This window comes from Psittacula echo (assembly GCF_963264785.1).
Source record: "Psittacula echo genome assembly, chromosome: 23".
In the NCBI taxonomy this organism is placed as follows: Eukaryota; Metazoa; Chordata; class Aves; order Psittaciformes; family Psittacidae; genus Psittacula; species Psittacula echo.
In genome coordinates this window covers 6041371-6098032 of record NC_137748.1, presented here as the reverse complement: position 1 = coordinate 6098032, position 56662 = coordinate 6041371, and the positions used below count along the sequence as shown (strand labels likewise).

The 56662-nt window shown below is 64.1% G+C and overlaps 9 protein-coding genes across 29 annotated transcripts; 2 read left to right on the top strand and 7 right to left on the bottom strand.

Moving 5' to 3' along the window:
• Positions 1-908: 908 nt before the first annotated feature.
• LOC308229499 (retinol dehydrogenase 8-like) lies at positions 909-3405 on the bottom strand (the record flags this gene model as incomplete). Its single annotated transcript, XM_080633552.1, has 6 exons — positions 909-1148; positions 1835-2018; positions 2099-2192; positions 2273-2452; positions 3071-3232; positions 3309-3405. 6 exons carry the CDS (start codon positions 3403-3405, stop codon positions 909-911), a joined length of 957 nt encoding a protein of 318 aa, XP_080489678.1.
• Positions 3406-4040: 635 nt separating this feature from the next.
• On the bottom strand, positions 4041-7753 carry GRB7 (growth factor receptor bound protein 7; the record flags this gene model as incomplete). The annotated part of the gene is made up of 14 exons (XM_080633535.1): positions 4041-4187; positions 4264-4357; positions 4607-4694; positions 4785-4845; positions 4926-5042; positions 5122-5202; positions 5604-5702; positions 5829-5939; positions 6010-6147; positions 6293-6370; positions 6456-6577; positions 7153-7309; positions 7391-7535; positions 7620-7753. 14 exons carry the CDS (start codon positions 7751-7753, stop codon positions 4041-4043), a joined length of 1572 nt encoding a protein of 523 aa, XP_080489661.1.
• A 3010-nt stretch (positions 7754-10763) lies between these two features.
• Positions 10764-12240, top strand: MIEN1 (migration and invasion enhancer 1). Its single transcript, XM_080633522.1, has 4 exons — positions 10764-10841; positions 11048-11145; positions 11230-11306; positions 11578-12240. Exons 1-4 carry the CDS (start codon positions 10777-10779, stop codon positions 11659-11661), a joined length of 324 nt encoding a protein of 107 aa, XP_080489648.1. The 5' UTR covers positions 10764-10776; the 3' UTR covers positions 11662-12240.
• A 226-nt stretch (positions 12241-12466) lies between these two features.
• ERBB2 (erb-b2 receptor tyrosine kinase 2) lies at positions 12467-19098 on the bottom strand. Its single transcript, XM_080633428.1, is given in 25 exon segments — positions 12467-13228; positions 13314-13584; positions 13705-13875; positions 13956-14053; positions 14145-14291; positions 14370-14445; positions 14525-14680; positions 14750-14935; positions 15018-15116; positions 15195-15317; positions 15397-15535; positions 15655-15702; positions 15784-15944; positions 16019-16109; positions 16182-16314; positions 16394-16593; positions 16884-16974; positions 17047-17203; positions 17205-17566; positions 17645-17786; positions 17880-17992; positions 18295-18363; positions 18454-18591; positions 18685-18871; positions 18952-19098. Coding segments are annotated over 25 exon segments (3816 nt in total). The 5' UTR covers positions 19087-19098; the 3' UTR covers positions 12467-12905.
• Positions 19099-22355: 3257 nt separating this feature from the next.
• On the top strand, positions 22356-26011 carry PGAP3 (post-GPI attachment to proteins phospholipase 3). 3 transcript variants are annotated; one of them, XM_080633389.1, is made up of 8 exons: positions 22356-22601; positions 23368-23400; positions 23488-23640; positions 24220-24282; positions 24496-24557; positions 24794-24930; positions 25013-25217; positions 25629-26011. In XM_080633389.1, exons 1-8 carry the CDS (start codon positions 22409-22411, stop codon positions 25671-25673), a joined length of 891 nt encoding a protein of 296 aa, XP_080489515.1. In that variant the 5' UTR covers positions 22356-22408; the 3' UTR covers positions 25674-26011. The 3 variants fall into 3 exon arrangements, with proteins under 3 accessions (XP_080489515.1, XP_080489513.1, XP_080489514.1); XM_080633387.1 differs by having other exon boundaries at positions 23303-23400; XM_080633388.1 differs by lacking the exon at positions 24496-24557 and having other exon boundaries at positions 23303-23400.
• A 649-nt stretch (positions 26012-26660) lies between these two features.
• Positions 26661-28969, bottom strand: PNMT (phenylethanolamine N-methyltransferase; the record flags this gene model as incomplete). Its single annotated transcript, XM_080633492.1, has 3 exons — positions 28347-28969; positions 27717-27924; positions 26661-27096 (listed from the first exon to the last, which is right to left on the bottom strand). Exons 1-3 carry the CDS (start codon positions 28498-28500, stop codon positions 26661-26663), a joined length of 798 nt encoding a protein of 265 aa, XP_080489618.1. The 5' UTR covers positions 28501-28969.
• Positions 28970-30303: 1334 nt separating this feature from the next.
• TCAP (titin-cap) lies at positions 30304-31655 on the bottom strand (the record flags this gene model as incomplete). The annotated part of the gene is made up of 2 exons (XM_080633478.1): positions 31010-31655; positions 30304-30559 (listed from the first exon to the last, which is right to left on the bottom strand). The coding sequence occupies exons 1-2, from the start codon at positions 31156-31158 to the stop codon at positions 30304-30306; spliced, it is 405 nt and encodes a 134-aa protein (XP_080489604.1). The 5' UTR covers positions 31159-31655.
• A 104-nt stretch (positions 31656-31759) lies between these two features.
• STARD3 (StAR related lipid transfer domain containing 3) lies at positions 31760-49167 on the bottom strand. 13 transcript variants are annotated; one of them, XM_080633434.1, is made up of 15 exons: positions 48906-49048; positions 44657-44936; positions 41851-41928; positions 41548-41625; positions 41404-41457; positions 41199-41316; positions 40024-40122; positions 39436-39491; positions 38612-38704; positions 37319-37381; positions 36295-36390; positions 35761-35840; positions 35285-35389; positions 33943-34036; positions 32202-32455 (listed from the first exon to the last, which is right to left on the bottom strand). In XM_080633434.1, the coding sequence occupies exons 2-15, from the start codon at positions 44870-44872 to the stop codon at positions 32345-32347; spliced, it is 1341 nt and encodes a 446-aa protein (XP_080489560.1). In that variant the 5' UTR covers positions 44873-44936; positions 48906-49048; the 3' UTR covers positions 32202-32344. The 13 variants fall into 13 exon arrangements, with proteins under 13 accessions (XP_080489569.1, XP_080489570.1, XP_080489564.1 ...); XM_080633443.1 differs by lacking the exon at positions 35761-35840 and having other exon boundaries at positions 31760-32455; positions 38561-38704; positions 48906-49092; XM_080633444.1 differs by lacking the exon at positions 35761-35840 and having other exon boundaries at positions 31760-32455; positions 48906-49073.
• Positions 49168-49496: 329 nt separating this feature from the next.
• PPP1R1B (protein phosphatase 1 regulatory inhibitor subunit 1B) lies at positions 49497-55197 on the bottom strand. 7 transcript variants are annotated; one of them, XM_080633445.1, is made up of 9 exons: positions 54041-54651; positions 53377-53472; positions 52378-52438; positions 51897-51919; positions 51318-51384; positions 51046-51174; positions 50447-50512; positions 50223-50354; positions 49497-49837 (listed from the first exon to the last, which is right to left on the bottom strand). In XM_080633445.1, exons 2-9 carry the CDS (start codon positions 53455-53457, stop codon positions 49749-49751), a joined length of 648 nt encoding a protein of 215 aa, XP_080489571.1. In that variant the 5' UTR covers positions 53458-53472; positions 54041-54651; the 3' UTR covers positions 49497-49748. The 7 variants fall into 7 exon arrangements, with proteins under 7 accessions (XP_080489571.1, XP_080489575.1, XP_080489574.1 ...); XM_080633449.1 differs by having other exon boundaries at positions 53377-53546; positions 54041-54181; XM_080633448.1 differs by lacking the exons at positions 52378-52438; positions 54041-54651 and adding an exon at positions 55107-55197.
• Positions 55198-56662: the final 1465 nt, after the last annotated feature.

Here is a 56662-nt window from a genome sequence, read left to right as displayed (position 1 = left end):
GCAGCACCCTGCAGGGGACCCCCCCGGCCAGCGCTGGGGCGCCCTGACACGTCTGTTCCTGGTGCTGCACCCACCATGCACCCAGCACCCTGCAGGGGACCCCCCCGGCCAGCGCTGGGGCGCCCTGACACGTCTGTTCCTGGTGCTGCACCCACCATGCACCCAGCACCCTGCACGATGCAACCCGCGCCTGCTGTGCTGCACGTGGGGATGGGGCTTTGCCCTTCCTGTGCACATCATCACCCCATCCCCATCCCATTCCTGTCCTCGTCTCCTTTCCATCCTGTCTGCAATCCAGCTTCACCCCCATTCCCATTCCATCTCCTTCTCATTCCCATCCTATCCCTATCCCAAACTTCCCATCCCACCCCTATGCCCATCCCATCTCATCCCCATCCCCTTTCCATCCTATCTGCACACATCCCATCCTGATCTCCACCTCCATCCTGCATCCCTTAGCACCCACCATGCACCCTCCATGCACCTTGAACACACCACACACCCTCTGCACCCTGCTCCTGCCCCTGCACCCATTTCCCTGCAGCCCCAGTGCTGTAGGGCTCGGTGCTGATGGGGGGCTGACACCAGGGGCATTGCCAATCCCTCAACAGTGCCCATGGGGACAGAGGATGCAGACATCAGTGGTGTCCCGGGGTTGGGGACCAACCCAAGGGCCTCGGGGTGCCATGTACTCATGAATGTGGGGTGCTGGGTGCCCTGGGGAGCAGGTGGGGGGCCCTTCCCAGCACTGTCACTGCCGCTGCTCTCTGCTGCTCACCGGCGCTGCTTAAAAACACCTCTCCTGGGTTTAATGCGGCGCAATTTGGGGCTGGGAGCAGGAAGTGAAACCCCACACAGGTCCAGCCCCCCACCTCCGAGCTGCCCCCCGGTGCCCCATGTTCTCGGGTCTATCTGAGGCCCAGGAGCCGGGCGCCCTCCTTCACCTTGCGGATGTTCCAGCGGAGCAGGCGGATGGCGTGGAGGCCGAGCCGCAGCACCGCATCGTGCTTGAACACCAGCTGGTAGAAGGCACCGGTGACGAGGGTGCCGCCAGGGTCGGCGTGTTTCAGCGCCGCCATCGGTGTGAACGCCGCGTTGGTCCGGTGCCGGAAGGGCGGCCGCGGCGCCGCGATCACCCGCAGCGTGTGCTGTGCGTGGGGACAGATTGTGCCCATCACCACACACCTCCAGCCCCAGCCCCAGCCCCTTGCCATCCCATCAGCACCACACCTCCATCCCAATTCCCATTCCACCCCCTTCCCATCCTATCCCCATCTCCAGCTTCTTTCCATCCCATTCCCATGTCCATCGCATCTCATCCCTCCTCATCCCCATTCTCATCCCATTATCATCCTCATCCGCTTTCCATCCCGCCTGCACTGCATCCTGACCCGTCTCCATCCCCAGCCCCATTCTGATCCCATTCTATCACCATTCCCATTTCCATTCCCCTTCGCATTCCCATCCCATTCCCATCCCCATCCCTTCTCTATCCTTTCTGCACCACATCCCCATTCCCAGTCCCATTCTGATCCCATCCTATCCCCATCCGTATTTCCATTCCCATTCCCATTATCATACCACCTCCGTCCAATTCCAATCCTATCCCCATCCCCAATCACTACCAGTCCTATCCCCATCCCCTCCCCATCCCATCTCATCCCAGCAGGGCTCAGCCCTCTCAGGATGGAGCTCAGGAGCAAGAAGATTTCAGGGTGGGACCTCAGCCCCGCTGCTCCTCATTAGGACTAATTGAGGCTCCTCTGAACAGCCCAGCGTGGGCAGGGGCTGCCGGGCCAGGGTGGGCAGGGGACAGCCCTTGGTCCTTGGTCACCTCCGCGATGTCCTCGGGGGTCTGCCCCAGGCTGGCAAAGACATCTCTGGAGTTCCTCAGGTAGAGCTGGGTGAAGATCTCGGCTGTCTCGGGGTCAGTCTGGGAGTAGTCGGCACGTTCGGCTTCTTGGTACAGCTTCGTCTCGAACTCCGTCGTCACCGGGCCCGGCTCCACAAGGCTGATCCTGCCCAGGGATGGGGCACTGAAGACCCCGGTACCCCCAAACCCTCCCCTGCCCTGGGGCTGCCGGCCCCCTGCACTCACGCCACGTCGAAGCGCCGCGCCTGCACCACCAGGCTCTCGCAGAATCCCTCCACTGCGAACTTGGAGGCTGCGTAGATGTCATTGAAGACGATGCCTGCATGGAGTGGAGGGTCCCGGTCAGGGGCTGGGGGGGTTTAGTCCCATTGGGGGTGCCCCATTGCCCCCCCAATTTACCCTGCAGGCCCATGATGCTGCTGATGACCACGATGTGCCCCCCGCGGCGCCGCTTCATGTCGGGCAGCACCTCCTTGACCAGGCGGACGAGGCCGAAGAAGTTGGTGTCCATGAGGCTCTGCATGGCCGCCAGGCTCTGGCACTCCAGCGGTCCCACCATGCCCACCCCGGCGTTGCTGACTGGGGGCACGGGACATCACTGGGGCATCCCCTGTGCAAGGGGGGTTCCTGTGCCCTGTGCTTGAAGGGTCCTCAGTGCCCAGAGGGTTCCCAGTATGGGATGCTCTGGGTTTGGGGGGGTCCCTGGCACCCAGCACAGAACGTCCCCAGTGCACTGAGGGTCCCTGGTGCAAGATGGCCCTGGCACTGGGGGTCTCTGACATGGAGCATCCCCACCACTGCATGGGACATGCTTGGCATGGACAGACCGAGGGCAATGGGGGGATCTAGCACGGGGTGTCCCCAATGCACAGAGGGTCTCTGGTGAAGGACATCCCCAGAATGGGGGTTCCTGATGCAGGATGTCCCCAGAATGGGGATCACTGGTGCAGGACATCCCCAGAATGGGGGTCCCTGATGCAGGATGTCCCCAGAATGGGGGGCCCTGGTGCAGGACGTCCCCAGAATGAGGGTCCCTGGTGCATGGGGTCAGGGCTTTGCCGGTGCAGGATATCCCTGGCATGGGGACTCCCTGACACAGGGGTCCCCAGCATGGGACTTGCATGGCACGGACAGTCCCTAGGGCATGGGGCGCACAGGGCACACGGTGCCGCGGTGGCAGGGGTGTCCGGGGCTCACCCAGGACATCGATGTGCCTCCCGGGAATGCTGTCGACGCAGGCGCGGATGGAGCCTTCATCGCACACATCCAACTGCTTGATGTGCAGCGTGGTACCCAGCGCCGGCCCCGCGGCGGCCACCAGCGCCGCGCTCCTGCCCGTGTCCCGCATGGTGGCAATGACTGCGGCAGAGGCGGCTCAGCCCCACGCAGGATCCCCCTCTTGGCAATGGGGGGTCCCCCCTTGCACCCCGCTCACCTCGGAAGCGGCGCTGCTTATCCCGCGCCAGCCGCGCCGCCAGCGCCAGCCCGATGCCGGAGGAGCAGCCAGTGATCAGCACCGTCTTGGGAGCCATTGGGGGGGGTCACAGCCCTGCTCCCGGCCCCCCAACCTTTAATAGCAGCTTGTCCAGCCCTGGCCCCCCCCCAGATCCAGGCTCTTAATCCTCTCCCGTTAATCCCCATCCTGGGATTTGCCGGCGGCCGCGTGGCCGAGCCGCACGTGGTGCACAGAGGGGTCTTTGTGTGGGACCTGGGGTCCTGTGAGGACACGGGGGACCCCCCCCCAGCACCCCCATTTTGAGACAGGAGCTCTGCAAAAATAACCTTTATTCTCAGTGGTATAAAACACATCACAGTTGAACTGGCCTTGTGGGGATGAGGGTGACACCGGGTGCTGGGTGCCCCCCTCAACCCCTTCCCCTGGGACCCCCAAACCCACCTGGCCTGGGAATGAGGAGCTCCAGGGCCCCCCCCCCCGGGGACACTTGGGGCTGGTGCAGCGGGGATGGGGGGTGGACAAAGTGCTTTTGTTGGGGGGACCCGGTGGCATTGGCACCCCAGGACCCCATGAGCAAAGCCGGCACTGGTGGGTGGGGGGGGCCGGTGATGGAGGCACCGCCGTGTTCCCTGCCCCATCCTGCTGCCCCGCACCAGAGCCATGCCGGTGCTGCCATGGCGGTGCCATGGCGGTGCTGTGCCGGTGCCGGGCTCAGAGGGCCACGCAGGTGCAGTAGTGCCGCAGCTTGCAGGGCAGGATGCCGCGGTTGATCTGGTGGAACTCCACGAGCTGGATGAGGTCGGCGAAGCGCGTCTGCCCGTCGTCCATGGTGAAGTAAAGCCGCCCCTCTTCCTCGCTCTGCGGGGGGGGGCACGGTCAGGACGCCCCCCTCGGTACCCCTGCCGGCCCCCCCCAGCCCTGCTGCGGCACTCACCGGCAGGATGAGATAGTGTTTGACCCGCTGCAGGTGACACAGGGACAGGACGAAGCCCTTGGGGTTGCGCTGGCTCTCCCGCACCAGGAACACGCTGCGAGCACGGGGGTGGGGGTCACTGCTGGCCCTGGGGTCCGAGGTAACCCGCCCAAAACCCATGGGTGCTCTCCTCCCCAAGGGATCCCCCCAAATCCCATTCCCAAGCCCCCAGGGGCTGCAGATCCCATGTAAACCCTGGAGGGTCCCCACATCCCTGCAGTGCCCAGGGGTACGATTCCCCATTCATGGAATCATGTCCCCCCTGTGTCCCCCATGGATCCCAGGGGCCCCCATGGGCCCATACCCATCCACCAAGCCCTGCCGGCCGATGAGCTGCTGTGTGTCCTCCCGGGAGATGCGCCCATGGAACCAGGGCTGGGTGCGATGGATCACTGCGGGGACACGGGTGTCAGGCTCGGGGCAGGGGGACCTCAACCCCAAGGAGGGACCCCCCTCACCCCATGGCACACAGTGCTGCTCACCGGCGCTGAGCGGGGAGCTGTGGCACGCTGCCGGCAGGCTGTACCGGTGCGTCGTCTTCTTCTGGCCATGCAAAGCAAGGAGTAAGGCATTAGGGTGGGGTTGGGGGGGGTACGACCCCCATCCTGCACCCCAAAACTCACTCTCCAGGCCTGCGCCTCCTCCAGGGCCACGCTCAGCACCTCGCTGGGGTTCTCGATCACCCGGCCCGTGCACCCCGAGAAGTCCATGGCCACCAGCGCGTTGTCCGAGACGCTTCGCTGGGAGAGACCAGGGGGTGATGGAGGGGTCCCCCATGGGATGGGGGCTGCAGGGTGAGGGGGGGTCACTGGCACTCACCAGGGGCGTGGGGCCGATCCAGGGGGGCTGGCTCAGCCGCGCCTGGGCTTGCTGGTAGTTGCGGTAGAGCTGCATGCCGTACTGGGGGGCATCCCCGTGAGAGGGAATGTCCCACAGCAGGTGGGGGATGGGGACCTCCACATCCACCCCATGTGGGGATGGGGACACCCATCCTGCATCTCTTGTACCACAGTGATGGGGACATTCCCCCAGCATCCCCCCAGGATCCCATTGGTATCTCCCCATCACCCCTCCAGCATCCCATTGGTATCTCCCCATCACCCCTCCAGCATCCCATTGGTATCTCCCCATCACCCCTCCAGCATCCCATTGGTATCTCCCCATCACCCCTCCAGCATCCCCCCAGCATCCCATTGGTATCTCCCCAGCATCCCCCCAGTATCCTTCCAGCATCTCCCCGGCATCCCATTGCTATCCCCCCAGCATGGAACCAGTAGCACGTCGTTGTGGCCGGGGCTCACCTTGAAGAGGCGGAAAGCTGCCATCCAGCAGCTCCGGCTCTGCTCATCCTCACTGCAGAGCAGCTTCAGGCCCTTCACACCACTCCGCACCTTGTAGGGCTGTGGGGAGAGGCTGAAGCCGTCATGGAGCAGCCCTGGATGGGTCTTGGTGGGGAGCAGAGACCCCCTTGGCAAGGAAGGGGACAGAGAAGGACCAAGCACCCCAGACCAGAGGGACATCCCCACCTTGATGCAGAAGCCAAACTCAGTGGGTGTCCCGTAGTGCTTCTTGCCCTGCGTCACGTAGTAGATGTTGGACTCAGAGAGGTCAGCAAAGTACTGGAGGTGCCGGGGGTCCTAGGATGGGGACAGGGGGTGAGGGCTGGCCCCGCTGCACCCCCCGTGGTGCTCCCATCCTCATCCTCACCTTGGAGGTGCCTTTGGTCGAGTAATAGAGCCCTGAGCGGCGCAGTGAGAAGTAGAAACGCTTCCAGACCTTGCGGCCCGGCTCCCGCAGCTGCAGGAAGCCCTCGACCTCGGGGCAGCTCCCGGAGTTGAGGAAGTTCTGGGGGCAGAAGAGGGCTGAGGGGCACAGTGGGGGCCCCATGGCACGGGGGGGTCCCCATGGCACGGTGGGGTCCCCATGGCACGGTAGGGTTCCATACACACAGTGGTGGGACACAGCACATCTGGGCACGCTGGCTCCATACCTGGATGAGCTCGGAGTGTGCCATGCTCTTGTTCGCCTCCAGGCAGCTGGACACCATCACCTCGGGGAACAGGGACTGCTGGGGGGACAAAGGGGGTCAGGGTTGAGCCATGAGGTGCTGGGGTGCTCCTGGGTGCTGAGGTCCCCTGGGTGCAGGCACATACCGCAGGGCTCTTGAAGAGCTCGTACTTGGCAAAGTTCTTGCGGAAGACGAAGCGGGCATCAGCGCCGGGGGGCCAAGAGCTCTGCACCTCCAGCACCAACTCGTGGTCCTCCAGGCACCGCTCTGCAGGGGGACAGGGCTCAGTGGGGCGGCACCACACAGTGCCATAGAATCATGGAACCCCAGCCTGGGTAGGGTTGAAGGGACCTTAAAGCTCCTCCAGCTCCAACCCCTGCCACGGGCAGGGACCCCTTCCACTGGAGCAGCTTGCTCCAAGCCCCTGTGTCCAACCTGGCCTTGAGCACTGCCAGGGATGGGGCAGCCACAGCTTCTCTGGGCACCCTGGGCCAGCGCCTCAGCACCCTCACAGGGAAGAGCTTCTGCCTAAGAGCTCATCTCAGTCTCCCCTCTGCCAGGTTCAAGCCATTCCCCTTGGCCTGTCCCTACAGGCCCTTGTCCAAAGCCCCTCTCCAGCTTTCCTGCAGCCCCTTTAGGCACTGGAGCTGCTCTAAGGTCTCCCCTTCAGAAGCCTTCTCTTCTCCAGGCTGCCCCAGCCCAGCTCTCTCAGCCTGGCTCCAGAGCAGAGCTGCTCCAGCCCTCGCAGCATCCCCTTGCCCTCCTCTGGCCTCACTCCAGCAGCTCCACATCCTCACCCCGATGACCCCAGCACCGCTCTCAGCACCATCCCAGCCGCTCACCCAGGCCCAGCTGCTGGTGCAGCTCAACCAGAGCCCAGCTGTGGTCCTGCAGCGCCCGCGTCCTCCGCACCAGCGTCTCGCAGAGCTGCCGCGCCGTGGTCCCCGCCGCCGCCTCCAGCGAGCGGCAGGCGCCGTCCTCCCCGAACACCTTCACCACCTGCACGGCCACGGCATCAGGACCCCAAACCAGAGTCAAGAGCGGCCCCATCCCCTGCCCTCTCTGTGCCACACCACTCACGTGCGAGGCTCCTTCGCGGGGGGGGGCCTGCCCCAGGGCCGGGCTGCTGAGGATGGGGGAGTTGGAGGGGCTGCAGAGCTCGGGGAACGGGTTGGGAATGCTGGGGAGCGACGAGGCGCGCGGCTCCTCTTCCAGAGGCTGCCGGCTGCGGGCAGAGAGGGGCTGAGCGCTGTGCATCGCATCTCAACGCACTGAACCCCCCGACAGCCATGCGGGACCCCCCCAGTACCTGCTGCCATGGATGAAGAGGGGCTGGGAGCGCTTGAGCTCTGGTGGCCCCTCGCCCCCATCCCGCTCTTCCTGCTCCGCGCTTCCCGGCCCGGGGGGCTCCCGGAGGCTGCTCTGCTGAGCCCCCCCATCCATGGCATTATCTGGAGGGGATGGAGAGAGCCGGCCTCGCACCACACCAGGCTCTGGGTCGTCGTCCCTGTGGCAGCCCCCCATGGGACAACACCCAGGGCCCCCCATGGGCCCCCCACACCCCGGGTTGTGTTTTGCCGGCGCCCAGACACGCCGTGACTCAGCCTGCGGTGACGTGAACCAGCTCCGGCCAAGCCCCGAGGGGGCTGCCCAGGGCTGGAGTGTCCCCAGGGGACAGGAGCGTGAGCACAGCCCCTACGAGACAACAGAGAATCCCTCCCCGGGGCACCACTGAGAGACTCGGTGACACCAGAGCCACCAACCGAGGGTGATGGAGACCGGTTGGGCTGAGCCGAACGGGCCCGAAACGAGACAGGAGCAGCAGCGCGGGGCTGCACCGCGGCGCTGGCGGCAGCAGGAAGCGGAGCGCGGCGGGGACCCAGCCCAGGCACCTCCTCGGGTCCGGACAAACCAGTTCTGGAGGCCGCTCCCAGCCCCACCTCACCGCGCTGGCATCCGGGCCGGGCGCCGCCGTGGGAACTGCCCCGAGCTCAGCCGCCGGCCCCGGCTCCCCCGTCCCGTCCCGTCCCGTCCTGCCCGGTGCCCACGCGGTGCTGGGGGGGGGCACAGACACCGGTTCCGGCCCCACAGCGATGTCCCCGCCATGGGGATCCCCACGGCACCGCTTGGCGCGGCCGTCGGCACGTGGCACACGTAACACACGCACGGTGCCCGCCGGCACAACCCAGCGCCAAGCAGGGCTGTGGGGCAGGGGGACCAGGGCCACCAAACCAAAGGGAGGGGGTCCCAGGGCCATCAGACCTAAAAGATGGGGTCCCAGGGCCACCAAACCAAAGGGAGGGGGTCCCAGGGCCATCAGACCTAAAAGATGGGGTCCCAGGGCCACCAAACCTAAGGGATGGGATCCAAGGGCCACCAAATCTAAGGGATGGGGTCCCACGGCCCCCAGCTGCAGGAACACAGACACCAGGTCCCATTGTTCCCAGGATGATGCATGGGACCAGGTTAAACATTCACGTGCTGCCCATCCCCATCCCCATCCCCATCCCCGTGCCTGTCCCCGTGCCCGTCCCGTGACCCTGGCCTGCTCAGGGTCCAAGTCCAGGACCGGGCAGGACCGATGCCGTCACGCGGTTGCCACCATCATCCCCATCCCCATCCCCATCCCTGCCATGTCCCCATCCCTGCCCCGGCCGTTCCCACCGGCACAGACCCTCAGCCCTGCCAGGGATGTCCCTGCCCAGCCAGGCCCCAGGGTGAGCACAGGGACATAGGGGACAGATGGGGATCATGTGGAGTGATGCTGCCTGAGGTGGGATGTGGTGGAAGACCCATGCAGGGGCCACCGGAGGGGTTGATGGGGATGTGATAGAGAGGGGAGCCCACAGGGTGCTGGGTCAGTGCCACAGCCCTGCCACCAACCTGCCAGCCCATCACCGTGGCCTCAGGTCACCCCGATGCCAGCCCTTGTCCCGGCGGCTGTGACACAGGGCTCTGAGGGGACGGTGATGATGATGGGGGACCTTAGGCTGCCCACAGGGTCTGGGACAAACAGGGGGGTAACAGGGGTTGTGGGTCTAGGGGACCAGGGCCACCAGGGTTGTGGAGCAGAAGAACCAGGGCCACCGGGTTTAGGGAACAGGGTCCCAGGACCACCAAAACTAAGGGATGGGCTCCCAGGATCAGCAGAACTGTGGGGCAGGGGGACTGGAGGATGTTCAGGCTAAGGGATGGGGTCTCAGATCCACCAGGGCTATAGGGCAAGATCCCAGAGCCACCAGGATTAGGAGACAGGGTCCCAGGGCCACCAGGGCTATAGGGCAGGGGGCTTGGGGCCAGCAGGGCTCTGGGATGAGGTGCCAGGGCCCTCAGCTGTGGTCAGAGGTGCCAGTGGGTGCCGAGGTGGTGGAGCAGGGCTGCAGGGCTGGGGGTGCAGAGGCTGTGGGGCAGCAGCAGCAGTGGGGCCGTGCCGGAGCCGGCAGAGGAGGAGGAAGAGCCGGGAGGAAGGTGGCGGGAAAGAGGTTGAGGCGCAGCAGGGGGGAGCCGGGGTCCTGCCGGTGGGATGGGGCCGATATCCAGGGATGTCCCCGCAGACCCACGGCGCGGGGGGCCCCCAACCCGGCCCGGTTCCTACCTGCAGGCGCCCGCCGTGTCCCGGCACCCTCCCGCCGGACCGGGGATTCCTGTTCTCCACGGCTTTATCTACCTGCGCCAGCTCCCGCCCCTGCCTGACATCATGCTGCCCCAGGCTGCCCGCCAGCACCCAGCCGTGCCCCCCCAGCCCCTCCCGGCCTTGGGATGGGGCATCCAGCACGGCCTTGTGATGCCAGCCCTGGTGGGGGGCGAGCCCCCCAAGCCCCATCCCACCATCCCATGGTGGTGATGGGGAGTTTCCCACAATGCACTGGGGTGACACCCCCCCCCCCCCCCCCCCCCCCCCCCCCCGAGTGGCCAAACTGGAGGCGGGGGGATACACACAGGGCCCTGGCTGTTTTGGAGGTGTGAGTCCGGCTGACCCCAACCTGTCCCTCCTGGGGGTCCCTGGACCCCCAGGTTGTGGGGTTTGGGTCTGAGATCCTTTGGGACCCCCCGTATGTTCCTATGGGAGGTTGGTGTCTCCATGGGGTGCTTGGGTCCCCATCGGGCCAAAGACCCCCCCATGGGTGTCCCCATGGCTGGTTCAGGGGGTCCCTGTGGGGGATGCTGAGGACCCCCTGTGGGTGCTATGTGTCCGTGGGTCTGTTGGGTGCCCAAGGCTCTACGGGACTCCCACGGGGATGCTGAGGGGGGGTCAGCGGGGGTCCTATGGGTCTGTGGGTGATGCCCATGGCACCATAGAGCTCCTGCGGGAGTCGGTGAGGGCTCCCCGGGGTCCAAGCGTGTCCCATGGGGGTCGATGCGGGTCCCGGCGCTGTGCGGTCCTACCGCCAGCAGGGGGCGCGGTGTAGCACGGCCGGAAGCGCTGCGCTAGGCGCCAGCACCCGGAAGCGGCGGGACCGGCGGCGATGGGTGACGGGGCCGATACCGGGGCCGGGTCCGAGCGGCGGGTCCGCATCGTGGTGGAGTATTGGTGAGCACCGGTACCGGTACCGGCACGGAGACAGCGGCCCGGGGAGGCGGCTGGGATATGAGGGTGAACGGGGGGGATATGGGGTATGGGGAGTTGGGGGGTGAAGGGGCCGTAGGGCAATGGGGTACGGGGGGGGTGCAGGGGGTGCCATGGGTCGGGGTCTGGGGGTGCCGGCGCTGCCCCCCCGCTCCCCCCCCCGCCTCCAGCGAGCCCTGCGGCTTCGAGCCCACGTACCAGGAGCTGGCGAGCGCCGTGCGGGAGGAGTATCCGGACATCGAGATCGAGTCCCGGCTCGGGGGCACCGGTGAGGGCTCGGGGGTGGTGCTGGGTGCAGGGCGGGGGGGGTGCCCGGGGCCGTGCTCACAGCTCAGCCCCGTCTGCTCCCAAGGTGCCTTCGAGATCGAGATCAACGGGCAGCTCGTGTTCTCCAAGCTGGAGAACGGCGGCTTCCCCTACGAGAAGGATGTGAGTACCCGGCCCTATGGGGCCCTGTGGGCTGCGGGCTATGGGATGGGAGTCCCAGGGCCACCGGGCTCGGGAGGCAGGGTCCTGCTGTGCTGCTGCTTGTGCCGGGGGGAACCAAGGAGGGCTCTGGAGCTCCTGCCCCAGCGTGGCCGTGATCCGAGCCCATGCTGCACCCGAGCGCTCCCAACCTCTGTGTCCCCCCCTCCAAGGGCTTCTTCCCCTCACAGTGAGGCCAGCGCGGAGCCTGACCCCTTCTCCTTTGTCTCCTCAGCTCATCGAAGCGATTCGCAGGGCAAGGAATGGGGAACCCCTGGAGAAAATCACCAACAGCCGCCCCCCCTGCACCATCCTGTAGCCCCGCATCCGGCTGGGACCTCCCAGGGGCCTCGGTGCCCCCCTGCTTCGCACCTCGACGCCTTCCTCAGCTCCCTGTGCGCCAGGGAATGACATCGGGAGCTTAAGGAGCCTCCCTGGGAATGCCAGCGAGGCACCGGGGCTGAGAGCAGTGGGACCGGCTGTGCCGGGGGGGCTGCTCTGGGGATCACATCCCTGCTGTGGGGTGTAAGCGTGGCTCCTCTGCAGCACCCAGGAGTGCAGGGGGGGTGGATCTGGGGGTCAGGGGGAGCCAGGCTGGGTGCTTGCAGGTTCCTGCAGAGGGACAAGCGCTGCCTGGGAAGCTTGGTGGGATTTGTTAATGATTAAAGCCTCTCCTGTCACTGTTTAAACCAGTGCGAGGGCATGGGAACCCCGGCCCCACGGCCAAGAGGTTTATTTAATGGCCCCCCCCGGCCCGTTCTCAGGTTCTTGGCTCTCCCTTTCTGGCTGCAATGACTCTGCCCTTTGCCACGGGGCGGCTGAGCCAGCCGAGGGGCCCTGTTTGTTCTATACCGTGTACAAAGCCGGCAGCCCAGCGCTGAATAAAGGGCGGAGGAGAACGTGGCCCCTCTTGTGTCCCTGAGCGGGTGGAACACGGGCACCAAGGCTTGGAAGCGGGGTTAGAGCAGGTCCTGGCTCCTGCCTTGGCGTGGGGAAAGGGGAGATCAAGGCTTGTACCCTGCAGGTAAGGTGGGTCCTGGCCTGCGCTGCCCCCAGGGGTGCTGGCAGCCGGCAGGGATGGGGCACGCTTGGGAGCTGGCAGAGGAACCACAGAGACCAGGGGAGTAGAAAAACCCAATGTACAGGTATCAAATATACATCTCAGCTTCCAAAGAACCCGCGGGCAGCCGGGACATGCGCCCGGCGCCCGCCTCAGTGCAAGTCCGTGTGTCCCAGTGCTGCTGCGCACCGGGGAAGGAGGGCAGCGGTGGCGGGTCACAGGATGAGCCCCGGTGGCAGAGGAGCCATTGGGGTGATGGTGACAGCATCTCCTGCTCCAGGCCGAGCTGCTCCCAGTTGCAGTCCCAGCACCATCCAGTTTATGGGCCACCCCACACCAATGGGGGGGACCGCTCATTGTCCCAGCGCTTGCTGCCCCACAGCATCCGTGCCCAGTGTCTGGGGCCCACAGCACTGGGGACAGCCACCGGCCCCATGTCCATGGCTCGCCTCATGCTGGCCCTCCCCAAGCTGCCTCTGTGAAGTGATGGGGTCTCCATGGCCCTACGCTGCTGCGCTGTCGGGGCCGGCCAGGCCGAGGTACTCGGGGTTCTCGGCTGTGGGTGTCGTGCCAGGGCCGCCCTCGGGGCCACAAGCCTTGGGGGGGTCCTGGTTCCAGTAGTAGGGGTTGTCGAAGGCCTGGCTGAAGGGGGCACCGGGGGGTGCCAGGTACTCGGGGTTCTCCACGGTGTGCCCAAAGGGCTGCTTGGCTTCCTTGATGAGCCCGTTCTTCAAGCCCTGGTGCCCCTTGGGCTTGTCCGGGGGGGATGGGGGGGCACGGGGGTGCCGCGGTGGCGACCGCCGCTCCTCGGCCTGATTGACGTACTCTGCGGGGACAAGGGCTGCATTAGGGGCAATGGAGGGTGCTGACGGGGCAGCAGCTCCTGCACGGCCCCATCGTCCCCTCCCTACCTGGCATGGTGCTGCAGGGCATCAGGGTGAAGCCTTCGGGCTCCTCGCTGTCCTCGGCCGCCAGCGCAGTGGGGTCCTCACTGTACCGCGGCGCCACGGTGATGGGTTCCCGCACCGCCAGTGGGCTCTGCAGGGGCCCCTTCACCCCGGCATCCCCCTCCGGGGCCTCCAGCACGGGGCCCTCCGGCCCCTCCGTCAGGCCCTGGGGTGGGAAGGGGAAGGGGACCAAGCCCTCGCCCTCCTCTGCATCCACGGGGGTCTCTGCTGTGCTCTGGGTGAGGAGAGGACGCAGTCGGGTGCTTGCAGCCGGGACCGAGGGCACTGTCCTGGTGCCCGTTGGCAGGGTGGGTACCAGCCCGACGTGGTGCTGGGTCACCCCAAACCCTCTTACCCGCATGGAGGAGATGCAACTGCGGTAGGTGGTGGAGGTCTCGGCGCTGAAGAAGCCGTGGTGAGGGACCAGGTACTCCTCAGCATCCACCAGGTCCTCCATGTCCTCCTCCTCCAGCAGGGCCCGGTAGAAGGTGCTGTCGATGGAGCCGGGCAGCCCGGCCATGTCGTTCTGGGTGGGGAGCAGAGTGCTCAGTGCCCACACTGGGGTGCTGAGGTGGGGGACCAGGACCCCAGGGGGGACCCCTGTACCTGGATGACCACAAAGCGCTGCGGGTCCCGGGCCATGCGGGAGAACTCGGTGACCAGCTCCCGGAACTTGGGCCGGCTTTCGGAGTCGATCATCCAGCCTGCGGGCAGAGTTGAGCACCATCAGGACCAGGAGCCGGGTGCCACCGCGGTGCCCTGGCCCCATCCCATGTCCCTGTCCCCATCCCGTACATTTCACCATGATCATGTAGACATCAATGGTGCAGATGGGCGGCTGCGGCAGCCTCTCGCCCTTCTCCAGCAGGTCTGGGATCTCCCGGGCAGGGATCCCCTCATAGGGCTTTGCCCCAAAGGTCATCAGCTCCCATACGGTGACGCCTGCAGGGATGGGGACACAGGTCAGCAATGCCCCTGAACCCCCCCTCACAGCACCAATCTGAGGCCACCCCACTGTACCATAGCTCCAGACATCGCTCTGGTGCGTGAAGCGCCGGCGGAGGATGGACTCCAACGCCATCCACTTGATGGGGACCTGGGGCAGGGAGGATGGAGAGGTGAGCGGGATGTGGAGGGGGCACTGTGCTCCCCATCGCTGTGCCCCCAGGTCCCACCTTGCCACCGTCGGCGTGGTACTCGGTCTCATCGATGTCGAGCAGCCGCGCCAGCCCGAAGTCGGTGATCTTGACATGGTTGGGGCTCTTGACAAGGACATTGCGAGCGGCCAGGTCCCGGTGCACCAACCGCACCTCCTCCAGGTAACTCATCCCCTGCGGGGCACCGCGGGTCAGGCTGGGTCCATGAACCCCCCCCAGCACCCCAAGACTCCCTGGCCTCACCTTGGCGATCTGCACACACCAGTTGAGCAGGTCCTGGGAGCCAATGTGGTCCTTGTTCTCGCGCACGTAGTCCAGGAGGCAGCCGTAGGGCATCAGTTGTGTCACCAGCTGCACCGTGGACGTCAGGCAGATGCCCAGCAGCCGGGACACGTAGGGGCTGCCCACCCCTGCCATCACATAGGCTTCCTGTGGGCAGCAAAGAGGGGGTCAGGATGGGCAGGGGCCGCCGCTGGCACCGCTCGCCCGCCGGCACCGCAGCCACACTCACATCCAGGATCTCCTTGTTGGCCTTGGGGGATGTGTTCTCCCGCAAGACCTTGATGGCCACTGGGATCTTCACGCTCTCCCCATCAGGGATCCAGATGCCCTGCGAGGGGACACGCACGGGTGAGGGGTGCGGAGCGGGGAAGGTCGCAGCCCACCAGCGGCACCCCCCACCCCTCACCTTGTAGACGGTGCCGAAAGCCCCGGAGCCCAAGACCTTGACTTTCTTGAGCTCCGTCTCCTTGAGGATCCGCATCTGGGCCTGGTTGGGGAGGGCCCCGCTGGGCGTCAGCGGCTCCACCAGCTGCGGGGTACAGACGGATGAGAGGGGACCATGCTGGGTGCTGTGGGGTCCATCCCCATGTGGGTCCCAGCATCCCCACCTCGGTCTCCTGCAGCAGGCGCCGCATGGTGTGCTTCCGCTCCTGCTGCCGCCGGCGCTTGACGCAGACCACGGTGATGAGCAGGAGGACGACGACCAACAGAGCCCCAACCACACCAGCGATGATGGACGTGACCTGGCTGCAGGGCAGGACCAGCGCGGGGGAGATGGTGATGGGGTGGGGGGGTCCAGGCTGGAGGAGCCCCCCAGCACACAGAGTGATGGGGGTCAGGGTGGCACAGGGCACCCACGCTCGTACCTTGGCTTCTGGTCCACGGGACAGCCGTCCTCATCCCGGATTGTGCACCTAGGGACACAGCGTGCAGCATCTCCACCATCAGCAGCCCCCCACAGCCCCCTGCCTGTGTTGGGACCCCCCCCAACTCACGAGTGGGTGCAGTTGGTGGGGCAGAGCTGGCAAACGCCGTCTTCATCCGGATACTTCCAAACGGGAATGAAGGAGGCATCTGCCTTCACCCCGCTGGGGCATCGGCGCACGCACTGCTGCGCATCCTTGTAGTGGGTACAAGCCACACACTGGTCCGCTTCCTGTGGGAATGGGGCGGTTGGAGGGACCTGGGAATTCGGGGACACCCCATTTGTGTGCGTGCCCCCACCCTCACCGGGCCGAAGCAGGTCTCAGTGCCATTCTGGGGCTGGCACTCGGGGTGGCAGGGCAGGCACCGCGTCCCGTTGGCGTGCTCCCGGATGGCTCTGCAGGGAGAAGGGACCATGGGATGGGGGTCCCGGGCCCCCAAAGCGCTGTCCCCTGGGCTCAGTCCTCACCCATCCAGGAGGTTGCAGGAGGCGACGCACTCCTGGCCCCGCAGGAACCGCTCGCAGGCCACGCACTGGGTAGGACCGGGGCCCCAGCAGTGCCCATGGGCGCAGAGGTGGAAGCAGACCAGCCCCTCGCTCTCTGCAGGCGAACACAGTGAGCATCAAGGGGGGGTTCCTCCAGCTCCCCCCATCCCTGCCATCCCGTGGGTGCCACTGACCGCACTGCTCGGGGGGCTTGTTGTGGGTCTGGAAGAGGCGCTGCCGGGGGTTGCGGAAGATGCTGTCCCACGGCACCTTCTGGAGGAAGCAGAGCTGGGGGTTGTGGTGGACCAGCACCATCCCGCTGCTGATCTCCTGCAGGGCCCGCAGCCCCAGCGCCCGCACCGACAGGTCCTGCAGCGTCAGCGAGTAGGCACCGCTGCGGGGACAGCGACGGTGGGCACGTGTGTGCGGCACGTGTGTGTCCCTGCATCCTCCCACGTTGTGTCCCCACATCCCCCCTGGTCCCCACATCCCCCCGGTCCCCACATCCCCCCCATTTCCCCACATCCCCCCTGTGTCCCCACATCTCTCCTGATCCCCACATCCCCCCCACTCCCCACATCCCCCTGGTCCCCACATCCCCCCCATGTCCCCACATCCCCCTTGGTCCCCACATCCCCCCTATTGTCCCCACATCCCCCCTATTGTCCCCACATCCCCACTCACTTATGCAGCACCCTGCCCCGGATGATGCGCAGGTTTTGGAAGACCCCCAGGTCCTGCCAGCCGGGCGGCCAGGCAGCGATGTAGAGGTAGCCTGTGGGGAGCCAAGTGTCACCACGCCGTGTGTATCCCCCCCCATGCAAAGCCCGCAGCACCGAGTTCTCACCCGTTAGCTCCTCCAGGCTCTCGAAGATGCGCAGCAGTTTGGGGTCCAGGGGCGCTGTGTTGGTGCTGGGGTCCCTGCCAGGACGGGAGGGAAGGGAGGGAGGTTGGGAGGGGATCCCCACCATGGGCTTGAGGGGGGGGGACCAGGCGTTACCCAGCGAAGGTCTCGGGGAGGAAGGCCAAGCTGCCGAAGATCTTGGTGCAGCCGGTGAAGTGCTGGATGTTGGATGCGTTCACAGCACGGACGCCCTTGAGGAAATCCACTCCCAGCCCATAGCACACTGCGGGGGGGGGGCACGGCAGGGCTGGGGCGCTCCATTGGGCCCCCCAAAGCCCTGCTCCTCCTGCCCCACAGCCGGCACCCCCCAGGTCCCCGCTGCGCACGGCTCTCGGGTGCTGCTTACCCTCCGGGCAGGGCTTGCTGCACTTCTCACACTTCTGCACGTTGTTGACTGTCACCTCCTGGCTGTTGTGGGGGCACACGAGGGTGCAGGACCCCACCTCCGTGGCGAGGTAATTGTCTGAGGGGGGCAGAGCGGGGGGTCAGGGCCACGGGGAGCACCGGAGCCCGTCCCCGTCCCCGTTGTCACGGCGCTCACAGGGACATTGGCTCACGCAGCTGGCTCCGAACGTGTAACGTCCATCGCGGTTGGGCACCGACTCGAAGGTGTCCGAGTTGTAGATGACGAGGGGGGGGCAGTGCAGCTCGCAGATCCCGCTCCGGTTGAAGTTCAGGCACGCCTGGGAGGGGGGGAGGATGTGCAATGGCTGGTGTCGATCCCGGCATCCCATCCCATCCCATTCCCGGTGTGCCCACCCCATCCCCATGCGCACCAGGCAGTCGGAGTGCTTGGGGCCGGTGCAGCCGGCGGCGCATTGCTCATGGCAGCAGTCGGTCGGCTTCGTGCCCTTGCAGCGAGGGCACCCATGGCAGATGCTGTTGGTCACTGGGATGGGGGGGGAAAGAGGGAGCTGGTGGGGATGGGGACCCCGACAAGGGGATGTGGTGGGGCCCTGGGTGAGGAGGGGGGGTCCCAGGGCAGGGATCTGGGGGGTGTTGGTGGCGGGGCAGGGATTGAGGGGACAAATGGGGATGCGCAAGCAGGGGTTTGGGTGCCAAACAGGGGTGAGTGGGATGGGGACAACCAAGCAGGAGTCTCCAGCACCATTGATCCAACGGGATCAATGAGGCAGGAGCACATGGGGAAGCCTTTGGGGGTCCCGTGGGGGCTGCAGGCTCCGTACTCACGTGTCTGGCAGTCCCGCGGCCCCTCGCCCCAGCAGTGCCCCTCGGCACACAGCGCCCGGCAGTCGGGACCTGCACCGGGAACGCTGTGAGCAGGTGATGCCATGGGGTGGAATGGCAGCCCCTGCACCCCCTCCTGGGTACCACCCCCCCGGGGCTCACAGGTTCGGCTGCGGGTGCTCTCCACATGGATCTCGCCCTGGAGCTCGTTGTGCCGGTGGAAGATGTCGGCCCACAGGATGGTCTCCTGGAAGCAGAGCTGCGGGTTCCTCTCAATGCGCACGCCTCCCTTCAAGATCTCTGTGCAGGGACACGGAGCGATGGCGGGGTCAGCACGGCCACAGCCCTGCCAACCCTATGGGGAGCATCCAACCCTAGGGAAGGGTCCCTGACCCGTGAGGTGCCGCATGCCGAGCTGGCGCAGCCCCTGCGTGCCGTCGGGGCTGGCGTTGCCCATCACGGTCAAGGCAAAGCGGTCCTGGAAGAGCTGCGTGCCCCGGATGATGCGCAGGTTCTGCAGCTCCAACCCCGGCACTTGGTTCTCAGCGATGAGCACGTAGCCCTGCACCTCCTTGATGTCCTAAGGATGCGGGGACAGGGGTGAGGAGCCGGATGGACCCCACTGCGTGCCCCCCATGGGGTGTTCTCCGCCCTGCACACCTTGAGGAAGGCGGTGTCAGCGTCGGCGGGCAGGTAGGTGAGCTCCAGGTTGCCCTGAACCACTTGGCAGCCCTGGTACAGGTGCCGCAGGGTCTCGTAGTGGCTCTCGGGGCTGGAGGGACGCAGCAGCTTCATGTCGGTCCCCGTGCACACTGTGGGCATGGAGCAGGAGCTCAGTGGGGTCCCCTCGCCCCGTCCCATCCTCATCCCTGCGGGAAACCGGCCCCGGCCCCCGCAGGAAATGCCACGGCTCTGCCGGCGGCCGTTTATCTCCGGGGCTGCTCCCAACAGCTTCCGATGGGCTTCCTGCATCGCTGCTCCCACCCCGGCACGCGGCGAGGCTGCTCCCGCTTTGGCAACCGGCCCCAAGCCAGGGACAACCGGGGGCCAACATCACCCCCGGTGCCCACGCTGGGTTACGGGGAAGGGACCCATAACCCCGGCCGTGCAGAGCGGGGGCCGGGGGCAGGACTTGCTCTGCCCACGCTGGTTGGAGGGAGGGAAAGGGGGGGGGGGCTGGAAGAGACAAGCCCTGATTGTTGTTGAGCGGCGATGGCCGCCGGAGCGCGACCATCCCCGCGGCGTCGGGGCGGGCGCCCCGGGCCCGGTGAGTCACGGCCGCGGGTGGCACCGGGCCCCGGCAGGAACCGCCTTTTCAGGTCGGGCGTGTTTGGGGAGCAGCGGTGACGCAGGGCACGGCGCAGCCCCGGGCACACCCGCGGCCCCCGGCACCGTGCGGAGCCCACACAGCGGCTCCGGTGCGGACCCCAGCGCCACCGGTTCCCGTGTGCCGCCACCGTACCCGGTGTCCTCGATTCCGGCGAGGGTCCGGTGTCCCCCGGGGGCTGGCGGCTGCGCCACGGCTGAGTGACAGCCCCCGGTGCGGGCAGCTGCTCATGGAGCCGCCTCCAGGGCCGCCGAGCCAAGGAAAACACCCTCTTGGCATGGCCAGGAAGGGGGAGCCCTCCGGGTCTGGGGTTCAGCTCTCCCCCCATGGCACCGGGGGGGCTCTGAGCTGTCGCACCCAGCAGCCAAAGCTCCAGGTCTGCGCTGCACCGGCCCCACACCACGGGTAGAGGATGCCACCGGGTTCCCCAGGGGGAAGGGCAGGCGGGATGGTGGCAGGGCCAGATCCTGGTGGGATCCCGGCTCCATCGCATGGGCTTCGGGCCTGGCTGCTCCTCCACTGAGAATCATTGACTCAGGCAGGTCAGTGATCCACCCTGCCTGGACCCGGATCTCCATGGATGACCCTGTCTGTCCAAGGGCAACCACCAAAGCATCCAGCAAAGCCCATCGGCCACATGCCCATGGGGCTGCTCCGGTGCTCCCCGAGCTAGTGCCGCCGCTCATTCCCAACGCATGGATCCAGCCACAGGGATGGGGTTGGGACTGCGGGAGCACCCTGGTGTGTTCCCAACCCGGAGCTGGGAGCTTCCCTAGCACAGACCCTCAGAGCGGGGCGAGTTGTGGGGTGCCGGGAGCAGAGAGCACCCAGCGACCCCCCCGCATCCCAAACCCCCCCAGTGCGGGACCTGCCCCTCAACACGGGGCTGCGGCGTCAAACCCCGACGGTCGCTTTTTTTTTGGGGGGGCGGGGGTGTTAATGCCCGTTCCGGGGCCCCCGCTCCTGCCCCGGCTCCAACGCTCCCTCCCGGCCGCTCGGCCGGGCAGGGCAGGGTGCGGCACGTCGAGAATGTGGATGGGAGCGACGGGGACGCACCCACCCGCCACCCACCCGTGCTCCGTGGGGCACCGCGCCCGCCCCGAAACCCCCCCGGGGCTGCGGGAAGGGAACCCCGAGAACTCGGGGTCCCCCCGGAACCCGTTTCTCCCGGTGCTACCGGGACAGCGGCTGCACCGACGGGGGGGTGGGGGGGTCCCCGCTCTGGGCGGCACCGGGGCTCCCAAACTCCGCCCGGGGGAGCGGACCGGGACTCGTCCCGTTCGCCGCGGGGGGGGTGCCCCAGAGCCTCCCAGCTCAGTCCGGCCCCGGCCCCCGCAGTGCGGGACGCGCTGACCGAGGCGGGGCAGAATCGAGGAGGGGGCGATCCGGTCACTTTCAACCGAGAGACCCTCGGGAACACCGGACCCGGTGCCCCCCCTCCTCGATCCCCCCCATTCGCTCCCGTGCAAAACTTTGCTCAAAGTCCTCCCGGGGCCCCGTGTCCTCCCGTTCCCCCCCCCCCCCATTCCCTGTTCCGCCCCCGTCGCGGTCCCGCTCGGTCCGGACCCACCTTCGGCGACGACGGGGGGGCAGAGCGCGGCGAGGAGCAGCAGCGCGGCGCGGAGGCAGCCCCCGGCGGGGATCATGGTGCTCAGCGCGGGCCGCGGCCCATGGCCCCCGCCGGCCGCTCCGGGAAAGTTTGCGGTGCGGAGCCGCCGCCTCCCGCCGCTCCCGGCTCCGCCTCACGGGGCCGCGCCGCGCTCCCGGCCCCGGGCGAGGGCGCGTCCCGGTCCCGTCACCCCCTCCCAGCTCCTTCGTGCGCGCTCCCGCTGCATCGGACCCCCCACCCTCCGGTGCTCGTCCCCGTAATCCCCGGGGGGGGCTGCACCGGCTGCAGGGACCGGGGGCTTGGGGGGGACACAAGAGCTCTGACCCTGTCCCCTCAATTGGCCCGTTTGGGAGTGACGGTCACCGGGGCAGGGGATGGTGATGCTGCTCCCGGGTGTGGGGATCAGGGGACAGCGCTGGGGTACAGGGACAGTCCTAGGCATGGGAACTCTCCTAAGGGACAGGGACATGGGAACACTCCTGGAGTACAGGGCCAATCCTCATGGATCGGGCCAGTGGGACCAGGCCAGTTCTAGGGGACACGGCCATGGGGCCTCTCCAGCATCACCCCATGAGTCCCCAGTGAGGTGGCCGAATCCGGTGCTTGCCCCTCACTATGGGCACAAGCCATTGGTGCACCCTCAACCGCTGCTCCCAGTGAGGACAGGGGTCCCGCGGGAGCATCACAGCCCCACGACGGGGACCTCACATGTGCCCAGCCCCATCCAGCCCCCCCCCGGCCAAGCAGAGCGGGGTGCGCATAGGGACGGTTCTCCCACCAGGTCCCCATTGGCCACCTCCTCCCCATGGACCACCCACAGCCCCCAAGGGAGACCCGGAGCCAAGGGGGTGGCACAGCGGGACCGGGGACCCCCACTTTGGAACCCGAGAGGCCACCTCGGGGTCCTCATCCCATGGCCCCGAGCCCCCATTGAACATAGGGGACCCCACAGCCTCCATAGGGGCCTCTGCTGCCCCCGGTACACGCTGGGGCTCGGGCCGGGGGGACGGGACGGGGACGGGGACGACGACGACGACATATCCCATGATCCCCTGCGGCGAGTGCTTTGGGGGGGGGGGGGATATATCCCATGATCCTCCGCCCCACCCGGGGACTGTATCCCACCATGCCCCGCGCCGCCCCCGTTTCCGGGCGGTGCCGGAAGCGGCCGGTGCGGGGCGATGGCGGCCTGTGGCGCGGCGCGGGCCGCGCTGCTGCTGCTGCTGGGTGCGGCAGCGGCCCCGGCGCGGGGCTCGCAGGGGGACCGGGAGCCGCTGTACCGGGAGTGCCTGAGCCGCTGCGAGCGCCACAACTGCTCCGGGGCGGCGCTGCGCGGGTTCCGCGCCCGGCAGCCGCTCTACATGGGGCTGACAGGTACCGCCCCCCGCGCCCATTGGCTGTCGCGGCCCGCGCCCTCAGGACACGCCCACGGGGGCGGGACTATCGGGAGGCCACGCCCCCATGGCGGGTGATTGGGAGGCGCTGGCGTGGATGAGGGTGGATTGGGAAGAGCTGGGAGACGCTAGGATGGCTTGGGATGGATTGGGAGGAGCTGGGATGGATTGGGAAGCACTGGGATGGATTGGAAAGAGCTGGAATGGATTGTGAAGCGCTGAGAAGCATTGGGAAGCACTGGGCTGTCCTGAGGCCTCACTGGAAGGCTGCTGAGCTGGACTGGGAGGCACTGAGGTGTTCTGGTTCAGTACTAGGGGGCATTAGACCACGCTGGGGGTGGGTCACTCAGGCTATACTGGCAGGCACTGGGCCATACTGGTGACTACAAGGCTGTGCTGGAGTCATGCTGGGAGATGCTGGGGCTTCCTGGGCCATGCTGCGGGGGGAGACACTGACCCATACTGGGAGCCTCTATTGAACCATTCAGAAACCCACTGGGTCATACTGGGAGCCGCCAGCACCCACTTGGGTGCCCTCCCTGTGCCCAGCACCGCACAGGGATGAATCCCCCAACCCGGGCCTCCTCTGAGCTGGCTCCTGGCACTCCCAGTACCCACCATGGCCCATACTGGGAGGGACAGGGGAGGACCCAGTGCCAGGGACCCCCCCCATGCCCCCAGGCTGGACCTGCCGCGATGACTGCAAGTACGAGTGCATGTGGCTGACGGTGCGGCTCTACCTGCAGCGGGGCCACCGGGTACCCCAGTTCCATGGCAAGGTGAGGCGGGGAGGGCAGCCGGGTGATGGAGAGGGCGGGGGTCCCGCCTTTTACCCGCTGACCCCCCCTCTTTGTTCTCCATTGCAGTGGCCCTTCTCGAGGTTCCTGTTCTTCCAGGAGCCGGCCTCTGCCTTCGCCTCCTTCCTCAATGGCCTGGCCAGCTTCCTCATGCTGCTGCGCTACAAAGCCACCGTCCCCCCCGCCTCCCCCATGTACCCCACCTGCGTCGCCTTCGCCTGGGTGAGCCGGGACCCCCATCCCTGCCCCATAGCATCGCTTGTAGGGGGTGAGGGTGAGGGGTGCTGGGGGCTCCCTCTTGAAATGGGGGGTTAGGGGGGGCTTCATCTTAAAATGAGGGTGCTGGGGGCTTCCTTTTAAAATAGGGGGTTATGGGGGGCTCCCTCTTAAAATAGGGGGGTCGGGGGCTCCCTCTTGAAATGAGGGGTTATGGGGGGCTCCCTCTTAAAATAGGAGGTTAAGGGGGGGCTTCCTCTTGAAATGGGGGGTTATTGGGGGGCTTCCTCTTAAAATGAGGATGCTGGGGGGGCTCCCTCTTAAAATGGGGGAGCTGGGGGCTTCTTCTTAATATGGGGGGGGGGGGCTCCTTTTTAATATGAGGGTGCTTGGAGGCTTCCTCTTAAAACTGGGGTGCTGGAGGCACTCTCTTAAGCCCCTAAACTGAATGGGTTTAGGGGTCCTCTGGCTGAAGCAGGGTGGGGGGGCACAGCCTGTGCTGGTGCAGCAGCCCGGGGGTTGCTCAGGGTGGGGGGGTTTGACAGCAGCTCCGGGTTCCCAGCTCTCACCCCCCCCTTCCCCCAGGTCTCCTTAAATGCCTGGTTCTGGTCCACGGTTTTCCACACCAGGGACACGGCGCTGACGGAGGTGAGCGGCTCCCCCAGGGCCGGATCGGCCCCTCCTGGCCCCAAACCCAGCTGGGGTCCTGCTGGCCAGCGCTGCTCAGGGCAGGGGCTGTGTGCGGGGCTCATCCCATCCCAACCCATCCCATCCTTTCCGTCCCATCCTATCCCATCCCATCCTTTCCGTCCCATCCTATCCCATCCTATCCCATCCCATCCCATCCCTTCCGTCCCATAGAAACTGGATTATTTCTGTGCTTCGGCCGTTGTCCTGCACTCCGTGTACCTGTGCTGCGTCAGGTGAGTGCTGCGCGGTGCGGGGGGACTGGAGGGCACCCTCTTACTATGGGAGTGCTGAGAGGCTCCTTCTTAGTATGGGGGTGCTGGGAGGCTCCTTTTTAATATGAGGATGCTGGGAGACTCCTTCATATGGGGGCACTGGGGTTCTCCCTTTTAAACCATGGGTGCTGGGGGGCTCTCTCTGACAATGGAAGTGACCCCTTCCTCCTCCTCCCCCTCCTCCTCCTCCCCCCCAGGACACTGGGGCTGCAGCGCCCAGCCTTAATCAGCATCTTCAGGGCCTTCCTCCTGCTCTTCCTCGCCTGCCACATCTCCTACCTGACCCTCGTCCGCTTCGACTACGGCTACAACATGGCAGCGAACGTGGCCATCGGTGAGGCGGAGGCTCAATCTTGGGGGGGTCCCCATACTGGGGGGGGGATTCTCCCCCCTATTCCCTGTGTGTGACCCCACAGGGCTGCTGAACCTGGCCTGGTGGCTGCGGTGGTGCCTGCGGAACCGCCCGCGCCTGCCCCACGTCTGGAAGTGCGCGGCCGTGGTGCTGCTGCTGCAGGCGCTGGCGCTGCTGGAGCTGCTCGACTTCCCCCCCCTGCTCTGGGTGCTGGATGCCCACGCGCTCTGGCACATCGGCACCATCCCGCTCAACGTCCTCTTCTACAGGTCAGGGATGGGGGGGGGGCCCTTTTCAAATGGGGGCTTCCTTTTAGTAGGAGGGTGCTGAGCGCCCTTCTCTCCTGTGCCCTCCCCTGGTGTGCTGGGAGTCCCCCTCCTTGAAATGGGGGTGCTCAGTGCCCCCCTCTTGATATCGGGGTGCTGGGGGCTGCCTCTTTAAACGAGGGTGCTGAGCACCCTTCTCTCCTGCGCCCTCCCCTCTGTTTCCCATTGGTGTGCTGGGAGTCCCCCTCCTTGAAACAGGGGTGCTGAGTGTCCCCCTTTTGACATTGGGGTGCTGGGGGCCCCTCTCTTTGGTCCATGGGGTGCTCAGTGCCCCCCTCTTGATATCGGGGTGCTAGGGGCTCCCCTCTTGCCCATGGGTGCTGGTGGGAGCCCCCACTGTTTCCCTCTCCACAGTTTCCTGATGGACGACAGCCTCTACCTCCTCAAGGCCAACTCTGACCTCCTCAAAGCGGATTAGAGCTGCGGGGGGGGGCACATGTGGCCCTTTGTGCCCCCCCTGGGGTCCAGACCTGTGCCAAGCACCCCTTTGGACGCCCCCCTCTGGCCATGGGCTCCTTCCCCCAGTTGCCTTCTGAGGTTTGTTCTTCTCTCCACACCCCCCGCCCCACATCTCCCTTGGGGGGGGGCCCTGTGTGTGCATGGGGGGGCCCTGCTGGCTGCTGGCCGGCTTTTGCGGGGGGGGACTGTGTGTAATGTGTGGGGCTGGAGCGGTGCCTTGGGGCTGGGGGAGCCCCCCCTTGCCAAAGGGTCTGTGCCCCCCCCCCCAACCTGAGTGTTTTGTGGGATGTGAATAAAGGTGAGTTCGAGTTCAACCTGGGCTGGGCCTGGCTCTTGTTCCCCCTGTGCCCCCCCCCATCGCACCCTGTATCTGTGCTGTGCACCCCACAACCACCACAGCCTGCACCCTGTTTCTTTTGCCCTATGCACCCCTGTGTGCCTCATATCTGTGCACCGCATATCCCCCCCACTGTACACCCCATCCTTACTCCCTTCTAGCCCCCACTACAGCCTCCCTGACCCCTCCAGCCCCTATGGGTAACCCTGCACCCCCCCCCCCCAGCAACACCAGCCTGTGCCATGCACCTTGGGCTTTATTTGGGGGCAGTGGGGGCCCCACATCAGTGTTTTGGGGTGCTGGGGTGTGTGGGGACCCTCATTCTTCCAGCGGCTTCTGCACATGGGCAAAGATGATGCTGTCAGTGTCTTCTGCACCCCATTGCTCTCACCCTGTGCTCTCCATACCCCCCCTCCATGCACCCCATATCCTCCCCATCCTCACTCTCTCCTAACCCCCACTGCATTCTCCCACATCCCTGCCCACCCTGCAGCCCCCCATCAACACCCGCCTGTACCATGCACCTCAGGCCTTTATTGGGGTGCTCAGGGACCCCACATCCGTGCTGGGCGGGAAGGGGCTGGGGCCCCTCATTCTTCCCCCGGTTTCTGTGCATGAGCGAAGAAGACGCCCTCGACGTCGTCCACCCCGGTTCGCAGCGCCGGGGGCATCGCGTAGGAGCGGAGCTGCCGCAGCACGAAGCCGGCCCCGTTCAGGGCCCTGCGGACGTCGCCCTCGTCCAGCGGCACCACTGGCAGCCGCGCGGGCCCCGCCAGGTAAAAGGACTCCCCGAGGGCCCCCAGCAGCACCGCGTGGCCCCCGGGCCGCAGCAGCGAGGCCACGTTCGTGAGCGCCCGGGCGAAGGCGGCGCGGTCCGGGCTCACCGCCTCCAGGCAGAAGGCGGAGAGCAGCGCATCCGCCCGCGGCTGCAGCGGGGCCCCCAGCGGCTCCGAGCGGTGCACGTCGATGGGGAGGATGCGCCGCAGGCGGGCCCGCAGCCGCCGCTCCTTGTCCTGCCACGGCTCCCTGCGGGCGTGCGGGGGGGTTAATGGGGAGCAGCCGGGGGATGCGGGGATGGGAGTGAATGGGGATGGGGATGGGATCCTGCAGGGAGCGGCCGTGTACCTGCAGGGATGTGGGGATGGGAGCTCGCAGGATGGGGACGGGATCCTGCAGGGAGCAGCTGGGTACCTGCGGGGATGTGGGGATGGGATCCTGCAAGGAGCAGCCGGGTATCTGCAGGGATGTGGGGATGGGAGCCCGTGGGGATGAGGATGGGATCCTGCAGGGAGCAGCGTTCTCCTGCCAATGATCCCTGTGGGGATGGGGCGCTTTGAGGAGCAATCTGGCACCTGCAGGGATGTGGGGATGGGAGCCCATAGGACTTGGGGTCAGGATCCTGCAGGGATCAGCCACCAGGATATGGGGGCTGTGATCCCGTGGGATTTGGAGACACAATGGTGCAGGAGATCAGCTCAGTGCCCAAAGGGATGTGGATCTGCGATCTCATGGGATTTAGGGACACATTCCCACAGGGACCAGCCCAACATCTTCAGGGACATGGGACCGTGATCCCATGGGGTGTGGGGACACAATCTCCCACAGGGCCCATCCCACCACCCCCCCGGGATCCCATCCACCCCTACCCGTGCCCCTCGATCTTGCAGACGTGCTGGATGAAGGGGCTCCAGTCGAAGGTGCCGGGGTCCCCCCGCGCCCAGCGCCGCAGCTCCTCCCGGTTCACCGCCAGGTAATCGGTGGCCACGATCTCCTCGAAGTGGTCGCAGGCACTGAGCAGTTGGTAAATGGTGGGACCCGAGCCCACGTCGATCAGCGTCCGCCCATGGATCTCACCTGGGGAAGGAGCCAGACATGGTGGGATCCCATCCCAACATCCCAATATCCCAACATCCTATCCCATTCCAGCATCCCATCCCACCCCAACATCCCATCCCATCCCAACATCCCATCCCATCCCAACATCCCTTCCCTTCCCAACATCCCATCCCAACATCCCATCCCATCCCAACATCCCTTCCCTTCCCAACATCCCATCCCAACATCCCATCCCATCTCATCCCAACATCCCATCCCATCCCAACATCCCATCCCATCCCATCCCATGGGCCCCACAGAACGATTGGGAAGAACCTCATCAAGTTCCAACCACCCCAAGGCACGGACAAGGCGCTGCAGGGATGGGGTGAAGCCGGGGGGACGCTCTCTGACTCCGTGCCCCAGTTCCCCCCCACAAAGGGCTCCCCCTCGCCCCTCACCGGTGCCGAAGGTCTCGGCGAGGCACCGCAGCTTCCAGGGCACCACGAACTCCTCGGAGGAGAAGTCTGCGCGGGGGGGGCCGTAGTTGTTGTCCAGGTACGCGCGGGGATCGAAGCGCTCGTAGCCCTCTCGCAGCGCCGAGAGGCCGCTCATGGCCGCGGCACCGCCGCTCCCCGGCTCCGCACCCGCCTTTTATCCCCCGGTGCGCGGCGGGGCCGGGGCCCATCCATCCCCGTAACCAGGTTAGAGCCAGCGCCGCGGGGCGCGGGATGTGGCCGGGCGCCAGCGCGGCCGGATGCGGCCCCATGGAGATAACGCGCTCCTATTGGGAGGGGGGGCAGCATCCAGGAATCCGGCTCCATCCCTGCGGCTGGAAGCTGCTGTGCGACCGCCGATGTGGCTGCCCGAGGGGTGACACCGCCCGTGGGGTGCCCCGGCAGTGGGGATGGTCACGAGTGTCCCATGGGATGGGGATGGGATAGGGATGGAGGTGGGAAGGGATTGGAATAGGAGAGAAGATGGGGCTGGGGATGGAATAGGGATAAGAAGGGAGTGGAATGGGGAAGAAGATGGGGATGGGGATGGGATGGGGATGGGATAGGGATGGAGGTGGGAAGGGATTGGAATAGGAGAGAAGATGGGGCTGGGGATGGAATAGGGATAAGAAGGGAGTGGAATGGGGAAGAAGATGGGGATGGGGATGGGATGGGGATGGGATAGGGATGGAGGTGGGAAGGGATTGGAATAGGAGAGAAGATGGGGCTGGGGATGGAATAGGGATAAGAAGGGAGTGGAATGGGGAAGAAGATGGGGATGGGGATGGGATAGGGATGGGATAGGGATGGAGATGGGAAGGGGCTGGAATGGGGAGAGGATGGGGCTGGGGATGGAACAGGGATAGGAAGGGAGTGGAATGGGGGAGAAGATGGAGCTGGGGATGGGATAGGGATGGAGATGGAGAAGGGAAGAGGTTGGAACAGGGAGAGGATGGGGATGGAACAGGGATAGGAAGGGAGTGGAATGGGGGAGAAGATGGGGATGGGGATGGGATAGAGATGGAGATGGAAATGGGAAGGGGCTGGAATTTGGGAGGTTGGGGATTGGGCAGGGTCTGGGGTTGTGTTGGGAATTGGGGTGGCGATGGGATGGGCACAGGAATGAAGCTGGGACCGGGCCCATCTGAGCTCCCCCAGCGTCTCCATCACCGGTGAGCTGAGCGCGCTGGGTCTCAGCCCAGCCTCAGGCACCACCAGCACTCTGGGGCGAAGGGGCAGGATGGGACCCACTCAGGGGCTGGGGCTGGGTTAAGGACCCCAAACCCTGCTCGTGCCGGGGCCGGAGGTGGCAGGGACGGGGCCTGGCAGTGGCCCAGGGGCAGCTCAAGGGAACAGGGAACAGTTAATCTGGGTGCTGGCACGGCCCGCGCTGGAGGGGGGGGCCCTTATGTAAGAGATGGTTTCCCCCCCCCAAGCTCCCCAATGCCCCCCCAGACCGGGACCCTGCAGCGTGCTTGGGCCCCTCCGGCTGCCTCAGTTTCCCCCCTTCCCACAGTGTCCCATGGGGACCCCCCCATAACCAACACCACCGGGCCAGGCCAGGCACTTTATTGCCATACAAAGCCCATCATTGCCACAACCCCACCGCAGCCCCCCAGGGCCCCGGTTGGCACCGGGGGGGTTCATTCAGTGCTCCCCATCCTCGCCCCCCCTTTCCTTTGCCAGGGAATAGGAGAGTCACTCCCGGTGCTGCCGGGACCCCCCCCAATCCCCACCGGCCCCCTCGATGCCCGCTATGGGGTGGGGGGTCCCAAGCGAATGGGAGCCCACCCCCCACATCCCCCCCCCCCACCGTCCTGCGCTGCCTCTTTGGGGTGGCTGAGCAGAGCCCCCCCTCCATCATCACCATCCTCATCCTCACCCTCCCCACCCCAGACCCCGTCTGTCCCCATTGCCACCCTCAGCCCCTCTGGGCCTCTTGGGACAGGGAGCGGGACAGGGTGCGGGGGACCCCGCTCTTGGCTCCGCGGAGGTCCGGGGGGGCGAAGAGGGGCAGGGGCAGGGTGCGGGCGTAGGGCAGGAGGTGCTGGGTCAGGGGCTGCCCCACGCAGCCGACCCGCAGCACCCCCCATGGCGAGCGCTGCTCCAGCACCCGGACCTCCCCGCGGTGCTCCAGCGTCTCCCGGCGCTGCTCGTCCACCTCCCGACGGCACCACCTGGGAATGGGGCCGGGAATGGGGGGCTCAGCACCCCCCGGGGGTTCCTGTGTCTCCATCAACCCTAATGGGGACCTTTGGAGACACCCCCTCGTCCCCCCCCGGACCTGCACAGCCCCAAAAGGGACCCCCAGCATCCCTCATGGCCACACGTGCGTGCCCAGCCCCATGGGGACCCCACTAGAACCCCCAAGACCCCCCCCACCTCCCTGGAGCTCCACTGGGACCCTTGGAGCCCCCCACATCCCCTTGGACACCCCTGAGACCCCCATATTCCCTATGGCCCCACAGAGACCCTTGGACCCCCCCACAGCCCTTGGGGGACCCCTGAGATCCCCATATCCCCCCACGGCCCTATTAGGATCCTTGGAGCCCCCCATATCCCCACCTGCCCCCTACATCCCCTGAGGACCCCCAAGCCCCGCCATGGGTGTCCGCAGAGCCCCTCACCCCTCCTCAGGCCGGGTGCTGAGCTCCAGGTCGAACCATTCAGCGCTGAAGCTCTCGTGCCGCCCCGTGTCCTCCTCCCGCACCCGGCAGCCCAGGCGGGCCCCCGAGAGCAGCCCCCCGCTGCGCACCACGGCAGTGGGGCCCAGCATCCTGCCCCTGATGCGCTCCTGCTGCCCCCGATGCGCTGCAGCTCTTATATAGCCCCACAGAGGCTATTTTGGGACACGGCGCTGGCACCGGACGGTGCCAAGCAGGGGGTGGCACCGGGGACACGTGTGTGGCCCCGTGTGGCTGCGGTGACAGCCCCAGAGCCCTGTCCCCTCCATGGGGACGTGGGGAGGGCGCTGCCAGGATCCCCCCCTCCTTCGATCCAGCCCAGGGCACGTTTGGCCTTTCCCTGCCTGGCACTGAGGTGGGGGTGGCTCTGGTGGCCTCTGCCACCCGTCCCGGTGCATTGGTGGCCCTGACACTGCCCTATAGAGCCATGAGGGTCCCATCGCAGGGACAGGCTGTGCTGGAGGGTGCTGAAAGGTGCCCCCCCCTTCCCAGGCTGGGCTATTCACAACTCAGTTCTGCTCACAGGGTGCCAGCGGCCATGGGCATCCCGCTCCAATGGGAACAACCAGGATGCTCCATGTGCTGGGGACAAGGGACACCCACGGCCAAGAGGATGATGGAGGCCCCATCCTTCGGTGTTCTCCTCGCCTTCATCCCCTCTGGGTACCAAGGGTTTGGGGAAGACAACGACCAAACAGTGCAAGGCTTTTAATGCTGACACGTCCCCCCCTGCAGGGACAATGGAGGACACCAGACCCCGAGGATGAGGGAGGCAGAGAGCCCGGTTTGGGGGGGGGGGGTCCGGCCCCCTCCCTGCAGCGTGGGCCCCGTGTGCAGGCGGCTCTGCTGCTTCTCTTTATAGCTCAGCACCCGGCCCCAGCGCTCACAGGTAGGGAGCAGCCGCAGGCACCCCCGCAGCAGCCCCCCCCTGCACCCCCCTGGGAGCAAAGCCTCTGCTTAAGGCTCTGCCTCCCCCCCACAAGAGGCAGCAAAGCCCCAGGGAACAGCCCAGGCCCCCCCCGGGTGCTGCAGTGGGGCAGAGCTGGGGCTTCCCCCCCAGTGCGAGGCGATGGAGCCGAGTCCTCACCCTCGCGCATCCGCATCCTCCTCATGGGAGCCTGGGGTCACCCTGTGTGGGGCTGAGCCCCATGGAGGGCCGGGGTTTGACAGGCACCAGTGCGGGGTGAGGCCCGCAGGCAGCAGGGGCAGTGCTGGAAGGAGCCGAGCGCTGCCCCTGCTCATCCCAGCGCTGCAGCATCCTCCCAGGGTCCGAGGGGCTCAGGGCCGGCCGCTGGTGCCGAGCTCGCCGACGCGCTGCCGGAGGTGGAAGGCGAACTCGAACATGGTGGCAGCCAGGCTCTGGTGGACCAGGGAGCGGGGCAGGCGGCCCTGCGGGGACAGCATGGAGCCGTGAGCTGGGACAACGGGGATGCAGGGCTTGGGGATGCTGCCGCAGCGGGGAGCTGCCGCTCGCAGCGAGCGGGCTCCGGGGGAGGAACTGCTGTTGATTCCTCTAAAAAAGCCCTGCACGACTCAACCCAACCGCCTCGGCCCCGGCTCTATTGTGTGAGATGCATTGAAAAGTACATCTAATCCGTGCTGCTGCGGGGGAAGGCAGCGCAGGGAGGGCTGGGAGCAAGCACAGGGGGTCCTGAGTGCAGGCACCAGCCTTGGGGGTGCTCAGGTAGGCACAGAAGGGACCAACCCCTTGGATTGTGGCATTCCAGCGAGGCAGAGGCTGCTCCCTATGGAGCAGGGCTTCATTGCAATGATGAGACTGTTGGTCCAGGGGCCAAGTCAGCAAACAAGCTCTGGGGGCAAAGCTCCATCCAGCGCGTACCGAAAGGCACCCAGAGCTGTGTAATCCTCACCCTTGGGTGAGGAAGGGATGAGCCATGGGCTATAAATACCTCTTCAGGGCCAAAGGAAATAACAAGGCAGCGCAGGAGAGGGGCCTGGGCACCAGCAGAGCCCGGCAGGAAGGTGGTGGAAGCAGCAGACAGGGGGTTATTAATAGCCCGGCCTCTCTGGAATCCCTCCCAGCTGTAGAGGCTGGGGGTGAGGGCTCTCCGGGCCGGGAAGCACAAGGAACATCTTCCCTTTCCCAGCTCCATCTTGCACAACCAAGTGGATTCATCACACTCCAAACCGCCCATGGCAGCGGAGCCAAGAGCTGGGAAGGGAAACATCCCCAGCACAAAGGGGCACGAGGCCGCACTCGGCTCTGCCCCGGCATTCCCTGCCCAGGCAAGGCTCCTTCCCAAAGCGTTCCACAAGGCAGGCAGGCAGGAGCTGTGGGGAGGGGGGGGGGGCCGTGGGAGGGGAGGGGGCCGCGCAGCTCTGCAGCAGAGCGCTGATGAATGGAGCCTTTGTGCTCTGCTGCTGCAGCGCCGTTACCACGTCAACCTCCAGCGAAGGAGGGAGGAAAGGAGCCAGCTCGACCCCGGCTCCCTTTTGTCTGGGCCACCAGTAAGGAACTGGGACCTGCAGCTCCACAAACAGCTCCAGAGCTGGCTCCTCTCATGCGGCCAAAGAGCCCTGCCCTGGGCGCAGGCTCGGCCCCACACCGTGCTGTGGGGGTTCCTGGGGGCAGCAAGAGCCCAGTCCTGCACACAGAGATGTGGAATCCCGAGGGAAGAGCTTCCCCAACTCGCACAGGGACAACTTTTTTGGGGAAAAGGGTGATTTTCAGGTAGTGTTTAACCTCCACCTGCAGAACTCAGGTCCCCTTAGAGCAGCCTTTGATAACGAGCTGCTTTGTGGGAGCACGGCACAGGTCCTGAGCCTGCAAGCGGGGGATGCTGGACCTGCTGGGAGCTCTGCTGGGGACAGGATGTGGCCGCAGCACGGGTGCATCAGCACAGAACTGCCTTTACCTTCAGGTCCGTGTTGAGAATCCAGATGAAGGTGCAGACCCTGGGGTTGCTGGGACATTTCAGCACGATGAATCCTCCAGGTCCGTTCTCCCCCCTGCAGGCAAGCGGGAGCACGCAGTCAGGGCCGGGGCTGCTCTGTAACACCCTGGGGTGCACTGCTCTGCAGCAGCAGCCCCCCCTCCATGCCTGGCAGCAAGAGCTGAAGCCCAGCAGGGTCAGAGCAGATGCAGAGTGCCCGGGAAGGGATCTGCTTTGGCTGCAGCACACGAGAGGCAGGTTTCCCACAGGTGCCTTGGCTCAGAAGCAGCCTCTGCCTCCAGGCTGTGCCAGCCCGGCCTCAGCTCTTCCTCCCAGGGAGGTTCCGAGGTGTAACCCCTATGGAAGGGGGTGCAAGGAAGAGGGCCCAGGAGAGCCGAGCGGGCAGGGAAACCCTGCATGGGCAGGGACAGGCTCAGCCCTGTCACCACAGCCCCCAGCTCCCTCCTCGCACCATCTGATCCGGCTCCGAGACGAGAGCTGTTCTCCACACACTGAGCCCAAATACAGATTTCCCTTCCCAGTGCAAGAACACGCTATTTTCTGCTGCATACATTTGTACAGAAGATCTTTCTAGGCCCTGAAGTCCTCAGCTCTGAAACAGACTGAGGCAGCCCCGGCGGCTCCCAGTTAAAATGTCAACTACTTGAACCAGATTATGAGGAAAAACAAAGTCCGTGCGCGAAGTGGCACAGCTGGGCCCCAAGCACCGGAGCAGCATAACAAGGAGCTCTTGTTTGACGAGGCTAAAGCCCACTGAGATCCATTCCCAGGCAGGCAAAGCTGTCCCTTCGGAAGGGGAGAGGCCCAGGACCTGCTCCGCTTCGGGAGCCAGCCCGTCCTGACGCAGCTTGGTTCACTCCCGGGATCATCTCTGAATGTCCCCAGCCTTTAACGTCAGTAAGTGCCTGGCTTATGAGAAGCAAAAGGCATCCGAGAGGCTCAAGCAGCCACTGTCAGCTGTTTCCTGCCCCTCAGGAACGGCAGCTGTCCCTGTTTGGGAATTAGCTGTTACATAAACAGGATGCAGACCGGGATGGGGTTTGTGCTGGTTGTGGTCAACACCTCCACTCCCCTGAGCCGAGAGCTGGGGAACGCCCGAGCGGCGCTCGACAGCACGGAGAGTTTTCTCTTAACAAAGGCAGAAGAACAAGGGAAGCAAGGTTTGGTTCCACAAATAGACCTGGCTTCCTGCACACGCTGCCAGGAGGACAGCAGGGGTTTCATTTCAGTGGCTCTTTGCCCCGAGCTGAAGCAAAGCGCATGTCGGGAACCAGCTAAAGGGAGAACAGAACCTGCCTCTTACCTGACGTACTTGGAGAGCGGAGGCTTCAGGCTGTGCGTGGTCGACATCCCTGAGGACACGTACCTGTCTCTTCTCCTCTCGATCCGTCGTACATTCACAAAATCCCTGAGCAAAGAAAGGAAGGCTTCAAATGGTGCAGGGGGGCTTGGCAGGAGTGGGTCCTGCTCTCCAGGCAGCCAGGAAGGGCTGTGGCAGGGGAATGCCAACGCCCAGACAGAGCCCGGTGCAGCGCTGTCCCCAGGGAGCCCGACTGCCTGCGGCAGATACTGAGCTCTGAGACTCGTGCCAGGAGTGTCTGGAGGAAACCTGAGGGGCTCCTTTTCCCTTTGGGAACACCACCCAGTGCCCCGTCAACACCAGGAGCTCCCAGGCAGCACAGAGCACCAGAACACACTCGCTCCAGTCCCATGCTTCTGTCTGGGTTTCAGGAGGGTGTTGAAGGGCTCAGTGTAAAGCAGAGAGTGGAATAAACCGACCTTGGGGAGACAACACCGCCTGCAGCCCCAGCTGCCACGTCGTATGAGACGATGGTGTTGTCCTCCACCCGCTGCAGGATCTGGGGAGGAGGGTGAGAAAAGGAGACAAGGTCTGCACATGCCAACAATGACACGGACCCTGCCCTACCCCAGCATTCAAGGGCAACAGCGTGAGCTGAGGGGGACGAGCTCTTTGGCAGCGTGTGCCTCCTGCTCTGGGGCTCATCCCTCTCCTTTGGGGTGGCCTCTGGATCCCCACCACCCCAACAGCCCGGACCCAGCAAGCAGAGGCAGGCCTGGCTCAGGCGCTGGCTCATCTCCCTGCCCACCTCATGGGCTCTTGGCTGGGCACCCGCGTGCAGCTGGCTGCCGCAGCGCATTCGGCTGAGCGGCGGAGATTTAACGCCTCGGTGACTCGGATCCAGCTAAAGCTCCAGTAAGGGCCTGGCCACAGCCTGTGTTGGACTGGGAAGCTCCCAACTCTCCGCTCCAAGGAGCTCCTGTGATTAAGCCATCTTTGTCCGGCACGCTCACCTGGCAAGCTGCCACTGTTCTGTTCCACAGGATCATCTTCTCAGGCTGGAGAATAACCTCCTGGTAAACCGTTTCAGCAGAGCACTGCAGGAAAGCCTGAGGACAGAGGCAGAGGCAGAGCAGTCAGCCAGCCACTCAGGCAAGACTGTTCTTAAGGAACACAGGACAGATCACAAAGAACTGGGATAATACAGGAGGGAAGAGGCCAGGCTGGCCTGGCTCGAGAGCATGCAAAGCCCAGGCTGTTAACAGGGGCCTGGAGGGCACACGTGGAGCTAGAGAAGGCAAGTGTCTGCCTGCAAAACAGCCAGACACACAGAGCTTGGGGCTGGCTCCTCTCCTACCCTTGCCCCTCTTCAGCAGCAGCTCTACTGTGCACACAATTGCTTGGGGAAGTGGCTGAGAAGCTATTCTGAGCTCCAGCACAGACACCGATCTCTCCAGGTCCCTGTGGGCCAGGAGATCTTCGGAGGTAAATGGTTAATGCAGTAAAGTGGGAGCATCCAGCTTTTTCTCTGCGAGCTGCTCCATTGGCAGCTCCTGCCAGCAAGGCAGCATATGCACTGGAACAAAGAAAAGCTACCGCAGCACCGATGCTTCATTAAAGCGTGGGTCGCAGCCAAGGCACTCCAGCAAGAGGGCACAGAGCACGGCACTTCCGAGCAGCTCTCCTCCATGCCAGGCGGCAGCAGACGCCCGCTCAGCCCTGGTCTTGCTGGCAATTAGTTCCAATTAGCCTCCTTGGTCAGATTAGTCCTAGATGCTGGGGGTTGGAAGCGACTCTTGCAGTCACCTGCTCCCACTTCTACCAGCAGAGCTTGGGGCCCAGCGTGTTTGCTGGGGAGTTTGTCTGCCAGCCAAGGGGCTTTCCTGGAGAGATTCCCTAGAGCATGCAGTGCACTTCATCTGTCTCAAGCAAAGAGAGTGTGCTTTGCAGCCTGACCTGTGCTGCCAGGGCCAGGAGCTGGGACTCCGCAGCTCTGCGCCACGCGGCCTTAAGGAAGTGATGCAGGGAGGTTCTTACCTTTAAAATAAAGGTCTTGCCATGGAAAGGTATTTCCAAAGTGTAAACAACGTCACCAAAGTCCTGGGCAAGAAAGAAGGAAGTTTCCATTTAAGTTAGCAAAAGCAAGCACTTGTGGATAAACCACCCCACGCGTCACTGCAGGACCCTCTCCAGCCCTCACACGTCCCTTGTGTCTCCCCATAGCAACCCCAGGAGGGAACTGCGCTGAGCCCGTTTCAGATGCACATGCACAGATTTCCATAAACAAAACAACATCCAGAGAGGCAGCAGGGATGAGACAGAAAAAGAATCCACCCCATGCCAGCCTGCAAACTCCTCACCAAGGTCAAATTCCCTTTGTAGCAAGCTCCCAGCACCAGGATAAAGAGAAAGGGGTGAGTTTGCCAATGCTGCTGCTGGTACCTACATCTGAGAAGAGCCTCCCGGGGGGGGGTTAGGGATGGACAGATGATAACCTTTCATCATTAGCCCTGTGTTAAACTCTGATTAGTCTATTTAAATCCATCCCCCCTTTGGATAAAGAAAACAATCTGCCCAGCTAGTTTGGCATCAGACAATGGATCACTTGACAGGGGAATTTTGCACACCAGATGAGACAGCAGTTTGCAGGACTCTCACCCCACAAGCAGAAAGCAAGGGCAGGTTTAGGAGGCAGAGGCACTGCCCTATTCTCTCCACCCTTTGGAGATAAAAGAGCTCCAGGTACCCCAGAAAACTGCCCTGCAGCTCAAGGAATGGTGAGGAAACAGGCAGGGCAGGGCCTGCTTTGCTTTGCGTGCTGCCCAAAGCAAGAGGTGCCACAGTGGGAAAGACCTAAGGCAGAGACGCATCCCCCATTCACACTCCAGCACCCTCAGGGTCCCTGTCCTAGGGAAAGGGGAACACAAACAGCTTTGGAGGTGGGGGGAGAGGTCTGTGCCCCACATCCTCCTGCTCCCATGTGGGCCAGAGCTGCTTGGTGTGGAGCAAGGGCAGAGCCGCGGGGCTGCTGTGCCCCCACAGCTCCGCATCCCAACACCAACCAAAGGTGAGCTCTTCCCCGCCTCCCAGCTACAGGGAGGAGTGATGGGCTCTCTCCTGTCAAACAGGAAGGCAATTAAACGTCTAATTAAATAAGAGGGGATTTTACATTGAACTGAACTGGAAGAGGTTCCTAATTCAATCAGGTAATTGTAACGCTTGTTAATTTTTCATGTCGCGAGGAGGCTTCAAAAGCCTCATTTGTCCTCCCGTTCTCACTAAGCCATCCGTGCTCCTGGCCAGCAGCACGTGGGGCAGGGCGACACTTGCATTGTTCTTCTCGAACTTCCAGTTCTCCTCCTGGGCGAGGATTTGGTCCACAACCTCCATCGCATCCTTGCCTTGCCGGACGTACTCTTTCTCCTAGGAGAGAGGACAGCACTTCATTAGCTGGGCTTGCAGGCAGCCTGTGCAAGGCTGGCAGAGGGAAAGGGGATCTCTCCCATCACCACCAAGCAGAAATCTCTTAATTTGGGTGACAGAGGCCTCATTTTGGAGCTCAAAGTCACGCTCCCTGCCCTGGCTGGCATCCACACACCAGCTGCATCCACTAGCTAGGCTCCCGCCTTCATGTGCGTGCTTCCAGCAGGGAAAGAGCTGGGAGATGAGCAGAGCTTCCTCCCATGGAGGTGCCAGAACCAGGGCTGAACCACTTGGAAAGGAGCAGAAAGCAGCTTGTGCCCAGCCAGGCTTTGAGGAGGTGAAGGGCTGCCCTATGAGCCATGGATCAGCAAGGATGGCCAAGGCAATGCTCTTCTTGGGACGTGACCAGGGAAAGGGAGAGGCGATTCAAGCAGAGCCAGAACCACATCCCTGTGGAATGCTGCAGGGAAGAGCATGCAGCCCTGGGGATGTGGGTGAATGCTGGGTGGCCCAGAGAGCCCCCTCCTGTGGTGGCCATGATGCCACTGGTCTAAGGGAACACAGGGACCAGCGTGGGGTGCTCTGGAGATACAGCACCCTGATGGGGCCACAGGGGTGTCAAAGACTCCCTAGCCCTGGAGGAGCCTAAAGCTGGGGGATAGGGAACGCCGAGGGACAGGGAATGCTGGGGGACAGGGAATGCCACCTCAGGCTACGCTGCCTCTGTTTACCTGCGCTGTCAGCACCTTCCTCCCTGCACCTTCCTCATCCGATTCATTGTCCGACCCTGGGGGGAAAGCACACAATGAGCATGCAGTTGATGAAGCCCCTCCTTGTACAACCTCCCTCTGAGCTTCTCCTGGGGCACAGTGCCTGATCCTGCGCCCAATCCGATGGGAAGGGCTCTCAGTGGGGATGGCCCTGCTGCTGAACACGGGCACTGCTCTGATCATCACCTGCCTGTGGCGAGTCGCGCCGTGCCCTCATCCCAAGGGCAGCCTTTATCAAGCCCTTCAACCACTGCTAAGAGCACTTAATTCCAAGACCACAAAAGGCTCCAGCTTCCCACAGAGCCAAAGCCAAACATGGGGGCTGAGCATGACTCTGCTCTGCAATGGCCCAGGGACAGCATGGCCGTGCCCCCCCTGCCCGGGTGCAGGGCAAGGACGGGGAGCCTGTTCTGCAGAGTCAGGTCTTGGAGGCCCTGCCACCTGCCACTGCCAAGGGCTGGGATAATGCGACAGGGCCCAGGGAGGAGGCTCAGGAGGAACGTTGTGATGAAGAGGGGAAGGAAGAGGGGGAGGAAGAGCACGTCCTACCTGCAAAGGACTCGGGTGGGGAATAGAACTGCCCCTCGGAAAGGGCTCCAGGGTAGAGCAGGGGCCCATGAGAAGCTGCAGCCTGGGCTGCCAGGTACCCTGCAAAGCAAAGCACAAGGGTTTAGACACACAGCATCCAGTGCTTTGACACTGAGGGGTGCTGGACCTCCCAAGCACATCCAGCCCCTCCTCAAGCACCCTCCCAGCCACTTCCCTCCAGATCCAGCTGGTCTTTCTGCGCTGCCACCAGCCAGCCCACCAGCTTTCCAGCTCCTATTGCCTCATCTTTTGTTTGAGACATTTTATCTGCATGGAGATCAATGGGCTCTTCTGCCTGTCAAATCCAAAGGCGATTAAGCATCTAATTAAATAAGAGCTTCCCCTGGAAGCAATTTGGAACCTGAGCCTAATCCAATAGAGGCATTAAACACTTGATCATTTTTCATCTTAAAGCCTCCTCGCAAGACCCAAACATCCTCTGGTGTTTTCCAGTCAGTGCATTTCTGATTGAGCCCCGCTTGACAAATACTCCTTGCTTTAGGTGCCGTTTCCCAGGCCCCTGTCATCAGGGAAGCCTGGGAGAGTGACAGCCTCCTTTTGCTGTGGTAGGAATGGGCAGCTGTGCCAGTCCAGTGCCACTTGCTCCCTAGAAGGACCCCTGCAAGTTACAGGTGCCCAGCACTGGAGGGTGATTTGTAACCTCAGTGCCCAGAGGCTGTCAAACTTCACAGGCCATAAGTCACGTCCTGCCCCTGACACGTGGCTATGACTGAAGCAACCCTCCCTGAAAGGCCTCCAGCCCGGCTCCAAAGGCAGATATCCTGACACAGAGCCCAAGAGCCCGCCTGGCATTTGTCTCGCTGCTTCAAAACCCCTTCTCCAAGGCAGAGGTGAGCTCCATTTCCAACCCGTCTGCCTTCTGGATGCAGACACTGGGGAATTTGGCACACTTTGCTCCACTCAATTAAAAGATGCTTTTTATAAGCTGGCATTTCCTTCTCCTGAAGGGACTTCTATACCATAACAGAACGGAGTCGGGCACTTGCTGTCACAGCCAGCCTGGAGATCACTTCTCCATCAATGTCATAGCTGCCAAGGTGCTGCCAAAGCAGCAGCAACCCCAGGCCTGGGAGTCTCATCTGCCAAGTCCTACCAGAGAAGAGCAAAATACTCACATCGCTCCTCTTCTGCTTCCTGAGTTAGGACTTTAAAATCCAGGAACCAAGTCTCCAGCCAAGCAATAACAAACGAGACGATAGGAAGTAAGTAGCCAAAGGCCCCTTTGGCCAGAAGCTGTGTGGAAGAAAGGAGAAACCAGAGGGAGTTCGCAGCAACAGGAAAACAGCGGCAGCAATTCCCTGGGAGCCCAAGGAGACCAACCTCGGAGAGGATGACCTTCACGATCAAGAAGGCACTGGATACCAACGTAGTGACCTGAGAAACAAACGTGCACACCTCAGACCCCTGCAGACGCCGGGTGGAGAGAGAAAGCTCCGAACAGGAAAGCAAAAGCTGCCTCCTTACCGCTATGACCCACCAGTGCCGCAGCCTGACGATGGCGTAGGCCAGCAGCAACACAAAGAAGCGAAAGAAAGCCAGGACCTTTAAAACAAGAAGCCATGGACACTCGTCACTGCCCCTGTCCCTCTGCCAGGTGCTTGGGAGGACCCAGACACGAGCCAGGCTCCTGCGGACCTCGCTCCTGCACAGAGCAGGCCAAGGCTGCAGCAGGATGGGCTGAGCCAAGGGGCCCCCGGCACACGGATCCCCCCCTCTGCCCAAAGCTCCAAAGCAGATTCCTCACCTGCAGCAGTCTCAGATACTCACAAATATATCAAAGAAAGAGGTTTTAAAGCTGTACTTGATGATTTCACTCTCCAAGTTCTTCTGAATGCCATCCTTGGTCTGAAGGGGAGACAGGAAACCACAAAGCCATGGAGTGCACTGATAAGAAACTAATGGTAGAAAGAACCCGGCCAAGCGGTGACCGGAGGTTGCCGCCAGGTCAGGTTATGCATCAGGCATACAAATGCTGCCTCATCTGCCAGGGCAGCACCACGGGAGGCTCCAACAGCCCATTTCACCCTTGGTTTCACACCGAGGAGCACGAGGCGAGCAGCCAGAGCTGGAGCAGCAACGTTAAACACTTCTCCATGGCCTTCTCGTAGCTGCTCCTTTGGCTGAGCCACCAGGTCACAACTCTCACAGCCTAAAGGCCTTGCTTGAGCACCTCCCACTCGTGCCCATCACTTCCACGGGTGGCTTTAGGGGACAGACCTCAGCTGTACTGGAGGAGATGTGGAAAACATGGGAAAGCCACAGGAAACTGCTTCTCCAGCACCTTTGTGCTGAACAAAGCACCCCACAGCTGGATAATCCAAACACCTCCCCTGTGAGGGCTCTTCTCTGGGGTCACGCAGCAACCCGGTGGGATTTAAGCTGGGATCATCCTCATTGTGCAGAGCACTGAGGGGTCTCCTCTCCTGTTTCCCAGGCCAGCTGGCTTCCCACGGCTCCCAGCAGTGCTGAGCTGCCCTCCAGGAAAGCTGATGGAGGAAGCCAACCGGCAGGTTCAAATGTACTGGCAAAGGGGAAGAGGGAGGAGAGGGGGACGAGGGACATGCACACACACAGAGACCACGAGGAAAGCCAAAAGAGGCCCAAATGCTTCCTGGGATATCGTATGGGAGCGTGGAAAAAGCTCACAGAAGAGCTGCCTTGCCTCACCCGCAGACAATCCGGGGCCCGCCAGCCCTGCTCCTTTTGACACCATAAATCCTGCTCTGGGGAGCCTGGGATGGCTGTTTGGGAGGAAGCGAATGGCTCAGGTAACTGGAACAAATGCTTCACCTTTAGGCTATTGGTTTGAACGCAGCCCAGCTGGCCTGGGAGCCGGGAGAGGCTGGCAGCTGTTTGATGAGCTGTGAGAAACAAGTTGGTGGATCTCAGGCCAGTTCTTGGCAGCCGGGTGTCCTGGCACCCTCTGCTCTGACAGGCCAAGGACAGAAGAGGCAGCCATCGGGAAACGGGCCCTCTAGGTCAGGGCTGGTGCTTGATATCCAGGGCAAGGGGGGCAAAGCAGTTCTGCGCTGGTGCTTTACCCGAGCTGGGGCTACCGGGCTCGTGCCGGGCAGCTTTGCCCCACATCGCTTCACCAGGAGATGCTGCAGAAGGAGACACAGGGAAGGCTTTGGATCAGGAGTTCTGGGAGGTGCTGTCAGTTTGAACTGAAGAAGAACTGAAGCATCTTCTGCCCCCGAGAGCAGCGCGTTACAGTTTGCAAGGCAACAGACATTTAACAAGGGCCAATTTGCTCGGCTTATCTTGCAGTGAAGGAAACCGTTTGATAAAAAAAGCATTAGTCATGATATGAAGTCGTTGCTCTTCATAAGGAGGCAAATAAGCTGTCCTAATAGCTTTAAATATGCAGCATCTCGGCTCAGGGCCTAAATATCAGCAGTTAGTCACTCATTAATGGCTACCTGCAAGCCCTACACTCACAGTCACCCTGGTGACTGCGCTAGCACATTATCCCCCTGGGGCTGGAGAGACAGCAGCTCTCCAGAGAGCCCAGAGAACAGGGACAAGAGCAGGAGGCCGGGGTCCAAGCCAGGACACCGTTGGCATCGCTGGAATGCTGGCTGGGAGATGCTTTTTTCTAGGCAGGGGTCTCTTCAGGCTCTCAGTGCTGCAGCGGGCAGGGGAGGGAGCTGCTGGCCCAGACAATCTGTTAAGTGCAGACACTCAGGAGATAAAGAGGGCAGAGATAAGAGCTGTTAAGTGAAGGCAGGATCCAGTGCTGATAAATAAAAGCCAGACGCAGGCAGGGCTGCACGCAGAAGCACTGGGGTCTATCTGTTCATCTGCTCTGCTCTGGGGCTGTTCCATGGGAGGAAGGACACGTCGTACCTGAAACACGCCGCCAGCACGGCTGAAACCAGCCAGGGCCGGTTCAGGAGAAATCAAAACAAAACAAAGGCCAGGGAATTGCTTCAATCTGATGGGAATGAGGGAAATAAACTGGATTTCCCTGCTCCTTGCAACAGGTAACTCACTGAGCAAACACAGCCGCCTGCACAGGCGTGCCAGACCAAAGCCCTTGCGCTCCCCTTCACTAGCCTCCCGTGCAGCAGAGCAGCATCTCCAGCTCTCAGAAGCTGAGATTACAAAGCTCAAAGCCTCTTTTGTCTGTGCTCAACAGCTGGGTGGGTGTGAGGAGGGTCTGCACATCCTCTGATGCTTGCAGAACAAGACACTGCAGCGGAGCTGGCAGCTGCCTGGCAAGCACAGGGCGCAGCTTCACTTAAGGCAAGGGGAGCAGGAGAGAAATGGGGCCAAGAGCTCAACCTGGCGCTTCCAGGGGCCCCAGATCTTGTTTTGCTCCGACACAGAGCACGGTGTTAACATCCCTGGACAGCCACAACAGAGCCTGGGTGCAGGAAATGAGCTGGACTCTCATTTACACTGAGTGCAGAGGCTTCTCAGCCAGCTCCAATCAGCAGAGCGCTGGGAAGAGCAAACAAAGACTTGGCCCCAGCCTTCTGAACCAAAGCAATTAGCACCGAGGGAGCTGCATTGCAAAAGCACAACCTAATAGGACAAAGGCTCCTTGGATTTGCTTCCCCCGACTTACATTCAACTCGATTATCCACAACAAAGAAATGAAGAGCAGGTCGAAGGTGACGAAGAGGCAGAAGGTCCTCCTCACATCCGAGATGGCTTTCCTCTTCTCCAGAGAGAAGTAGCAGTAAGGGGAGAAGCCCTGGCTCTGGGAAAACGAGGTGCTGATGGAGGCGATGGCTGGGAGGCTTCGTTCCAGGTTGTGCTGCAGGTCTGCGGGCTTGCTCATCCTCGGCCCAAGCCACTTGGGTCCTACATCAGTCAGGGCAGCATTGGCCAAGTCAGTGCATCACCTGTGGGGAGACACGCAGGGCACCCTAAGGTCCCTGGATATTCCTCCTCTCCCCCTCTAAGGGCAAATATTCCAATCCCCAAATCAGGTCCTGCCTGTTTTATATACAGGGAAAAGGCTAATGCTGGCTCCTGGGCTGCCAGAGAGCCTCCCACTCTGAAGCAAAGACATCCAGAGCTGCTCCATCTCACCCTGGCACCCCTCGTCGGCACAGGCAGAGACCGTCCTCCCCCCTCCTGCTCACTGCAGGGAAGGAGGAATTGGCTGGGAAAGGCTCAGAGGTGCCAGGGGTCCACGGAGCCACCAGGAAGTGTCCCTGGGACCTGGAGCAGCCGCCCAGCACGCACCACGGCCAGAGCAGCAGATGGCAAACCCTGTGGAGATGCTGCTGTGGCAGCAGGAAAAAGGCCTCGGGGTGTTTCTAGAGCTCCAAGAAAGGAGCAGTTTCCCAGGATCCTGGAGCCAACGCAAGCTTCCCTGTGCTGCAGCAGTCTCCTCTGCAGGGACACTGAGCTCCCAGGGCACAAGGCAAAGTGCAAAGCCTCAGGAGCTGGTTATCCATCAGCCAGAGCCCATCCCGCACAGCCAAGAGAGGACTCGGCTCCCTTTGGGAGCAGGATGCTGGGTTTCACACCCGGCTCGGCCAAGCAGAGCAGCAGGAAGGGGCAGGAGCTGCTCCTGGCGCCGTTGCAGTGGCAGTGCTGCAGCCTCAAGGCTGTTTCCATGCCAGGAGCATTGTATGGAAACCCTTCCTCTCCGTCAGCAGGGCACGAGGAGGCCACGGTGTTAATGGACCATGCAACAGCACACGCAAGGAAAAGGGGGAAGCCAAAACAGGTCATTCCAGGGGTCTGCCAGTCCCTGGAGTCACCCATGGCAAAAGCACAGCGATGAGCTCTGCGGAACGCTCCTGCTCAAGCACACAAACCCCAGCTTCTTCCCTGCATCGGCTTCTGCCACAGCAGCTCTGCATCCTCCAGGATACAAATGGGGTTTGTCAGCAGCAGATCACCCTTGGAACGAGCAGCAGGCTGCAGCCATGCCACGTCTAAGGGGAAAAAACCACCCCAAGACTTGTGGGCAGGGGCAATCCATGGGGCAGGTGAAGCTGATGGACACCTGAGCAACAGCAAGGGCTTGCTTTGGGGCAGGTTTGGGGCTGGAAGGGAACAAAGCTGAGCTCCTGTCAGGTCCCTGCGAGTCTCTCTCGGAGGCCCTTCAGAAGGAGCTGCAGGACTTGTCACTTCTCATCAGCCACAGCGCCCGCTGCTCTGAGCCAGGGGCCCCGGCTCAAAGTGGGGAAAGTTAGAAGACATCTGTGAGAGCTGAATAATGCATCACCCCAGGCAGGGGCTGCTCCTCCTGCACCGCCTCCGACACCGCTTTGCACTTAGGCAGCTCCCCCCAACCCGCACAGCACTTTCAAAGCACCCTGTGAGCCCCCCCAGCCCCACTCTTCCTCCCCCTGCTCTGCAGTGCCAGGGACACGGTGGAGCACAGGGGAATGGCTTTAACCTGCCAGAGGGGAGACTGAGATGAGCTCTTAGGCAGAAGCTCTTCCCTGTGAGGGTGCTGAGGTGCTGACACAGGGTGCCCAGAGAAGCTGTGGCTGCCCCATCCCTGGCAGTGCTCAAGGCCAGGTTGGACACAGGGGCTTGGAGCAAGCTGCTCCAGTGGAAGGGGTCCCTGCCCGTGGCAGGGGTTGGAGCTGGAGGAGCTTTAAGGTCCCTTCATCCCAAACCATTCCATGATACGGCAGAGCCCAGCTCAGCCAGCCCAAACCATTAAAGCCCAGCTTTCCCCAGTGAGCAATAACTCACTGCTGGGGGAAGAACCAGCAACAAGGGCTTCACCTTCAGCGTGCTGTGGGGCAGAGCAGAAACAGTTGAAGCCCAGATGAAGCCCCTCGACCGGGGCTGCGTCTTCAGGCAGGAGCAAGCTGCAAGTGGCAGGAGCACAGGGATGGGAGCGTGCAGAAATGTGCCTTTCTCTGGGTGACAGATAAATTATTGAGCGCCCTGGTGCTGTATTATGCAGTCAGCATCCTCCGCAGCCTGCGAGGGCCTTGGAGCAGCTCCCACAGCCACCACGAGCCCCAAGTGAGTGCCAGGAGTGGCAGGGGCTGCCCGAGGGACACCCGGGTGTCAGGAGCACAGCACCCACGCCAGGGGCTTTGCTGGCTGAGGAAAACGGGCGTTCTTGAGTCTCCAAGGGCAGATTTGGGTTCTTTTTGGTGGTGAGAGCTCCTGCTTCGAGGTGATGCCAGCATCAGCAGCGAACCCCAGTGGGAAGCCCTGTGACACAGTGAGATCCTCAGGCAGCACCAAGCCCCAACACCCAGGAGGGTCCCCGCAGCACAACCCTGCAGCCCCTGGTGCTCTCATCCTGTCCCAGGGAAAGGCCAGAGCAGCCCCTGCAAAGCCCCAGTGCCAGCACCTCCTCCGTGGCACCCCCTCCCCAGCACCAGCCCTTTCACATTCAAATCACAAGGCTGCCATTAGCACCCGTTTGCATGTTAATGACACGTCTTCCAGGGAGAAGCTTTTCCATCTTGTGACACGGCTTCTCCTTTCCTCCCGCGCCCCCACTTCCTATTAATGTGTCTTCTCAGCTCACATGACAGCTTCAACAGCTAATTCTCCTGTCACCTCTGCTGCCAGCCAGCAGCCTCTGCACCAGCACTGCACCAGGGGAGGCAAAGCCTCTGGTGCACAGCGAGATGGATGAGACCCTGCAGAGGCACCGACCACGGAGGCTGAGCTTTAGAGAGGCCTTAAAAACACAAAGGGTGAAGAGCAGACACTAAACCTCACTCTAAAATAGCCCCAAACCACAAAGAGCGTGGTCAGCACAAAGACAGGAGCAAAGCAAGGGATCAAGAGCCCTGTTCCACACAGGATTTAACAGGGTTAAAGAAAAGGCTCCTTAAGGGGAGACCTTAGAGCAGCTCCAGTGCCTAAAGGGGCTGCAGGAAACCTGGAGAGGGGCTTTGGACAAGGGCCTGCAGGGACAGGCCAAGGGGAATGGCTTGAACCTGCCAGAGGGGAGACTGAGATGAGCTCTTAGGCACAAGTTCTGCCCTGGGAGGGTGCTGAGGCCGCAGCAAAGCACTGCTCAGCCCCATCACTCACAGCTGGGACCTCACAGGGGGGTTTTCCACCACAGGGATCCCGCAGGAAGGGCAGGGAGCAGCAACCTTCCCTCACAGCCTAAAGCACCTCCCAGGGCTGCTCCCGGCCCGTGCCTACACTGGGACACGTCCCATTACATTGCCGGGACACGAGGTGACACTGCACAGCGATGCAGAGCCACAAAGGGACCGCGGCTGCGGATCCAATGGGAACGGAGACTCGAGAGGCACAAGGTGCAGGCAGGGACCCCGGGATCCGGCCTCCTGCCCGGCACCACCGGGAAGAACAAAGACACAGCCCCATGGAAAAGGGGTCCCTCTGTGCCCCAGGGCCTGGGGCTGCCTCTGCTGCAGGCAATGGTGCTGCAGCCCCTCAAAACACCCCCCATGCCCCTTGTTAGTGCTTTGATTCAGCACAGGGACCAGCCTCACATCAGTGGCCACCAGCCTTGTGTCAATGGCCACCAGCCCCCTATCATGGCCACCAGCCTTGTGTCAGTGGGGACAAGGCTCAGGGGCTCTGCAGACACCCGGAGCAGCAGCGCCGGGGCCGTGACAACAGCACAACACGACACCGGAGCACCGGGACGGCCGCGGCACCCCCCCGGCGGCCCGGCACTGCCGCTCCTCGGCCACAGCCCGAACCTCGCTGCCGTGGGCTCCTCACGGGCGCTCGTCCCCGCTCGGAGCTGCCGCTGCAACCCCCCGCGACGGCCGCGCTCCGGGGCCCGCGGACGGCTCCAAGGCCCCAGCACCCGGCCCCGTCACCCCCTGGCCCCGGCGCCCCCCGGTACTCGCCGGTCCAGGCCCCATTCCCGGTGTAGGCCCCGGTCCCGGTACCTGCCGCCGCCCGGTGCCGGCCCCGCCGGAAGCTGACCCCGAGAAACGCAACTTCCGGCATCGCTACCACCTCTGACCCCAGAAGGGAAGCGCCAGAGCGAGGCTGCGCCGGCGCAAACCATCTCGGGCCCGGGGAGGGGTGTGTATGCGGACGGACCCAAAGGGACCGAGGGAGAAACCATTTCATACACAGGGGGGGTGTCAATGGGGCTGGGAGGGACCATTCCCCACTCGGGGGGGGATCAGTGGGGCTGGGAGAGACCATTCCCCACTCGGGGGGGTCAATAGGATGGGAGGAACCATTCCTCACAGGATGGGGGGGATCAGTGGGGCGGAGAGGGACCATTCCCCACCCGGAGGGGGAGGAATCGGTGGGGCTGGGAGGGACCATTCACCTCCAGAGGGGGGGATCAGTGGGGCTGGGAGAGACCATTCCTGTGAGAGAGGGAGGGTGTCCATGGGGCACCTGTATCTGCCCCACAGCCCTGCGCCACAGCTCACTGCTGTCGCCCCACCGATGCCCGGACCACCCAAAACCCGGGGGTCAGATCTCCCCCCATGGCCGCAGCCCCCCCAGACCAGGCTCCATCCTCTCTGTACAGCCGTTTATTGCGGGCAGGGGGCTCAGCTCGATGTGGGGCCGGGGGGGGTCCGCACCAGCCCCCCGGGGGGGTCCCGGCCCCTCGCGTGGGACCCCCCAATGCGAAGCGTGGTGGCTGTGGCCATGTGTGGGGCAGCACACGAAGCGCAGGCAGGGCAGCAGTGGGGCGAGGGGGGGCAATGGGGCAAGGGGGGGCACCGGCGAAGCTGCTGCAGCCGGAGGGTGCCGGGTCCCGGTGCCGGTTAACTGGTACCCAGGGGGTAGGTAGGCGAATGGCGCTCGGTGCCGATGGGGCGAGACGGAACCTCGGCGAAGCCGACGTGTCGCCGCTCTGGGGATGGATGGAGGGATGGATGGATACATGGAGTGAAGGAGGGGTGAAAGGCGGGATGGAGGGAAGGAGGAATGGATGATGGAGGGATGGGTGATAGATGAAGGGATGGAAGGATGGAAAGAGGGAGGGAGGAAGGGATAGATGGATGAAGGGATGGAAGGAAGGATGCATGGATGAATGGAGGGATGGATGAATGGAGGGTGGGATGGAGGGAGGGATGGACAGATGGATGGAGGGGGGGAGGGAGGGAAGGATGAATGGATGGATGGATGGATGGATGGAGGGAGGGAGGAACGGAAGGAGGGATGGACAGGCAGAGGGTCAGGCGCCACCAGCACCAGAAGGAGACACCAGGGGCAGGAGGGGCTGACACCCCACATACCCCCGGTGCCGCCGTCCTCCTCTTCCTCTTCCTCCAGTCCTTCGGGATCCTCCGGGATCTCGGACACCGTCAGCGACTTCAGGTCCTGGCCGCGCTCCTCGATGCCGCCGGCGAAGGACACCTTCTGCCCGCCTGCGGGACCCGGCTCCGGGGTGACCCGGCTGCAGGGGCCCCGAGCGCCGGCCCCGGCCTCCTCCCGCCTCCCCCTGGCCCCATCCCGTTACCTTTCCGCTTGTGAGCCTTGGGGCCGCTGAAGTAGCTCCGCTCCGCTCGGGCCTGGCTCCCGGGCGCTGCTCGGGGGGGGCACGGATGAGCAGAGGGCAGAGGGAGGCGCGAAGGGCACCGCCGCAGCCCCGCGGGGCTCGGACGCACCGCCCCGGGCAGGGGACGCGGGGCACAGCACCCGCAGCCCCTGTGCTCCCCCCGCGCACCCTCCCTCGCCCCAAGGGCTACGGGGGATGGTGGCACCCGCGTCCTCAGCGCTGGGCTTCGGCTGCCCCGGCCCCGTGTCCCCCAGGATTCACCATCCCCGGCCCCGTGTCCTGCAGGGTTCCAACATCCCCATCCCCACGTTCCCCAGGATCCAACATCCCCATCTCCACACCTCCCAGGCTGCAGAATCCCCGTCCCCATGTCCCCCAGCATCCACCATCCCTGTCCCCATGTCCCCTGGTCTCCAGAAACCCCAACTCCATGTCCCCCAGGATCCAGTATATCCTCATTCCCATGTCCCCCAGCATCTGACGTCCCAGTCCCCACATCCCAAGGCTTCAGCACCCCTGTCCCCATGTTCCCCAGACTCCCACATCCCCGTCCCACTCACCAGGCTCCAGGGCACTGTCGGGGTCGCAGGCACGGGCCAGCTCATGCTCCCCATCATCAGCCTCCCCGTCGGAGCTGTCCCCCCCGGCCAGGCCACCCTCCAGGTGGGACTGGACGATGCGCTGCACCGCTGGGGAGGCACCGGCGTTAGCACTGGGAGCATTGGTGTCTCCCCATGGAGCACCCAGAGAGGTGTGGGGAGCCCCGGGTGCCCCTGCCCACCCCGCACAGCCCCGTGCCTCAGTTTCCCCATTCAGACGGCTCATGCAGTACCTTTGAGCGAGGGCGGGGTGTAGGCACACGGGTTGGTCCTCTTTGGTTTCAGCAGGCAGCTCTCACGCTGCGGGAGGGAATGGCATCAGGAAGGGGGTCCCGGTGTGCCCCCATCCCAGGCCGGGGGTCACCATGGACCCAGGGGAGGCAGGCACCCCATGGGGAGGTGAGTGCTGTAATGGGGGTCCCGTCATGGAGACCCCAGAATAGGGATGCTGCAATGGGGATCCCTCAATGGGGACCCCGGGATGGAAATGCTCCGATGGGGATCCTGCAATGGGGACCCAAAACTGACACCCACTCCCCAGCAATGAGGACCCTGCAATGGGGATCTGCATTGGGGCCCCATGATGGAGACCCCATCACTCTGTGGTGTCCCTGTGATGGTCACGGGGCTGTTTGACCGCAGCCAAACCCCAGAGCCTGGCTGGGCTCCTTGTCCCCGTCCCCACAGCGCCAGCGCCAGGTGCCGGTGCCGGGCAGGGAACCGATAAGCGTGGGGCCAAACAGGGCCTTGATAACCCCCCAGTGCCCAGGGATGGGGAGCAGGGCTGCCCTGGGTCTCCTGGTGCCACTCACCTGGTAGGGCAGGGACTCGTCCTCTGGGTCAGTGGCAGCAATGGGGAAAGAAGAGTAAATGGGACAGGGGCTGATGGCACCCGGCAGAGCCAGGCAGGTCCCTGCCATTCCCAAACCCCTGCTCCAGGGGTTATCTGCCCACCAGGCACCCCATTCCCTATGTGACACTGCATCCTGTCCCTGCCACCCCATCCCGTCCCTGCCACTCCATTCCTTATGTGACACCACACTCGCTCCCTGGCACCATGTCCCATCCATGCTGTCCCAAGCCATAGGTGACACCCGCATCCCATCCCACCACTGCTTTACCTCCCCACTACCATGTCCCATCCTGGATATCTCATAACGTGCAAGACACCACACCCCATCCTTATCACCACATCCCATCCCTGCCACCACATCCTATCAGTGACACCAGATGTCCCCTGACACCACGTCCATCCCTGTCCCGTGTCCCATTCCCAGCCACTGCGCTGCTCACCTGGGGATGAGTGCTCAGAGAGCTGGAAGAGCATGGCCGGCGTGGGCCTCCGCCGCCGGATCTGGGGCACAGCGGGGTGTCACCGGCTGGGGACCCGCAGCGTCCCCGTCCCCTGCACCCCGGGGCCACGGGCCCATGCACAAGCCTGCACGTGTGTGATGCGTGTCTATGTATGTGCATGCGTGTGAGCACGGGTGCGGGCAGGGACCGTGTGGGGCTGTGGCCCCATCCCGGGGTCCCCACGATGTCCCCAGTTCCCTCCAGCCGCTGCCCGGTCCCTCCGTGGAGGCTCTGGGTCCGGCGTGCGCCTGGGACGTCCCCTTGGGCTGGGTACAACAGTGGCTGCACCGTCCCCTAACGTGTGCTGTCACTTCGGTCCCATCCCTGTCCCTGTCCTGTCCCCTACGTCCCATCCCTTCCCTCCCTCCCATCCTTGTCCCCGTTCTGTCCCCTCTATCCCATCCCTGCCCCATCCCTGTTCCCCTGCACAACTCTCCCTCTGCGGGACCGCAGCTCACACAGGTACCTCGGAGCGCTCTCGTCCCGTCCCCGTCTCTCCCTTGTCCCATCCTGGTCCCCCCCATCCAGTCCTGTCCCCTCTGTCCCTCCCGTTCCATGTCCTGTCCCCTCTATCCGCTCCGATCCTACTTACCCTGCTCTCCCAGTCCCTTTCTGTCCCCTCTCATCTCCCTTGTCCTGCTCTCCCGGTCCCTTCCCCTCTCTCCTGTCCCCTCTATCCCCTCCATCCCTGTCCTGGCCCTTCCGATCCCCCTCGTCCTGCTTTCCCGGTCCCTTTCCTCCCTCCTGTCCCCTCCGATCCCCCAGTCCCATCCCTCCTGTCCCACTCTGCCCCCATCCCTCCTCCAACACCCGGCACCTCGGGGCTCTCCCGTTCCCCCCGTCCCTCCTGGTCACACCGGGGGTCCCTCGTCACCGCGGAGACCTCGGGGGTGCCGAGGGACCTCCGGGATGCCCCCATACCCCGCTGTGTCTCCTCACCATCTCCACGGCGCGGGGGTCCAGCTGGCTGGGGGGGGCCGGCACCGAGAACTGGATCTTCTTGCGGTCCTTGGGGTCCATGGTCACCGCCGCTGCCTGTGAGGGGGGGTCTCAGCCACCGGTACCGAGTCGGGAGTTCGGTAGCACCCGGGGCTCCGGTACGGCGAGGACTGAGAGTGGCGGGAGGTGGGGAAAGCAGAGCCGGTGAGGAGGAGGAGGAGGAGGAGGAGGAAGGAGAGGGAGGGAGGACACATCTCCTACCAAGCACTGAATTATTCATCCCCCCCTCCCGGGGCAGGGGGGCTGAGGCCGAGGTAATGAGCCCTTGGGGAGCCCCTTAGGGTGTTCAGGCAAGCTGTGGGGGGACCTTAACCCCTTCCCTGCCAAGGGGGTGTCCCCCGATGGGACAGCGATGGGAATGGGATGGGAATAGGTGCTTCCATGTGAGCCCCCATTCCTTGTGCCTCGTTCTCCCCACCAAGCTGCAATCAGGGGGCAGGGGCACGGCCACTTACACCCTTGGATGGGCAGCAGGAAAATCCCCCCCTGCCTGCTCTGATCCACACGGGCCAGGGGCACAGCTCAGGCAGGGATGGGATCACCCAGGGGATACGGCCAGGGGATATCCATGGGGACTTGGGACACCCGGAACGCCCCATTTTACCTGCACCAGCCACAGCCCTGGCACACGGGGTGTGCCAGAGGCAGAGAACTCTGCCCTCACCCGCGCCGTGCCCGGCTCTGCGCGGTTTTCCTGGTGGAAAATTCCACCAAACCCAAAGTTTTCCCCTGGGAAGGGGAGGTCTCGCCCCCCCGCCTCGGGCACAGCCTCCAGCCCGGCCACTGCTCGGCACCGGGGTCCGGTGCGGTGCTGCCGGCGGGGGCCCGGGCACCGAGGGCACCTCTGGGCACAGCGCAGGGGAAGAGCAGCGGCCGGGGCTGTGGCTCCTGCCCCATCACGGGGTGTCCTGGCCGGGGGACAGGGCCGGGGCGGTGGCGCTGAGGAAGCCGCTTCCAAGGAGGAACGAGGAAGAGGGAGCCGGGAGCTGGCTCCGGCCCCCGGATCTCCCGGTGCTCCAAGGGCTGCGAGTGGCCGCGGGCCAGCAACCGCCGTTCCAGCAAAATATTTACACGGGTGGCACCGTGCCACGGAGCAGCCTCCTCCCGCCGCCCGGCACAGCACGGCACAGCACGGCACAGTACGGCACAGCACGGCACAGCACGGCACAGCACGGCTCTGCGTGCCAAAGCGTGGCAAAGCACGGCAAAGAGTGGCAAAGCTGGCCCTGCACATGGCACTGCCAAGCCAGGGCAGCGGCCCTATGGAAGGGACAGCAGGGGGACAAGGTGCGGAGTCCCTTGATCACCCCATGCCCAGGCTGACCCCATGCGAGGCTCAGAGCATCGGCCGCATCCTCATCCCCATCCCGCCATCCCATCGCGGGACCCGGGTCGTTATGGCAACAGGTTCCCAGGCTCCATCCCGCTGCCGTTCCCGCTCCTGCCGCCTACGAAGACACGGAGCGAGGGGGTGGCCGGGCCCCCTCCCCTCCCTGCGCTGCGGCAGCGGCAGCACCCGCAGCCCCCCGGGATCGGCACACGCCGCCCGCGCCCGCACCCACACAGCCACGCACCCGCCGGGGCACGTGGGGAGCCGCACCGGGCCCGGCACCGGAGCCCTCCCCGCCACGCAGCGCCGGCCGCATGGGCCGCACACGGTCACTCCTTACCCACGGGCACAGCCCCGTCTATCCCATGGGCACCCGGGCAGGGGCACACCGGGGGTTGGGCCGTGCCCGTGCCCATCCCCGTGTGTCGTGGCGGGGGCTGCGGCAGCGCATCCTCCTGCAGAGACAGTAAAAATAGCAGCAGCAGGTTCAGGACGCGGAGTTCGCCCCTCACCGGTGACAGGAGCAGGAGCCGGAGCCTGCACCCATCGGTGCAGCAACAGCGTCACCGGACTTGTGGGGCCGCGATGTCAGAGGGGCGGCCGTGGGGCTGCGGCAGCGTGGTGTGGTGTAGGGATGGGGTGATGTAGGTATGGGGGGGCATGGGGATGGGGTGACAGAGGGATGTGGTGGCATGGGGACGGGGTGGCAGGAATGAGGTGCTGTGGGGATGGGGTGGCATAAGGATGAGCTGATATAGGGATGGGGTGGCATGGGGATGGGCTGACAGGGATGAGGTGGCACGGGGGTGGACCATGGTGGGGACAGGGCATACAGGGGATGGAGCATCATGGTGATGGGGCACCTCAGGGATGGGGCACAGGGACACACACCCTGGGGATGGAGCACTGTGGGGACAGGCACCGGGGGGGACACGGGGGGGACACGGGGCACCGCGGGGCCGGAGCATCGTGGGGACAAGAAGACCCGGGGACATCGATCGTTGGGTCTGAAAGGTGAGTGTCGGGGGGGCGGGGCCTGTGCACCGGGGGGGCGGGGCTAATGGGCGGGGCGGGGCTTGGGGGGTTCAGTGGGTGCCGGGCCCTCCCTCCAGTGCCCATCACTCCGGGTGTCCCCCCCGAGCCCCATCGCACCCCAGGACCCCGGTGGGTGCAGCCCCCCCGGCTGCAGAGGAGGTGCTGGTAGTGGGAACACGGGTGGGAACACGCTGGAGCCCGGGGGGGGGCCGCAGGGACCTTAACCCCTTCCTTGCTGGTACCTCCCCAGCCATAAGCATGGGAAGCTCCAGGGAGCATGGGGGACGACCCCCACCAAATGGGGTTTCATTGGGGTGGCTGGGGACACGGCCACCCCTATGGTGGCACTGGGGGGATCTGGCATCCCCTCTATGCTGTGGGGCTGGGGACTGCACCTCACCACAATGGGGACCCTGGTGCAAGGAGGGGATGTGTCCCTGTGGTGCTGGCACCATGAGGATGGGTCCCATCAGGGTGGGCAGGGGGCTGTGTCCTCCTGTCCCCCCCACTCTGGGCCTGGTCCCGGTGCCACCAGCAGATGCCATCCGTGGTGCTGGCAGGGTCACCACGGCGCTGGCACAGCCACATGGCAAGCGCAGGCCTGGGCACAGGCTCAAGGGCTTTGGCACGCGGTGACCATGGCTGGAGCCATCTCGCTTGGCAGCCACCGGCCACTGGCCCATGCCAAGCCTCACACCCCGGGGTGCTGCCATGGGGGCACTGGGGGGTCCTGGGACATCACCTCGGGATGCGCACCCCATCAGATAGGACCATGCATCGGTCTGGGGGAGCCTGTGCCCCCGTTTGCCCAACCTGGGAGGTCTGAATAGGTAGAACCATGGTGGGGGGACAAGCCTGAGA

What these genes read in the sequence shown, in the direction of transcription:
- MIEN1 (XM_080633522.1), top strand. Translation starts at nt 10,777, where the DNA reads ATGGGTGACGGGGCCGATACCGGGGCCGGGTCCGAGCGGCGGGTCCGC. An exon ending in GTCCCGGCTCGGGGGCACCG is followed by an intron (nt 11,146 to 11,229) that starts GTGAGGGCTCGG and finishes TCTGCTCCCAAG; the next exon opens with GTGCCTTCGAGATCGAGATC. An exon ending in GCTTCCCCTACGAGAAGGAT is followed by an intron (nt 11,307 to 11,577) that starts GTGAGTACCCGG and finishes TTGTCTCCTCAG; the next exon opens with CTCATCGAAGCGATTCGCAG.
- PGAP3 (XM_080633387.1), top strand. Translation starts at nt 22,409, where the DNA reads ATGGCGGCCTGTGGCGCGGCGCGGGCCGCGCTGCTGCTGCTGCTGGGT. An exon ending in GCTCTACATGGGGCTGACAG is followed by an intron (nt 22,602 to 23,302) that starts GTACCGCCCCCC and finishes CCATGCCCCCAG; the next exon opens with GCTGGACCTGCCGCGATGAC. An exon ending in GTGTACCTGTGCTGCGTCAG is followed by an intron (nt 24,558 to 24,793) that starts GTGAGTGCTGCG and finishes CCTCCCCCCCAG; the next exon opens with GACACTGGGGCTGCAGCGCC.
- STARD3 (XM_080633432.1), bottom strand. Translation starts at nt 44,872, where the DNA reads ATGAGCAAGCCCGCAGACCTGCAGCACAACCTGGAACGAAGCCTCCCA. An exon ending in GGAAGCAGAAGAGGAGCGAT is followed by an intron (nt 40,123 to 41,198) that starts GTGAGTATTTTG and finishes TTTGCTTTGCAG; the next exon opens with GGTACCTGGCAGCCCAGGCT. An exon ending in GCAAGACCTTTATTTTAAAG is followed by an intron (nt 36,391 to 37,318) that starts GTAAGAACCTCC and finishes CTCTGTCCTCAG; the next exon opens with GCTTTCCTGCAGTGCTCTGC.
- PPP1R1B (XM_080633447.1), bottom strand. Translation starts at nt 52,283, where the DNA reads ATGGGATGTGGTGATAAGGATGGGGTGTGGTGTCTTGCACGTTATGAG. An exon ending in ACGAGTCCCTGCCCTACCAG is followed by an intron (nt 51,385 to 51,896) that starts GTGAGTGGCACC and finishes TCCCTCCCGCAG; the next exon opens with CGTGAGAGCTGCCTGCTGAA. An exon ending in CAAGGCTCACAAGCGGAAAG is followed by an intron (nt 50,355 to 50,446) that starts GTAACGGGATGG and finishes CGGGTCCCGCAG; the next exon opens with GCGGGCAGAAGGTGTCCTTC.